Source organism: Zea mays, chromosome 6, assembly GCF_902167145.1.
Source record: "Zea mays cultivar B73 chromosome 6, Zm-B73-REFERENCE-NAM-5.0, whole genome shotgun sequence".
NCBI lineage: Eukaryota > Viridiplantae > Streptophyta > Magnoliopsida > Poales > Poaceae > Zea > Zea mays.
Window position 1 is genome coordinate 34,376,160 of NC_050101.1, and position 71,355 is coordinate 34,447,514.

Sequence of the window (71,355 nt, forward strand, 5' to 3'; positions counted from 1 at the left end):
GCCCGAGTCAGCTCGGGGTAGGGTGATGATGGCGCTTCCTGTTGACGTGGCTGGCCTGCGCCCTAGGTTGGGCGACGTGGAGGCTCCTCCGAAGCCGAGGTCGAGTCTGTCTTCCATGGCCGAGTCCGAGCCCCTGGGTCGGGCGAGGCGGAGGTCGTTCGGCAGAGGCCAGGGCGGAGTCCGAGCCCCTGGGTCGGGCGAAGCGGAGTTCGTCGTCTTCTGGGGCTGAGCCCGAGTCCGAGCCCTGGGGTCGGGCGAAGCGGAGTTCGTCGTCTTCTGGGGCTGAGCCCGAGTCCGAGCCCTGGGGTCGGGCGGAGCGGAGTTCGCCGTCTTCCGGGACTTAGCCCGAGTCCGAGCCCTGGGTCGGGCGGAGCGGAGTTCGCCGTCTTCCGGGACTTAGCCCGAGTCCGAGCCCTGGGTCGGGCGGAGCGGAGTTCGCCGTCTTCCGGGACTTAGCCCGAGTCCGAGCCCTGGGTCGGGCGGAGCGGAGTTCGCCGTCTTCTGGGACTTAGCCCGAGTCCGAGCCCTGGGTCGGGCGGAGCGAAGTTCGCCGTCTTCCGGGACTTAGCCCGAGTCCGAGCCCTGGGTCGGGCAGAGCGGAGTTCGCCGTCTTCCGGGACTTAGCCCGAGTCCGAGCCCTGGGTCGGGCGAAGCTTCCTATGGTGCCTTTGCGTTAGATGCTCCTGCGACTTGGTCGGTCGGTGCGGCGGTTTAGTCAGGGTTGCTTCTTAGCGAAGGCAGGGCCTCGGGCGAGCCAGAAATATGTCCGCCGTTGGAGGGGGGCCTCGGGCGAGACGGAAATCCTCCGGGGTCGGCTGCCCTTGTCCGAGGCTAGGCTCGGGCGAGGCGTGATCGAGTCGCTCGAATGGACTGATCCCTGACTTAACCGCACCCATCAGGCCTTAGCAGCTTTATGCTGATGGGGGTTACCAGCTGAGAATTAGGAGTCTTGAGGGTACCCCTAATTATGGTCCCCGACAACCGCGTTGGTAGTCGAGCGAGCAGAAGAAGGACATGCCTACCCAGTGCAACATCCTGTTTATTTCATCAGTGAAGTTCTGGGTCCCTCGAAGAAAAAGTATCCTCAAGTTCAGAAGCTATTATATGCAGTACTTCTAACTACCCGCAAGCTACGTCACTACTTTGACGACCACAAAGTCATAGTAGTCACTGGTTTTCCGATAGGGGATATTCTTCACAACAAGGAAGCCATTGGCCGAATAGCCAAGTGGGCCTGCGAACTGGGATCTCATGACATCGAATTTCGACCTCGCACCGCCATCAAAACTCAAGCATTGGTTGACTTCGTATCAGAATGGACTGAACAACAAGTACCAGATAACCCAGAAACCGCAGAAGTATGTCGAATGTATTTTGATGGCTCGTTAAAACTGCAGGGAGCAGGCGCGGGGATTCTCTTTACCGCACCTGGAGGCGAGCACCTCAAATATGCCCTCCAGTTGTTATTTCCAGCCTCCAACAACGCAGCCGAATATGAAGCTCTGATTCATGGACTGAACATTGCTATATCACTAGGCATCAAGAGACTGATGGTATACAGAGATTCTTTGGTAGTCATAAGCCAGATAAACAAAGAATGGGACTGTTCAAGCGATTCAATGGGAAAGTACTGCACCGCCGTCCGGAAACTAGAAGATAAATTCGAAGGTCTAGAATTTCGCCATGTAGAAAGAGATCGAAACACGGCAGCAGATGTATTGTCCAAGCTAGGATCCAGTCGAACTCAGGTCCCACCTGGAGTCTTTGTACAAGAAATACCACATCCAAGCATCTCAATGGACCAGGCAGAAGAATGTAATATCGTGAACCAACCAGAGTCAGATTCTGATGACTGGAGAAGGCCAATCATCAGATATATAAAGAATGAAGAGGAACCAGATGACAAATGTGCAGCCGAGCGCATCGCTAGGCAGTCGGCTCACTACACACTCATTGGGGAGACACTATACAGAAGGGGAGCATCGGGCGTCCTCATGAAGTGCATTCTCTCATCTACCGGGAAGCAACTTCTAGATGAGGTCCATGCTGGGCAATGTGGAATACACGCAGCATCCAAGACACTAGTCGAGAAAGTCTTCAGGTCGGGATTCTATTGGCCAACAGCGAAAAGTGATGCAGCCGAGTTAGTTCAGAGGTGCGAAGCTTGCCAGTACTTGTCAAAGCAACAACATCTACCAGCACAACAACTGCAGACCATACTAGTAACTTGGCCGTTCGCATGCTGGGGACTGGATATGATTGGACCTTTCAAGAAAGCTCAAGGAGGATACACTCATGTACTAGTAGCAATCGACAAATTCACCAAATGGATAGAGTTCAAACTCATTGCTTCTTTAACCTCAGCTAAGGTCGTGGAATTCATACAAGACATAATATTCAGATTCGGAATACCGAACAGTATCATAACTGACCTAGGATCCAACTTCACAAGTTCAGAGTTCTTCGATTTCTGCGAGCAAAAGAGCATTCAGATCAAGTATGCTTCGGTGGCACACCCAAGAGCCAACAGGCAGGTTGAACGAGCTAACGGGATGATATTAGAGGCACTCAGGAAAAAGGTCTTCGATAAAAATGAAAAGTTTGCACGAAAATGGATAAGGGAGTTGCCCTACGTCGTTTGGAGCCTAAGAACTCAACCTAGTCGAACTCTGCATGGAAATACTCCTTTCTTCATGGTCTATGGGTCAGAGGCAGTATTACCCGCTGATCTCAAGTTTGGGGTGCCAAGGTTGGTCTTTGAAAGCATAGCAGAAGCCGAAGCTACTAGGCTGGAGGATATTGATGTACTCGAAGAAGAACGGCTGAACATAGTAATTCAATCAGCACGATACCAGCAAACTCTGAGACGCTATCACGACAAGGCCGTGCGACGACGATCCTTTGCAGTGGGAGATATCGTCCTCCGCCGAATTCTAACGGGGGAGGGACGGCACAAGTTGTCACCCTTATGGGAAGGACCATTCCTAGTAGCAGAAGTCACTCGGCCGGGATCATATCGTCTCACTCATATGGACGACACAGAAATTGGGAACTCATGAAATATAAAACACCTCAGGAAGTTTTATCCCTAGCTGTATTTCAAAAGCTATCGGGACGACAATGTACTCTGTAAAATGGGAAATATGTCATCAATAAAAAAGGCTTCAAGAATACTCAGTTTGTTCATGATCGACCTACATTCTTACTTAACTCGGGGTGACCACTATGCCCTGCTAACGGAGCAATCGGCTTAAATCGGCAACGACTTAAGACGGTGCAACATGCTCGCGCTTACTTAACTCGGGGTGACCACTATGCCCTGCTAACGGAGCAATCGGCTTAAGTCGGCAACGACTTAAGACGGTGCAACATGCTCGCGCTTACTTAACTCGGGGTGACCACTATGCCCTGCTAACGGAGCAATCGGCTTAAGTCGGCAACGACTTAAGACGGTGCAACATGCTCGCGCTTACTTAACTCGGGGTGACCACTATGCCCTGCTAACGGAGCAATCGGCTTAACTCGGCAACGATTTAAGACGGTGCAACATGCTCGCGCTTACTTAACTCAGGGTGACCACTATGCCCGGCTAACAGAGCAATCGGCTTATGTCGGCAACGACTTAAGACGGTGCAACATGCTCGCTATTACTTAACTCGGGATTACTACTATGCCCTATTAACAAAAGCAATCGGTTTGAGTCAGCAACGACTTAAGACGGTTCCACGTGAACAAGTTTCAAATGTCAAGCAATCGGCTTAAGATTACTCATATAGGGGCGACCTCTATGTCCCGTGAACAAGTTTCAAAACCATCATACAACATTTTACTTCTGCAAATTTAGATACTACCGAATTCTAAAACAATAGGAGAATAACAGTAGCATTCAAATGTCAAGCTGGTGTCCTCTAACAAAATATCCGAGCACGATAACCGCGCGCTCAAAGCACGCAGTGTTTTTCTATTTTGCAATATTCTTCTCAGGAGCAACCGACTAAGAAGGGCGACTTGAGGAATCAAGAGCAGCGTTCACATCAGCCCTTATATCGTCAGGAACAATCACGTCGGGTCTCCTCATCAAGATCCGCCCCGCGCGAACGGCTTTATCCATGGCTCTATCGCGCTGGGCCCTCAGAGTAACGGAAGTCTCTTCAGCAACTTTGGCAGCCAACTGAGCAGTCTCTAGCTCCTGGGCGATAGACTTCTTGGAAGCACGTAGTTCTTTGATAGCAGCATCTTTAGCTGATATCAACTGCCTGAGACGGATCACGTCATCCGTGGATTCCTGCAGCTTACAACGCTGATTGTCTAGCTCCTCCATGGTGAAGTGATGACTCCTCTCCAAGATGGTCAACGAGTTGCTAGTCACGATATAGCCTGTCAAGATTGTCACGAGAAGCAACAAGGGCACGTTTTTCTTCCTGCAAACAAGAATCAGCTTCTTCAAACATCAAGCAAGCAATAAGAACACGGCAAAACAAGGCACAGATTCATAAGTCACCTTCTCAGAATCAAGCTCAGCGCAAAGAGTAGAGTTCAGCATGTTCGCGTCATTCAGAGCAGCAGAAACCTGGGCCAGCTCAGTCTGGCTTTGGGAATACTTTTCCTCAAAATCAGAGCACCGCTGGACCAGTTCAGGCTGACTTTGAGAATGTTTCTCTTCAAGAACAGAAAACTGCCGAGCCATATCTGGCGAGAAACAATCAAGCAAAAGGGTTAAATTGAGAAGCAGTTTAATAAGGTAGACGAAAGGAAGCAGAAAAGCACTAACCAGCATTCGTCGCCTCTAAGTCAGAGACACGCTGTTGAAGCAACACCGGATTCCAACGTGCCAGAGACGAAGCTCTTTCTAGAACAGAAGCACCTTGCAACTTCAGCTGACTAGCCATCCCGTCCACCAATGCCTGATATTGAGAGCAGATGAGTGTAATGACAGCAGTTCATCCGGCATAAAAGTCAGACTAGAATAGATCATACCTGGAGCTTGGAGAAGAATGAGGGGACTCCCAAATCGTGAGAAATCAATTGATGGCTTGGCGTAGGGTCACCATCCGGAGCAACTTGCAATGAACCAGCGGGAACCAATTCAGTGTCATCAGCAGAGCCCAAAACTTGGTCGTCAGGAACGCTAGCCTCTAAAGCGACTCCCTGACCAAAAGCTTGGGCTACCACCATGCAACCAGAGTGTGGAGGAGATCCTGCGTGAACATCCATGGAAGTACAAGAGGGAGACCCCCCTTGGACACCCTCAGGGGCTGGGTCATAGTTTGCGCTACCCACTTGAGTCGGATCGTCTCCGGCAATACCCTCGGGGGCTGGGCCGCGGCTTACGCTTCCCACCCGAGCCAAATCATCCCCGGCAACACCCTCGGGGGATGGGTAAGTGTCAACACCATCCTTGAGGGCCAAGTTCTCTGCGGCAGCCGCCTCTAAGGCTGAAGGTCCCTCAGTTACTTCCATGGGAGCAAGACGATCCAAGTCAGTTTCCTGACCCTCAAGACCGCGCTCCAAGGTCGATGAGGCGCGGGACGCTGCCCGGGATGACCCCAACCCGGCGTCGAACACATCAGCACAAACATCCATTGCATCACCATCCGCTGGCTCTGATAACAGATCCTCTGGAACCATATCTTCAAGAGTCTGATCAAAGTTCGCCAGAGACAATTCTTGTAGACCAATGAGGGCAGACAGAGCAGGAGAAGGAACTCCACTACTTTCCCCACTGGCTACATATTGCCGATTGTTCTTCCGAGTCAAAGGGACCTCATCTTCTTCCTCCCCCTCGTTTTCATCAGCAACACAGACAGCACACCCATTGGGATCAGCGACAGATGGATCACACCCATTGGGATCAGCGACAGACGGATCACACCCATTGGGATCAGCGTCGGTAAATTCAGGCACAGGCACTTCCTCAACAGCAGGAACCGAAGGACCAGCATCCCGATCCAAGCTAGATACTCGCCGAAGACGTCTCTTTTTCTTTTTCTGCTCATCAGCAGGAGAATCAAGTTGATTGGCTCGGCAAGGGCGTTTCGGGCGAACACTGACAGGCCTCTGGATATCCAAAGTTGCACCAGCTTCCGGGAGAGGCGCCACCACCAATGTCCTAGCAGAAGCAGCATCAGAAGAGTCCTCAGCCAGCATATCAAGCATAGCACTTATCTCTGCATCACTAGGATCCAAAGGCACCTCAAAGTGGACCTGCCGTTCATCATCAGGAATTTCTCCAAGTGAAGCAACCAAAGCACTAACTTCTTCGGCAGAGGGTCGCACTCTAAGGCCCAAACCGCCATCAGCAGCAGGAGGATTCGACACAAAATTAGTAAAGGCCTTGGAAGGAGGCAGGTTCCAGACTGAGTATGCGACAGGGGCGCCAACATTTGATACCTTGCCTCTAAGTATCATTTCAAGCCGGTTCACCAAGTCTACAGCGGGAATTTTTCTGTTGGTGACCCGGGTTGAGTCAGCTAGACCTCGGTACAGATAGGCCGGGTATGCCCTGTCCTTCAAAGGCTGAATGTTCTTGAAGACAAAATCAACAACCACAGCCTCTGCAGTCAGACCCCTCTCCTTCAGTAGTCCAACTTCAGCCAGCAAAGCCCCTGCCTCAGCCACCTCCTGGTCCGCGGTGGACTCGGTCCAACTCGGAGTACGAACATCCGGCTGTCTCCCTGACCATGGGGGGAGAGATTTTCCGTGGTTCTCAACAATAAACCACTCCAAGTGCCATCCTTTGATACTATCCTTGAGTGGGATTTCAAGGTAGTCGGTCTTCCTCCCATGGCGCATCTCCAAACTCGCACCCCCACCAGCTGATGCTGCCCCCCAGCCATCCTAGGGCGACAGTGATACAAGTACTTCCACAGTCCAAAATGTGGAAGGACGCCAAGAAAAGCCTCGCATAAATGAACGTAAATGGAAATTTGCAGAATGGAATTGGGATTCAGATGGGTCAAATTAAGGCAATAGAAATCAAGGAGACCGCGGAAAAAGGGAGAAATAGGAAGAGCGAGACCGCGGAGAAGAAAAGGAACATAAATCACGGATTCGTGGGTATCCTCTGTTGGAACAGTGACCCCGTGACAAATCCGCCAAGAACAGAGCTCCTTCGGAGAAAGTACCCCGATGGACACGAGATGGAGAAGGTCAGGCTCAAAAACAACAGACATATGGTTACCTGCAAAAGGCAACTGGCTATTGGGGTCGATAGGAGGAATCACAGCAGCGGACGAACTCGAGGCCTTCCGCTTGGGCACCATCTCAACTCCACTGGCGAACAGGGCGGAAGCCAAATTGCGAAAGGGCAGAGAAGGTCTGTAGGCAGGAAAGCAAGAACTAGGGCACGGAAAGCAGAGGCGGTCGAAGGCGCAGTACATATGGGGTTTTTTCCCGGGTCAGATACCGTTTCCAAAAAGTGCCTAGTCATCACCCGGCGGTTATTTGTAAAACGTTGGCGTGCCATGTCATCACCCGGCGGTTATTTCTAAAACGCCGGTGTGCCACATCATCACTCGGCTATTATCTTCAGAGTGGCCGACGCAACCCGTTCTAACTCGGCTGTTATTTCTAAAACGCCGAAGTTACCATCAGTCACTCGGCAGTTATTTCTAAAACGCCGACGTCGTCTTCAGTCACTCGGCAGTTATCTCTAAAACGCCGACGTCGTCATCAGTCACTCGGCTGTTACCTCTAAAAACGTCGACGTGGTCATCAGTCACTCAAACGTTAATTCTAAAACGCTGATGTGGCTTCGTCATCATTCGGACGCTACTTCAGAAGCATAAATGTTGACAATAATAACTCGGCCATCACCCCTAAAAGCGACGATATGATGCCCAAGTGACTCAGCTACTACTCCAGAGGAATTAACTTCACAGATAAGGCAAACGGAGGAATGATTCGAGAACTACAAGTTACGACACAAGCATAACAGACAGAGAGCATCACGGACAATAAATATCGCGACAATCATCAACTGACCGTGAAAGCAAAATAATCAATACAGGAGGAGACGAAATCATTCTTCATTAAGGGAAGCTACACAACTTACAAATCAACTCGTTATGAGTTGATGCTGCCCCTACTACTACTACTACACTACTCTACACTACTAACTACTACTACATTATTTCATTATACTACTTCTAATCTATACTAACATCTAAAGACTAGTGGCATCTAGCCACTGGCCTTTGAAAGTCGCCTAGAGGGGGGGTGAATAGGGCGAAACTGAAATTTGCAAATATAAACACAACTACAAGCCGGGTTAGTGTCAGAAATATAATAGAGTCCACGAGAGAGGGTGCAAAACAAATCGCAAGCGAATAATGAAGCGAGACACGCGGATTTGTTTTACCGAGGTTCGGTTCTCTCAAACCTACTCCCCGTTGAGGAGGCCACAAAGGCCGGGTCTCTTTCAACCCTTACCCTCTCTCAAACGGTCCCTCGGACCGAGTGAGCTTTCTCTTCTCAATCACTTGGAACACAAAGTTCCTACAAGGACCACCACAAGATTGGTGTCTCTTGCCTCAATTACAAGTGAGTTTGATCGCAAGAAAGAATCAAGAAAGAAGAAAGCAATCCAAGCGCAAGAGCTCGAAAGAACACAAGCAAATCTCTCTCACTAGTCACTAGGGCGTGTGTGGAGTGTGGAGAGGATTTGATCACTTTGGTGTGTCTAGAATTGAATGCTAGAGCTCTTGTAAGTAGTTGAGAAGTGGAAAACTTGGATGACTTGAATGTGGGGTGGTTGGGGGTATTTATAGCCCCAACCACCAAACTAGCCGTTTGGTGGAGGCTGTCTGTCGTATGGTGCACCGGACAGTCCGGTGCACACCGGACAGTCCGGTGCAACAGCCACGTCACCAAAGCCGTTGGGTTCCGACCGTTGGAGCTCTGTCTTCTGGGCCCGCCTGGATGTCCGGTGGCGCACCGGACATGTACTGTTGAGTGTCCGGTGCGCCAGCATGGGCGTGTCTGACCTCTGCGCGCGTTGGCGCGCATTTAATGCGACGCAGGTAGCCGTTGGCGCCAGAAGTAGCCGTTGCCCCGCTGTTACACCGGACAGTCCGGTGTACACCGGACAGTCCGGTGAATTATAGCGGAGCGGCTGAAATGAATTCCCGAGGCTGGCAAGTTCCGAAGGCCGCTCGTCCTTGGAGCACCGGACATGTCCGGTGTACACCGGACAGTCCGGTGAATTATAGCGGAGTTGCCTCTGGAATTTCCCGAAGGTGACGAGTTTGAGTTGGAGTCCTCTGATGCACCGAACATGTCCGGTGGCACACCGGACAGTCCGGTGCGCCAGACCAGAGGTGCCTTCGGTTGTCGCTTTGCTCTTTTGTTGAACCCAATACTTGGTCTTTTTATTGGCTAAGTGTGAACCTTTGGCACCTGTATAACTTATACACTAGAGCAAACTAGTTAGCCCAACTATTTGTGTTGGGCAATTCAACCACCAAAATTATTATAGGAAATAGGTGTAAGCCTAATTCCCTTTCAATCTCCCCCTTTTTGGTGATTGATGCCAACACAAACCAAAGCAAATATAAAAGTGCATAATTGAACTAGTTTGCATAATGTAAGTGCAAAGGTTGCTTGGAATTGAGCCAATAAATGTTACTTACTAGATATGCATGGATTGTTTCTTTATTATTAACATTTTGGACCACGCTTGCACCACAAGTTTTGTTTTTGCAAATTCTTTTGTAAATTCTTTTCAAGGTCATTTTGCAAGATAGTCAAAGGTAAATGAATAAGATTTTTTTTTGAAAAACATTTATAAGATTGAAAAATTTTCTCCACTTGTTTCAAATGCTTTTCCTTTGACTAAACAAAACTCCCTCTCAAATAAATTCTCCTCTTAGTGTTCAAGAGGGTTTTAAGATATCAAGTTTTGAAAAATACTGCTTGCTCCCCCTTTAGAACACAAAGAGATACCAATTTGAAATTTACCAATTGAAAATCATTAATTTAAAAATTAGGGTGGTGGTGCGGTCCTTTTGCTTTGGGCCAATACTTTCTCCCCCTTTGGCATGAATCGCCAAAAATGGATACTTGGAATGAAATATAGACCCTTCCTAACTACTTTCTCCCCTTTGGCAAATAAAACATATGAGTGAAGATTATACCAAAGATGGAGAATGATGTGGAGCGACGGCGAAGGGTGAGTAGTAGAGTGGAGTGGAAGCCTTTGTCTTTGCCGAAGACTCCAATTCCCTTTCAATATACCTATGACTTGGTTTGAAATACCCTTGAAAACACATTAGTCATAGCATATATCAAAGAGACATGACCAAAGGTATACTTAAGAGCTATGTGTGCAAATTAGCAAAAGAAGTTCCTAGAATCAAGAATATTGAGCTCATGCCTAAGTTTGGTAAAAGTTTGTTCATCAAGTGGCTTGATAAATATATAGGCTAATTGATCTTTAGTATTGATATATGCAATCTCGATATCCCCCTTTTGTTGGTGATCCCTAAGAAAATGATACCGAATGGCTATGTGTTTAGTGCGGCTATGCTCAACGGGATTATCTGCCATGCGGATTGCACTCTCATTATCACATAGAAGAGGAACTTTGGTTAGTTTGTAACCGTAGTCCCGCAGGGTTTGCCTCATCCAAAGCAATTGCGCGCAACAGTGGCCTGCGGCAATATACTCGGCTTCGGTGGTAGAAAGAGCGACCGAATTTTGCTTCTTTGAAGCCCAAGACACCAATGATCTTCCCAAGAACTGGCAGGTCCCCGATGTGCTCTTCCTATTAATCTTGCACCCCGCCCAATCGGCATCCGAATAACCAATCAAATCAAATGTGGATCCCCGAGGGTACCAAAGCCCAAACTTAGGAGTATAAGCCAAGTATCTCAAGATTCGTTTTACGGCGTAAGGTGGGATTCCTTAGGGTCGGATTGGAATCTTGCACACATGCAAACGGAAAGCATAATGTCCGGTCGAGATGCACATAAATAAAGCAATGAACCAATCATCGACTGGTATACCTTTTGATCCACAGACTTACCTCCCGTGTCGAGGTCGAGATGCCCATTGGTTCCCATGGGTGTCTTGATGGGCTTGGCATCCTTCATTCCAAACTTGGTTAGAATGTCTTGAGTATACTTCGTTTGGCTAATGAAGGTGCCCTCTTGGAGTTGCTTGACTTGGAATCCTAGAAAATACTTCAACTCTCCCATCATAGACATCTCGAATTTTTGTGTCATGATCCTACTAAATTCTTCACATGTAGATTCGTTAGTAGACCCAAATATAATATCATCAACATAAATTTGGCATACAAACAAATCATTGTCAAGAGTTTTAGTGAATAAAGTAGGATCGGCCTTGCCGACTTTGAAGCCATTAGCAATAAGGAAATCTCTAAGGCATTCATACCATGCTCTTGGGGCTTGCTTGAGCCCATAAAGCGCCTTAGAGAGCCTATAGACATGGTTAGGGTACTCACTATCTTCAAAGCCGGGAGGTTGCTCAACATAGACCTCTTCCTTGATTGGTCCATTGAGGAAGGCACTCTTCATGTCCATTTGGTAAAGCTTGAAGCCATGGTAAGTAGCATAGGCTAATAATATGCGAATTGACTCAAGCCTAGCTATGGGTGCATAGGTTTTACCAAAATCCAAACCTTCGACTTGTGAATACCCCTTGGCCACGAGTCGAGCTTTGTTCCTTGTCACCACACCATGCTCGTCTTGTTTGTTGCGGAAGACCCACTTGGTTCCTACAACATTTTGGTTAGGACGTGGAACTAAATGCCATACCTCGTTCCTCGTAAAGTTGTTGAGCTCCTCTTGCATTGCCATCACCCAATCCGAATCTTGAAGTGCTTCCTCTACCCTATGTGGCTCAATAGAGGAAACAAAAGACTAATGCTCACAGAAATGTGCAACACGAGATCGAGTAGTTACCCCCTTATGAATGTCGCCAAGGATGGTGTCGACGGGGTGATCTCGTTGGATTGCTTGGTGGACTCTTGGGTGTGGCGGCCTTTGTTCTTCATCCTCCTTGTCTTCATCATTTGCATCTCCCCCTTGATCATTGTCGTCATCTTGAGGTGGCTCATCTCTTTGATCTTCTCCTTCATCATTTTGAGCCTCGTCCTCATTTTGGGTTGGTGGAGATGCTTGCATGGAGGATGGTTGATCTTGTGCATGTGGAGGCTCTTCGGATTCCTTAGGACACACATCCCCAATGGACATGTTCCTTAGCGCGATGCACGGAGCCTGTTCTTCACCTATCTCATCAAGATCAACTTGCTCTACTTGAGAGCCGTTAGTCTCATCAAACACAACGTCACAAGAAACTTCAACAAGTCCCGAGGACTTGTTAAAGACTCTATATGCCCTTGTGTTTGAGTCATATCCCAGTAAAAAGCCTTCTACAGTTTTAGGAGCAAATTTAGATTTTCTACCTCTTTTAACAAGAATAAAGCATTTGCTGCCAAAAACTCTAAAATATGAAATGTTGGGCTTTTTACCGGTTAGGAGTTCATAGGATGTCTTCTTGAGGATTCGGTGTAGATATAACCGGTTGATAGCGTAGCAGGCGGTGTTGACCGCCTCGGCCCAAAACCGATCCGATGTCTTGTACTCATCAAGCATGGTTCTTGCCATGTCCAATAGAGTTTGATTCTTCCTCTCCACTACACCATTTTGTTGTGGGGTGTAGGGAGAAGAGAACTCATGCTTGATGCCCTCTTCCTCAAGAAAGCCTTCAATTTGAGAGTTCTTGAACTTCGTCCCGTTGTCGCTTCTAATTTTCTTGATCCTTAAGCCGAACTCATTTTGAGCCCGTCTCAAGAATCCCTTTAAGGTCTCTTGGGTATGGGATTTTTCCTGCAAAAAGAACACTCAAGTGAAGCGAGAATAATCATCCACAATAACTAGACAGTACTTACTCCCGCCGATGCTTATGTAAGCGATCGGGCCGAATAAATCCATGTGTAGGAGCTCCAGTGGCCTGTCACTTGTCATGATGTTCTTGTGTGGATGATGAGTGCCAACTTGCTTCCCGGCTTGGCATGCGCTACAAATCCTGTCTTTCTCAAAATGAACATTTGTTAGTCCTAAAATGTGTTCTCCCTTTAGAAGCTTATGAAGATTCTTCATCCCAACGTGGGCTAGTCGGGGATGCCAGAGCCAACCCATGTTAGTCTTAGCAATTAAGCATGTGTCGAGTTCAGCTCTATCAAAGTCTACCAAGTATAGCTGACCCTCTAACATACCCTTAAATGCTATTGAATCATCACTTCTTCTAAAGACAGTGACACCTACATCAGTAAAGAGACAGTTGTAGCCCATTTGACATAATTGAGATACATAAAGCAAATTGTAATCTAAAGAATCTACAAGAAAAACATTGGAAATAGTATGGTCAGGTGATATAGCAATTTTACCCAATCCTTTGACCAAACCTTGATTTCCATCCCCGAATGTGATGGCTCGTTGGGGATCTTGGTTTTTCTCATATGAGGAGAACATCTTCTTCTCCCCTGTCATGTGGTTTGTGCACCCGCTGTCGAGTATCCAACTTGAGCCCCCGGATGCATAAACCTACAAAACAATTTTAGTTCTTGATTTTAGGTACCAAAACGGTCTTGGGTCCTTTGGCATTAGAAACAAGAACTTTGGGTACCCAAACACAAGTCTTGGAGCCCTTGTGTTTGCCCCCAACAAACTTGGCAACTACCTTGCCGGATTTGTTAGTCAAAACATAAGATGCATCAAAAGTCTTAAATGAAATGCTATGATCATTTGATGCATTAGGAGTTTTCTTCTTAGGCAACTTGGCACGGGTTGGTTGCCTAGAGCTAGATGCCTCACCCTTATACATAAAAGCATGATTAGGGCCAGAGTGAGACTTCCTAGAATGAATTCTCCTAATTTTGCTCTCAGGATAACCGGCAGGGTACAAAATGTAACCCTCGTTATCCTGAGGCATGGGAGCCTTGCCCTTAACAAAGTTAGACAAATTTCTAGGAGGGGCGTTAAGTTTGAGATTGTCTCCCCTTTGGAAGCCAATGCCATCCTTGATGCCAGGGCGTCTCCCATTATAGAGCATACTTCTAGCAAATTTAAACTTTTCATTTTCTAAGTTATGCTCGGTAATTTTAGCATCTAATCTTGCTATATGATCATTTTGTTGTTTAATTAAAGTCATGTGATCATGAATAGCATCAACATCAATATCTCTACATCTAGTACAAATAGTGACATGCTCAATGGTAGATGTAGATGGTTTGCAAGAATTAAGTTCAACAATCTTAGCACGCAAAATATCATTGTTATCTCTAAGATTGGAAATTGTAATATTGCAATCATCAAAATCTTTAGCCTTAGCAATCAAATTTTCATTTTCTACTCTAAGGCTAGCAAGAGATACGTTCAATTCCTCAATCTTAGCAAGCAAATCATCATTATCATTTCTAAGATTTGGAATCGAAACATTACAAACATTTGAATCAACCTTAGCAATTAATTTAGCATTTTCATTTCTAAGGTTGGCAATAGTGTCATGGCAAGTGCTTAGCTCACTAGATAGTTTTTGACATTTTTCTATTTCTAGAGCATAAGCATTTTTAACCTTAACATGTTTCTTGTTTTCTTTAATTAGAAAATCCTCTTGGGAATCCAAAAGGTCATCCTTTTCATGAATAGCACTAATCAATTCATTTAATTTTTCCTTTTGTTCCATGTTAAGGTTGGCAAAAAGGGTACGTAAGTTATCCTCCTCATCACTAGCATTTTCATCACTAGAAGACTCATATCTAGTGGAGGATTTAGATTTAACCTTCTTCTTTTTGCCGTCCTTTGCCATGAGGCACTTGTGGCCGACGTTGGGGAAGAGGAGTCCCTTGGTGACGGCGATGTTGGCGGCGTCCTCATCGGAGGAGGACTCTGTGGAGCTCTCGTCGGAGTCCCACTCGCGGCACACGTGGGCATCACCTCCCCTCTTCTTGTGGTACCTCTTCTTTTCTCTCCTCTTGCCCTTCTTGTCGTTATCCCTGTCACTGTCACTTGATAATGGACATTTAGCAATAAAGTGACCGGGCTTACCACACTTGTAGCAAACCTTCTTGGAATGGGATTTGTAATCCTTCCCCTTCCGTTGCTTGAGGATTTGGCGAAAGCTTTTGATGATTAAAGCCATCTCCTCATTGTCGAGCTTGGAGGCGTCAATTGGTTGTCTACTCGGTGTAGACTCCTCCTTCTTCTCCTCCGTCGCCTTGAATGCCACCGGTTGTGCTTCGGACGTGGAGGGTTCATCAAGCTCGTTGATCTTCTTTGAGCCTTTAATCATACATTCAAAGCTTACAAAATTCCCGATTACTTCCTCGGGAGTCATTAGTGTGTATCTAGGATTACCACGAATTAATTGAACTTGAGTGGGGTTAAGGAAAATGAGAGATCTTAGAATAACCTTAACCACCTCGTGGTCGTCCCACTTCTTGCTCCCGAGGTTGCGCACTTGGTTCACCAGGGTTTTGAGCCGGTTGTACATATCTTGTGGCTCCTCCCCTTGGCGAAGACGAAAGCGACCGAGCTCCCCCTCGATCGTTTCCCGCTTGGTGATCTTGGTGAGTTCATCACCCTCGTGCGCGGTCTTGAGTAGGTCCCAAATCTCCTTCGCATTATTCAACCCTTGTACCTTGTTATATTCCTCCTTACTTAGAGAGGCGAGGAGTATGGTTGTAGCTTGAGAGTTGAAGTGCTCCATTTGGGCCACCTCGTCCTCATCATAATTTTCATCCCCTACGGATGGTACCTGTGCACCAAACTCAACAACATCCCATATACTTTTGTGGAGCGAGGTTAGATGAAACCGCATTAAATCACTCCACCTAGTATAATCTTCACCATCAAAAGTTGGTGGTTTGCCTAATGGGACGGAAAGTAAAGGTGTATGTTTGGGAATGCGAGGGTAGCGTAGGGGAATCTTACTATACTTCTTGCGCTCTTGGCGCTTAGAAGTGACGGATGCCGCGTCGGAGCCGGAGGTGGATGTTGATGAAGAATCGGTTTCGTAGTAGACCACCTTCCTCATCCTCTTCTTCTTGTCCCCACTCCGATGCGGCTTGTGGGAAGAAGATTTCTCCTTCTTCTCTTTGTGGTGAGAAGAGGATTTCTTCTCCTTCCCTTTGGAGTGTGAAGAAGACTTCTTCCCTTTGGAGGAGTCCTTCTTCTCCTTCCTCTTGGTGCGGGACTCTTCCGATGAAGTGCTCCCGTGACTCGTAGTGGGCTTGTCGCCGGTCTCCATCTCCCTCTTGGTGTGATCTCCCGACATCACTTCGAGCGGTTAGGCTCTAATGAAGCACCGGGCTCTGATACCAATTGAAAGTCGCCTAGAGGGGGGGTGAATAGGGCGAAACTGTGCAAATATAAACACAACTACAAGCCGGGTTAGCGTCAGAAATATAATAGAGTCCGCGAGAGAGGGTGCAAAACAAATCGCAAGCGAATAATGAAGTGAGACACGCGGATTTGTTTTACTGAGGTTCGGTTCTCTCAAACCTACTCCCCGTTGAGGAGGCCACAAAGGTCGGGTCTCTTTCAACCCTTACCCTCTCTCAAACGGTCCCTCAGACCGAGTGAGCTTTCTCTTCTCAATCACTTGGAACACAAAGTTCCTACAAGGACCACCACAAGATTGGTGTCTCTTGCCTCAATTACAAGTGAGTTTGATCGCAAGAAAGAATCAAGAAAGAAAAAAGCAATCCAAGCGCAAGAGCTCGAAAGAACACAAGCAAATCTCTCTCACTAGTCACTAGGGCATGTGTGGAGTGTGGAGAGGATTTGATCACTTTGGTGTGTCTAGAATTGAATGCTAGAGCTCTTGTAAGTAGTTGAGAAGTGGAAAACTTGGATGACTTGAATGTGGGGTGGTTGGGGGTATTTATAGCCCCAACCACCAAACTAGCCGTTTGGTGGAGGCTGTCTGTCGTATGGTGCACCGGACAGTCCGGTGCACACCGAACAGTCCGGTGCGACAGCCACGTCACCAAAGCCGTTGGGTTCCGACCGTTGGAGCTCTGTCTTCTGGGCCCGCCTGGATGTTCGGTGGCGCACCGGACATGTACTGTTGAGTGTCCGGTGCGCCAGCATGGGCGTGTCTGACCTCTGCGCGCGCTGGCACGCATTTAATGCGACGCAGGTAGTCGTTGGCGCCAGAAGTAGCCGTTGCCCCGCTGTTACACCGGACAGTCCGGTGAATTATAGCGGAGCAGCTGAAATGAATTCCCGAGGCTGGCGAGTTCCGAAGGCCGCTCGTCCTTGGAGCACCGGACATGTCCGGTGTACACCGGACAGTCCGGTGAATTATAGCGGAGTTGCCTCTGGAATTTCCCGAAGGTGACGAGTTTGAGTTGGAGTCCTCTGGTGCACCGGACATGTCCGGTGGCACACCGGACAGTCCGGTGCGCCAGACCAGAGGTGCCTTCGGTTGTCCCTTTGCTCTTTTGTTGAACCCAATACTTGGTCTTTTTATTGGCTAAGTGTGAACCTTTGGCACCTGTATAACTTATACACTAGAGCAAACTAGTTAGTCCAACTATTTGTGTTGGGCAATTCAACCACCAAAATTATTATAGGAAATAGGTGTAAGCCTAATTCCCTTTCAGCCTTGTTGCTGCCCTTGCTGCTGCCGCCACCGCCCCTGCTGCTGCCGCCGTCGCCGCCCTTGCTGCCGCCGTCACCGCCACCGTCGCTGTCGTCGTCGTCGTCGCCGTCGCCTCCGTTGTCGTCGTCGTCTCCGCCATCACCGCCGCCGCCCTCCTCGGACGAGTCCGAAGATTCCTCCTCGTCCGAGGAGCACTCCGACTCATCCGAGCCCTCGAGCCCGGAGCGCTCGATGGCCCAGATATAAGTCCAGACCTCTACGACAATCCCCTGGGAGTCGTCTGAATCATCAGACGACGCCGGGGGAGAGACGGGAGCCGGAGACCCCTCGGACTCGGAGGAGAACTCCTCCTCCGAGTATTCTGAGTCGCCGAAGTCCTCTGATGGAGGAGTCGGCTCGCTCTTGCGTTTGTTACTCTTGCCCATGGTGGAAATGAAGGGAGAAGAAGAAAGCAAGCAGCAGAGAGCAGTAAGAGATGTGAAAATGTCGGGGAAGCAAGAACACTATTTATAGAAGAAGAAGGCAACCGTCCATCTCCTACCATGGTCACTGAACAGTCACAAAAATTCAATATGCAATTTAAACCGTCTGAAGACACGTCAGGCGGCTGACGCCTCTTCACGCAACACAACACCCATTGGGACTCCAGTCAACCGCGCGGGCGATATGATTACACCCGCGGTCACATCAAATTACTACTCAGAAGCAGTTCGCCAAACACTAAGTGTACCAGGCCGTCCCTTGCCCACACCCATTGGGGGGGACGCCCAGGAATTATCAGTATATTTTTCAAAACTGTCACATCCGTGCAGCGCAGGTAATGAATACCTCAAGACAAAAGTGAGATATCAGCAAGGATCAAAGGAAAGCCAAATATAGCCGGTGAAGTACAAGCCTGATTGACAGAAGCGACATGAAGACTAGCCAGGGGACGTCCATCGAACGTCCAATCAGTCGTAGATCAAATAAATTGCACCACCTAGCAAGATATGGGCAGATCACGAACTCGGCCTCAAAGACAAAATACATGCTGACCTCTAAAGCATAATATCAATGACATAATGCTGACCTCTAAGGCATTCGGAAAAAGAGAGGATAATTCTCAGCAAAAGGGCACGAAATAAAGACCTTCGAGTGGATTATTTTCAAAAATCCACTCGAAGCTCGGGGGCTACACCCATTGGGTGCACCTCCGGTGCACCCAACGAAGTTCAAGGTCTTACAGTACGAAATGCTGACCTCCAAAGCGTGAGTTTGAGGCAGAACACCAGTTTTCGAGTGATAAAAGCAGAAGGAGACAGTAAGAAATCATTTTTACCAGACTACCCGGGAAGCATTTCCTATCATAAACAAAAACCGCAAGCTGGACCTAGGATCTTTGGGCTGATTATTTCAAAATCAACCCAAAGATCGGGGGCTTGTGGGGTATAGATATCCCTCAAGTCCACTGGAAGGATAAAAGACCTCACGAAAGGCCCGAGGACCCAATAATTCATAAGGTCATCCCTTCGTGGGCCTAGAGAAGAACGACCAGTGAAGCAGATCGACACAAGGCCGGATCGGTGCGAGCCCAGACGGCCCGACAACGACGAGCAAGTAACCACAGAAGAGACCCGACTTTCCCGCGCTGGAGCCCCGTACAACGGAACCAAGCGAGGATGAGTCGGCAGAACTATAGGAAGATAGACTCAATCAGGTCACTATCTCTTAGGTGCGCATGGTTATCATATCCGCATGTATTGCCTCACGGTCGAATATATAAGGCCTAGGGGGCACCCCTTCAGGAGGATCGATCTCACCACTCAGCCATCCACCCCAGCTCTCTACGTTCTAGCGTTAGAGAACTCCCTTGTAATCCACCACATAAAGCATTCTCGCTAGGACGTAGGGTGTTACGCATCTCAAAGCGGCCCGAACTTGTACACCATTGTCTACTGTTTCTCGTGCACCTCGCATGAACCATTGAGCTACAGTCGGTAACACCGTCCTACTCCTAAAAACACCTTGAGGGGCAACCCCGGGTGTGCGGTCGGACCCAAAACACCGACAATCACCGCCAAGGCCTCCTCCAGGAACCCGGCCCGAGCAGACGGCTCGACCGGCCGCTCCGTAGCCTCAGTCAGCTGTCCCCCGAGGACGTCAGCCCGGCTCATGGCCTCGGCAACCCGACTCCGGCGCTGGTCCCGCCAGTGGACGGCCCGGCCAGGCTTCGGCCGACGAAGTCTTCTTTTTGAGCCAACTCTGCCTCTGTCCATGTTGACATCGCTGCCTCCGGCTCCGGCTCACCGCAAAGCGGCCGAGGGTTTCTTTAACTAAGCAAGAGAAGCCTCGGGCGGCAAGGCCGACCGAGCCGAGTGACTCCTACGCCTCTGGGATACGGATACCTCACTCGTCACCTTCCGCACGAGGCAACTCACACTTGGTTAAGCGGTTCAGCCAGCCGACGGGCGAGTCCTAGTGCTCGAAATGAGGAAAAAACATGGTATTACACCCAAAATACCTAGATGTTCAGGCCCCGACAGCCGCAATGAACAAGACACCGGCACTCAAGGTGCCATTACAAACGGAACTCCGGTTCCACCCCCGCAGGTACGAACAACCCCCCACATTGGAGGGCCCGCGGGGCGACAAAACCCCAGGTGGCTCGCCGCCGCCCACTCCGGCAGCAGCGACAACGACCTCTGCTCCAAGCGGCCAAACAGCAGCAGCGATAACCTCAGGGCAGACGCTGCTGCGACAAGGCCCTCACCCACGTCCCCACTCGAGGGGCGAGGACAAGCTACCAAGGCCGTAGAGCCGGAGGTTAGTCCGCGGGCGGCACCGACTATCTCGTCGGCGGAGAAACCTCTTCCGGCTGCCTCGATGGGAGGTGGTACCGGAAGCAGCGCCAAAGCCGCTCAGGCCGGAGAGCCAGACATGCGGAAGCTGCCAGCGCTACGGACGGCGAACGCCCTTCCCCCCCGATCACTGAGGGAAGGAGCGGGCCGCTGCCCGCGCGGAGACAGGCCCCAACTCGGCGCACTCCCCTCCCCAGCACTGATGATGAACATCCTTGAAGCTGAGGGAGGGGCAGAGGCCGCAGCCCGACTTGCTTCTTCCCACCATCAAACTGGTGGTCACCGTTTTGGGTGACCACCGGCGAGGGGATGCAGCCGGGCTGCCTGATGAAAATCCTTGAAGCCGAGCGATGGCTGAAAGGTACCAACTTCCGCGAAGTTGCGTTCCTCCAACGACGACAAGACGAAAGCAATGCGGGTGCTCCCCATCCGGGGGCTCGGAAGGCAGAAGGACGCGATGCATGAGGAGAGTGCGAAGACATGGTTGCCATCCAAGGGGGTCGCCCTCCTTTTAAAGGCGACTCTCCCCACTTGCGTCCTCAGCCGTCGCGGACTGAGTCTTCACCAACACGCTCCAAGGTCCTCCCCCTACGACACGGGGGCTGGGTCCCACGCGTCATGCAAGCTGGCCCAGGACAGAAGGAGCCAAACCGCCGTGCGCGGAGCGCACAACTGCCCAGTGGTTACAAGCACTCCTCCACTTTCGCCCAGACCAGCGGGTGAAAGGACGGACCGCCATGCAGGCAGCATGCAACTGCACCAAGGGGGCGCACCCTTTCGACTTCGACGCGTCCAGCATGGGGGCCCAGGCCCACACGTCATGTAACCGGCGCCCGCCGGTTACTACATGCGAGAAACTGCACCACCACTTGCGCCAGTACCGCGCCTTCTCGACTACGGAACCGGTGCCGTGACTCGAGGCAACCCTGCGCACGGCCCAACAGTACCAACCAAGCACATCGGTCACGGGTCAGTCAGCCGCGGGAGAAGGCGCGACGGTCGATATGGCCAAAAGTGGGCCGGCAGTAATGGCGGCGGCAGGCGAGCGGAAGCAGCAGTCAAGTCGTCTGTAGGTTCACGTCCCCTCCTGGGATAGCGAGAGAGCCCTCTCCCACGGCGTGAAGACGATGCGCCCGTGTTCTGTTCCTTGAACGGCTCGCGCACGCACAACGGCCGCCCCGCCAACCACTCGTCCTGTCGCATTAACTCTGCGGCAGGACAGGCGAGACCTTTGGCAGGCGAAGCAGGCAACGCTTCACCTCCGCCATAATGACCGCGTCAAAAAAGGTGCGCCACGTCGTTCGATTTCGTATCCTTTTCCTCTTCCTCTTTCTCTCTCTTGCTACAGGGACCGGGAAAGGGGATGCTCTGAAAGGGATCCTTCTCCGCGAAGGAAGCGGGCCCCGAGCCCCCCTACTGATCAGAGGTTCGAAGGCTGGCCCCTCGGAAGGGTTCGACAGCCGCCTCAGAGCACTCAGGCTCCGAGCCCTCCTACTGATCAGAGGTTCGAAGGCTGGCCCCTCGGAAGGGTTCGACAGCCGCCTCAGAGCACTCGGGCTCCGCGCCCACCACTGGTCAGAGGTTCGAAGGCTGGCCCCTTAGATGGGTTCGACAGCCGCCTCAAGCCACTCGGGCTCCGCGCCCACTACTGATCAGGGGTTCGTAGGCTGGCCCCCGAAGGGTTCGACAGGCGCCTCAGAGCACGCAGAGCGAGGGATGACTCTGGGTACGTCCGATACATGGTCGAGGCTCGGGCTACGCTCCCGAGGTACCCTAGGACATTTCCGAGACCAGCAGGAGTGATTCTGTAACGGAATCCCATCAGAGGGAGGCATCGAGCCCTCGGACCCTACCAAACAGGACCGGGTCCGGCAAATCACCCGCAGGTACTTTTGGAGCGCGCCTTTGGGCCACTAGCCGACCTTTATTGAACGGGGCACAGGCGTCCACTCGGATCACCTGTTAGCAACTCACTGGAGACACCATGTTCGACGCCCTCCGAGGGCAACATGGCGCTTCCCCCCCCCCCCCTCCTCCTTGCGGAAAGGCGACGCAGGGGCGTATGAAAAAAGCCGAGTCAGTCCTTGACCGTCCTCTCGCTCTGTGCGGAGGCTCGGGGGCTGCTCTCGCAAACCCGGCTCCGGCCAAACCGTTGACAGCGTCAACATACCAGCCCGAGAACTTGGAACCTGACTATGCACCCGGGCTACGGCTAGTTCGCATGAGGGAACAACCAGACCGGCCGAAGCATCACGAAACGCGCTAAGACCTCGAAGGAGTCAAACCACTCCTCCGAGGCCTCGGGGGCTACACCCGGCGGGTGCGCTCGCGCGCACCCACCGGAACGAAACGCAACCGAGAAAGGCAGGTCCCCTTGCAAAAAAGTGTGACAAAGCCTCCAAGCGAGTACCAACACTCCCTTCGAGGCTCAGGGGCTACTGTCGGGGACCATAATTAGGGGTACCCCCAAGACTCCTAATCTCAGCTGGTAACCCCCATCAGCACAAAGCTGCAAAGGCCTGATGGGCGCGACTCCGGTCAAGGCTCCGTCCACTCAAGGGACGCGATCTTGCCTCGCCCGAGCCCAGCCTCGGGCAGGAACAGTAGACCAAGGCAGATTCACGCCTCGCCCGAGGGTCTCCTCAAGCAACGGACGCACCTTCGACTCGCCTGAGGCCCAGCCCGGGCAGGCTTCGCGGAGAAGCAACCTTGGCTGGATCGTCACGCCAACCGACCGTATCGCAGGAGCATTTAATGCAAGGATCGACTGACACCTTATCCTGACGCGCTTCTCAGTCGACATGGCCGAAGTGACCGCAGTCACTTCGCAGCTCCACTGACCGACCTGACAGGAAAACAGCGCCGCCTACCCTGCTCCGACTGCTGTGCCACTCGACAGAGTGAGGCTGACAGCAGCTAAGTCCAGCCTCGGGCGCCATAGGAAGCTCCGCCTCGCCCAACCCCAGAGCTCGGGCTCAACCTCGACGCCGGGCGACGGACTCCGCCTCGCCCGACCCCAGGGCTCGGACTCAACCTCGACCTCGGAAGACGGACTCCGTCTCGCCCGACCCCAGGGCTCGGACTCAACCTCGACCTCGGACGACGGTCTCCGCCTCGCCCGACCCCAGGGCTCGGACTCAACCTCGACCTCGGACGACGGTCTCCGCCTCGCCCGACCTCCAGGCCCGGACTCAGCCTCGACCTCGGAGGAGCCCCCGCCTCGCCCGACCTCGGGCTCGGACCGACCACGTCACAGGGGGGCCATCATTACCCTACCCCTAGCTAGCTCAGGCTACGAGGAACAAGACCGGCGTCCCATCCGGCTCGCCCCGGTAAACAAGTAATGATGGCACCCCGCGTGCTCCATGACGACGGCGGCTCTCAGCCCCTTACGGAAGCAAGGAGACGTCAGCAAGGATCCGACAGCCCCGACAGCTGTACTTCCACAGGGCTCAAGGGCTCCTCCGACGACCACAACATCACATGAACAGGGCGCCAAAACCTCTCCGACAGCCACGACGACACGTACATAGGGCTCTGGCTCCCCTTTGCTAGACACGTTAGCTCATTGCTACACCCCCATTGTACACCTGGGCCCTCTCCTTACGCCTATAAAAGGAAGGTCCAGGGCTCTCGTACGAGAAGGGGGCCGCACGGAAGAACGGGCTGGCGGACAGTCTCTCTCTGTCTCCCACGCGAACGCTTGTAACCCCCTACTGCAAGCGCATCCGCCTTAGGCGCAGGATAACACGAAGGCCGCGGTTTCCCCTTTGCTGGTTTTCCCCCTTTGTGTTCCGTCTCGCGCCGACCCATCTGGGCTGGGACACGCAGCGATAATTTACTCGTCGGTCCAGGGACCCCCTGGGGTCGAAACGCCGACAGATTAACACAATTAAATAAAATAATCGTTTCTCGCTCCTATATTCTACGTCAGAGACCGGCTCGACGTGAACGAGAGTGTTGGAATATAATATAAGTGAATTGACTATCTCCTTCTATCTTAAGAAAAACACTGTTTTCACCCTATCACACAGAAGGAAGGAAAAAAATAATGATGCGGGGGGCATCATACATGCACACGTATAGTAGGAGAAATTCTCTGTTGTTTTCTGGAAAAAAAAAGAAATCGTTTTCCGACATGCTAAAAACAAGCCATGGGACACTAAAGCGTGTGGGCCGAAAACCACAATGGGAAAGCAAAGATACAGCTGGTCTGCGCGCAATATTTTCTGATGGCTCCCCTGCAGGCTGCAGCCCTAGCCCTTCACACCATGTGTCCGAATTCTCGATGGTCCTCCCAACCCATCCTCTCTGACACGACATCACCTTTCTTTCCCCACCGCCGCGCGCGGCGGATTCCGGCGAGGGGCAAGCAAAAGGCGCTGCTGCGTGCGACTGGCGACGGCCGGGGGATTCGGGCATCGATCGGTCTCAGGTCTGAACGAACCCGCGACGGCGACGGCGACGGCGGCTCGCGCTCGGATAAACCTCGGCCAGGAAGATCGCCATCCTGCTTTTACCTCGCGATACTGCCGGGACAAGGATCACCGATGCGACGGCTGGCATATTTCTCAACCCTATTGGTGAACAGAAGCATCTGGTGTGGACGCGACAAGATTTGCAGCTGATACAGTTTACTGAAAATGAGATAGATAAATAGAGAGAGAGAGAGATGAGTAACCTGCAGACCACTAATGTCTATGCATGCTGTGGTTTAAAAGACCCCATGGTGTTCTGAAAGAAACGCAAAGAAACTGAGACATCAGATACGGCATGCCATCCAAGGAACGCATAGCAGCAGCTGGTAATCTGAATGGCGGTGTCGACTATTAACAAGAAGAAACGGCGAGATGGCACACAACTGAATCTGACGAATGACGCAAACAGCAGCAACCCTACTGGCAGGTTAGCAAGCAGATGGGTGTGATCTTGCGTTTACTCTTCAATTATATACTAGGTAAGTGCCCGTGCGATGCCACGGAAGTAAAAAAATAGTGTAAAACATAGATATGATGGAAAATCCATGTAGCACATATGAAGTGTAAGCTGAATGCCCGTGCGTTGCAACGGAAATATATAATACAAACAGTAACTATCTCCAACAACATAAAATCTTCGTTCTCATATTTAAACTCCACTTTATAAACAGTGCAGTTTACAGTACAAAATAGTGTTTTAAATGACTATGGATAGTACAAAATAGTGTTTTGAATGACTATGAATAAACTGCCGGATACTGTGCTAAAGAACAAGTCTGCACGTGTTCACATTTGGTTGATTATTCGTTTGTTCGGTAGTTGACTGTCAATTCTCTGGAACAATTTCAGTTTGTTGAAATCAATTTGCAGCGCGGTAGTCGGTAGAGTACACCATATGTAGCCATGTAGGTTCATGATCGACAAATCCACTCACGTGACAGTATATATTGTCCGGTGGGATGGGGTGGCATCTGTCTGGTTCACAGCTCAAATACTGTGAGAATAAAAAATTAAGCTGAGATGTACACCATCACCAGTTCAGACCATATAAAAATTCAAACAATGTACAATCTAATCACGGTTGCAACTCAGCTGTGTCAGACTAACTGAACAGTATGCAAGGATGTTAACTGCTGATACCAAGGAATTCGGTGAAGCTTGGATACTTTGGTTCCCAACCGATCTCAACCCGAGTTTTTGAATTCTCCATTCTCTTCCCCAATGGACCGTCAGTACCTGGAGTTAAAACACACTTCGGGTTAATTAAGCTATATGCTATTGCCTATGCACTCAAGAATATGAAAGAATCAAAGAACCATAGCAGGTCGTACAAGACTAACCAGTAAAGCCTCCAAACTTCGTGTCAAATTTTCCACTATTGTTAACAACATCCATTATTTCTTGCCTATAAAGTTTTTTTTCCTTTTAAATTAGGCAAACCGAAAGAGTAACTCTGCACAGCAAAACTGACTACAAAACAAAGAAACCGATATGAACAAGGTCAGCAGTTACCTAGAAAGGGGCTTGTTGTCACAGCCCAGAAATATTCGACTCCGCAGTCCCTTTTTCATGATTGCTACTGCAAGGGAGGCAGCATCCTGGCAACAATATTATATGTATAATCACAACTAATAATATAGTGTTGGTTGAGGAACAAGCTATACTCACACCAGTCCATGTGATTGACATGGTAAGGACCTTAAGAATATGTAAAGACATCAACAGCTCTATAGGGAACCAAAGCATTCACGGGCATGCTAGGATCACATCGAACAATACTATGGTAAAACTAACATATCTGTAAAATAACTGACATGTCACACACTCAAGTATGTTGAAGTGATATAGGAGTGTGAGTCCAGGGCTAATGCCTCTTCCTCTTCTTGCTGTTCTTCAGGTGCTTCTTTCGGTTTCCGCTCTTGCCATGCGACTTGCTTGAACCGCCATCATCTTCCTTGTCTCCTCCCAACAACATGTTCATCCCAAGGTCGAAACCGTCAGTTAAGCCTCCTAGCCTGTTGTCGGGATCAGATATCAGATGGTGGTGTAAGTTGGATATTAAGACAAGCTGAAAATCCCAACAGGGAAACCAAGTGCTATCAAAGGCGCCTTGTGTATTTACACAGACAATAAGCAACAAATTATAAACTATCTGAACATACCCATGAAGTTGTCTCCTTATGCGATTCTCGATAAGGACCAGTAGCAACAATGCTTATACATAATAATAGATACGCGCGCATATAACCAGAACCAGTATAAAGGAAGTAGACAGATAACTAAAATGGAACACCTAACAAAGCTCAGCCATTTTCTGAAGCATTGTCATTGGCTCAAAAATTATGACTGGAAGTGTCACAAGTGATATAACATCTGATCCTATGTACTTGTGCATCATCTTGCAATAGCTATCACGATCCTGCAAATTAACCACACAAGGTTGTTAAAATAGTGATCCTGAATCGGACCAGAACTTCAAGTATACGATCGTAAAACTACTATGACCTTAAAACCATAGATTCTACTAAACAGAATCGAACCAGAGCCTAAATCTGGCGCCTTAGACCACTCGGTCAAACTGTCTTAGGTGTTTAAATTTATATAGGAGTTTATATATGCATTAATGTAAGCTAACAAAAGTACATATTCCAATTCGCCCCTATCGTTGTTGGAGTATTGAGAGATTTTTTTTCTCCCATAGATATGAATATATAGAAAATGTAGCAGCTTCATGTATGGGGTATGTTTCTCTGTCTATGTTTCTGTGCGAAAACCCGTTAAAGACTCATTTAATAAAAATATTTGTTCGTGTTGTTTTATTTATTCAAATTTGATCCATGTATTCAACACTAAATTTTTTGTTTGATGTTATGAATGGCTGTGTTTGTTTTGTTCGTTGCCTAAATTATCACACTTTTGTCTAATATGTTATGAATGACTATGGGTATATTTTATTTATTCGAATTTGTGCCACACTTTACGTCAACACCCGCCCTTTGGGTTTAGATGATCAACAATTGAAAATAATTAAATAAAAGCACCATAAATAGCAAAGAAACACATAAAATTATTTTGAAGCACACCCCATATAATTATTTAGAAGCACACAATACATATTGCAATATCAATTCATATTTGGAAGAAACTCATCATTTTAACCCACACTCAATAGATATGAAACCTGTGGACACGTAATGTCATCCCTATTTTTTGGGTAAGCATGAATTTTCCGTTGCCGTGACTAAGTTTGTATCCAATAAATTACTCATTTGGTCACTCAAAACACAGTTGATATTTTAGGTATTCATAGAAAAAAAAATTAAAATAGAAGATAAGAGGAGTAAGTTGTTGGAGATAGTCTAAACAAAATCACTCCTCCGAACCGTCCTTACCAAGTTTGGATACAGAGCAGAAATTTCCCTTTTGCCATGAAAAGGGAAGGTGGAGGTTAAAAAGGGACAAAAATCTATTTAAAAAGGGCCCATCCGGGTTCGAACCGGAGACCTATTGATCTGCAGTCAATTGCTCTACCACTGAGCTATGAACCCTTAGATGTGTTGTTTAATTATGCAGGTTGTAAAAATTATAATAATACATTACGCAGGTTACTTGTCTCCTTCCGCAACAAATCTTAGGCATGCAAAGGACGAGCTTTTCAAAGACACATACTGTCGGATTCCGACAGGATAATCCAGGAAGCAGAAGCACAAACTACAGGATAACATTAACAAATCTCAGCATGTTCTTGTTGCTGCTACCTCGCCTCATCTGCAACTATCCAGTCCATGCCAGCAGACACTGAATATCGACACGAATCCAACAGCCTAATTACAGATTACAACCTCTGACCTACCAGGTTGTGGCAGGGAGATCAATGGATCAGCGCTACCATACATTAGGTGAAGGAAAGACATGTATATGCACAGGACAAACAACGATTGCTTCCTTCTCCTTACATAAATCCCAGCTGGGTGAGGTCATCGTCTGGGATTTCTAGGGCGCCAGAAAGATCAATGTCTTGCAACGAGTCGTCAAGGCCATCCGTAAACCACGAGCTGATATCGTTGCCCTGCCCGTCAAGCCCTTCTGGGACGTCCAATATGTCATCTAACCCAGGCAACACTGGCAGTCCAGCGTCCACGGTAAGCCGCTGGGCAGCGCTGCTGGAAGCACCCCTAGTCATGTAATAAGAAAACAGATTTTTATTAGTCAATTATGTAGTGAGACTGCATTTCAGAGTATAGCCTTCAATATCCATGTTCATGGCAAATTATATTTGTCAAAAGGTGCAATACTTAAACCAAGTTATCGATCTCAATATCTCACAAATTATTTGGCAACAACCAATACAGAACTAAACTAAGAATTGCACAGTGATTGGGAAATAAATGTGTCATGTAAGGCAATGTGCACCATTCTCTTGTTCATGTGGAAGCCTCAGCCTTGTGGCATGTGGATGTATACTTGACCTGTGTGTGAGAGGGCACCAATGCCCTTCTATTCGTCTCTTTTCCCCTTTGCCGGTTTCCCTTCTCTCGGAAGCATTGTAGCTATTACGCAAAAAAGAACAGGGAAAATGAAATGTAAGAGTTAAGAAAAATTCTTTTAATACTACTTAAAGTTGGTGGCGACAAAGGAAATCTAATACTACCAAGGAATGCTCAAAGCCTTATCTGAGCTATAGTCTGAAATTTTAGTGAACAAGGTGAATGATTGCTTGCTCATGAAGCCACCTTTGAGAGAATCACAATATCGTTTCATCTATTGTATGAACTCTTGATTGTACAGGGATCTTCCTTTAATAAGCTTGTTCACCTCTATATGTTGTGCCAAATTAACAAAAGAAATAATCAAAAGCTTGTTCACCTCTATATAACTAGAATCAGCTCTCATTGAAGACTCAACAATCAGAGAACGAAACACGAGGGCAGCAACTTGGTTCAATCAAAACCAAAACAGCTTCAAACAGCAGTCCTTTACTTTTTTGCGAGTCATGAATCTGCTTTTAAATCAGCTAAATACCTTAGTGCAATGAGATGCGTATAAACATACCTTGGGGCATCTTTGTGCATATCGGGATTGTGAATCTCAAGAGTAGGCTGTGGTTTGCAGGCATTGTAAATTTCGACTGAGGAATACTGGAACATTGCAACTTTGGAGCCCAACCTGAAGTTGACACATCCCAAATAAATGAACAGAAAAGGTAGTACAATACAATGGAAGCGAAATAATTTATGAAATGCAGCTAATGTTTTGAGCTTACCCAAAAAAAGCGCAGACAATCTGTATTGACTGAATGCCCACATATTGGCAGCCTTCTAGCGGTTGAGTGGCTTGAATACTAATTCCAGCATCGAGCGCCTTCCCAAATAGCTCGACCACTCGATCGATGTCTTCTTGCAATTGCTCCTATGTAATGACCATTTTTTAGAACATTATTGATGAGAACTTTAGAAGCCTCATGCAGTAGAAGTTTGTCAGAACAAGTACCCTACAAAAGGATTCAGCAAAATATTGTGGATTTGCTCCAAGGGTCACGGTACAGAAAGAAAAGCTGACTGAAAACTTGTTTAACAGATATGCTAAGTCAACCGTCCAAATGCTGCAAACAAAAGTGTTAAAGGGCGTTAGTTTTCCAAACAAAAAAATGGAGCCTGCGTTCTTTAAGTATACCTGCATTTTTTGGATGAAGCAACTATTGCATTTTTCTGAACTTATGACTACTCTAACCAAATATTCTCTTATGATCATTGAACAACAGTCATTTAGCTCTGTACTACTACTTTCCTTTTTTGTTCCTTCTACTTTCTGGATGTGCCATGGTTAGGGCCACAAAATCAAGGTGACAATCATTTCTTTAGTTCTGTTGTACAGCTAATTGTACTTAAAATTGTGAAGTTCCAGTCCTAGAGAGAACCTCGTGGTGCGGCAGAGCCTCTCGAGATCGGCAATGTTGTCGCAGCAATCAATCCCTAGCGTCCTGAGCACCATGAGCACGCAAGCGAGGCCGTAGTCCCAGGTGAAGGCCTGCTGCACATGCGGAACCTGCCAGCACGAGAAGTCCATGACAGGAGCCAAATTTTGTCAAGCAAACAGATTTACACTATTTACCTCATCCTAGTCTCCAAATTTTGTCAAGCAAACAGATTACACTATTTACATCGGCCCCAACTTTCTCTGTTAGCCCCTACTCCTCTGTAATCGAACCTCAGCATCATGTGGTAGTCGTCATGCTTGTCGGGGAGGAGGCGGTGCGAGGCGAGATGGTCGCGGAAGGCGGCAACGGCTCGCTCATCCTCGGGTGTCCAATATCAGCATCAGGTGCATCACCATATTAGGGTAGCATACTACCTTAAAAACAAGTCATTACCTTCATCCCAACTATTTGCACCAAGTTGACAGCATTTCCAGTCGCCTTGGACATGAACTTTGCCAATGACTGTAAATCCTATACTGTTGAGGTCACAAGGGCCTTGCTGCAACATGAAAGATTAGAATAATGGCAGGTTACAAAGAAGGCATGAAGTCTTCGAAGGCCTTCCACAGTCAAAAGAGTTGAGAGAATCAATATGGCAATACCTTGTGTTTGCAAAAGCATGAGATGGCAAGTGGGAGCCCATAACATAATTGAATAAATGTATAAATTTTGAGATGACAAATAATGGAATAGTGCACATGTTTGTAAAGACATAAAGAATGCTAGTAGCATATGCTTCAACTTCTAACCTTCAACTTCTCAGTCGCAACTGCAAGCTGCTTCTGAAATGTTTGAAACTGTTCTTGCTGTGTATTGCACGTTTCCTAAAAATAGAGAACAATTTATGTCCAATAGTTACACACAGGAGACTGGAAGCATCAGCTAACCCTCGAGTGCGTTCTTGTTCAACAAGTGTACGTAAAGGGCGGCCAGAAGCTACAGCAGGTGCTTGTTCGTAGTCCCCTTCTTGACCTGAGATAGTGCGCTCGTCTGCTGAGAGCACCAGAAAATGTGGGTGGCTACTTGCTCCTGATCTGCTCTGGTGCCCATCTCTTCTATTATGATGACGGTGTGACCTACGCACTGCAGCTGCGGCAGCCAAGTGCTGAATAATGCGTTCTTCAAGTTCTGCATCATCTGCACCTACAGGGATCTGGAAATACAAATGGCGATATTAACATAAGTACATGTGTTGAAAGTACATCCATAGCAGAAAGGAGAATGTTATTGGAAAGGTTCCCCAAACATGCATGAAGAAACATGCCCACCTCAAAATCACCCAGCATTGGATGGTGGAAAACAACAGTATTACGTGAAGGATTAGCTCGGATGTTCCTCTCTTGTTCAACAGCCTCTAGTAGCTCTTGGCTGCAGAGTGTCGCAAGAATAAGTGAGAACCAGCAATTTAGTCCCTTAGGAGTTAAGACAGAGTAGAGGTTGCAATTTTCACCTCATAGGATCTTTCATGCTGATATGCTGCCAACACATGGGGCACTGGGAGCTTCTCTGGCACCTAAATTATTACCTGAATTATAATATACAGCTATTGACAAGCACATGAAATGGGACCTCACCAGGCTCTGCTTCTTGCCGCGACCAAGGCCATGGCTGAGAACTACGCGTCCACGCTGTCGGAGAGGCCGTCAAGAACGACATCCTTGAGCAAACGGTCTCCGGCCTCGAGAAGCTGGAGAAGCCTCGCCTCTTTCACCCCTGCCCCGCAGTCGCCGTGTAGTGAGAGGTGAAGGGAAGAGCGCGCAGCGGCGTGGGGGCGTGAGGACGGGAAGAGCACGTCCAACCTTGTTGCGGTGTCTCCCGGTCAAGGCTAGATCTGAGTGCGGCTGGAGCACGATGTACGGAGATCACACCCTAAACCAATACAAGAGAAAATAGCATATGCATGATAAATGATGAACATTGTGCCCAAAGGTTTAGCAAATTACATGATAAATCAGTAACTACAGTAAGGTAGTGCCAACACCATCTACAGAAAAAGCCACGGTTGTTTTCTGCTAAAAGGTTTTGTGTTGGTCGACGTTTTGCCTTTAAAGTTTTGCAGATTGCAATCAGTGTTGTGATAGACCATCTTCTAAAAAATCCAAACATTTTTGTTGGGTAGCCAAATGATTTGCCTGCTTGAACATGTTCAACTTGTTGATGAACCCATGTACTTTGTCACCCCTATTCTATTATAAGTTATATATAACTTCAGAATGGTTATGCCAGCTGCAGTTTTAACATTGCACTACAGATCATGGAGATAGCTTAAATACTAATCACAGTATCTGAGGCTGAGCTGCTAGGCTATTTATTTCGATAATAGTAATGATTTGCCTCAATGACACACATATTTATAGGCCTTCATTTCTCTTGCTGTACCATTACCTCAGAAATGTACAACTTGATACCTGAAATACAACCTCTAAATGTTTGCTTGGACAAATTAAAATCATATATAACCTAAGTGTGCAAGCATGATTCTGTAGCGAAATCAGTGAAGCCTTACTTTATTAATATCAAAAGGTTTTATTCAATTTGCTATTAGTCAATAACTCTTATTTTCCTGCAGGTAAAAGTTATTCAGGATTCTAGACCTATACATGACAAACTTGTTGATTCTTTCTTGAACAAATTTTTCCCATCAGGTTATCCATACAGGTATGGAGTTCCTAGGCTTGTTACTATTCTAGATAATTCTGCCGGGATACATCCTATTATGCTAAGTCTCTGGGTCTCTGCTATTAATCATGCAGTGTGAATGAAGGTTACTTAACTTATACCAAATTCCGTGTGCTACAGCATTTCTCGAGTGCTATGCTACATGTGCTATCAACACAGGTCAGTAAATCCTTTTCATATGTTGTGTGTGTTGATTCCATGAATTCCAGTTGGTCTTTCAGAACAGGCTTTTAAGCGTGTTGAGCTCTTTGACTTCTGCTCACTTCAATTATGCTCGTCAACTGACTGCTCAAGTGGGCTGCGGCTCAGTCCTTGCTGTTTGCTGTAGGTTTGCGACCTACCCCGACGCAAGCAACTGCTGTAAGTTGGGTAAGCATATGATGACAGAGATGCTAAAGTCCAAGCAGGTACTGCTATGAAACATATTGGCTGATTTTCTCTATGTATTTCAGATTCTAAAAGATGGAATGCAGCACACAAGAAAGCTCATTTGTAGCAGCATGGGTGCAAGAATGGATTCTGAACCAAAGAGTTGGAGGATACTTGGTGAGAAATGATGATATGAATCTCGTGACCTCCTTTCTGATATTTCTGTTCTTTTGCTTGATATATTGATACATTTACAGTTTTCCCCTTTTGTTGTTTCTCTAGATTATGCTATTGATGCCTATTTCTGTAGGTTTGACAGCTTATGTTCTTTATGGTTGTCACTGCCTTGGAAGTCATTTCACCATTTTCCCTATTATTTGTCTCTACTGCTCTATTTTGACAGCTGATGTTCTCTACGATCTCGGTACTGCATTGGAAGTTGTTTCGCCGCTGTGCCCACAACTTTTCCTTGAAGTAGCAGGCTTGGGAAATTTTGCGAAGGTGCCCTTTCTAACTGAATTTCTTCTATTTGACATTTTTGCATGCAAAGTTGTGTTTTAGTATTTATGAACGAGTAAGAAATGTTTCCCTTAACATAGACTCAAATAACCATACAGAAAGGTTAACATTGCAATGACAATATATTTTCCTGATTTTTCTGCCTGAAAATTGAGCTGCAATGTTAAATGTTTCATTACTTCTTATTGCAGGGAATGGTCGTTGTTGCAGCAAGAGCAACGAGGCTTCCAATTTACTCTTCTTTTGCCAAAGAAGGCAATCTTAGTGATTTATTTGCTAAAGGGGAAGCCATATCAACACTTTTCAATGTCATGGGAATTGGAGCTGGAATTGGATTGGCATCTACTGTTTGTTCAACAACTCAAGGGAAGGTACATATTTGCAGGATGACATATCATCGTCTATCCTATCATTATAGCTGTTCCATTACACCATCATCAGGCAAATATACACAGTGAAAAATTGCACTTGACATGCATTGCAAATGCAACCATACGACACCGCATGCCAGCGTAGATCTACATGAACTTCTGCTTATATTAATATTATCCAGGAGAGCGAAAGGGGCTCTATCTGAGTTGGTTAGACCATCTCCAACAGCTTACCCATACCCATATTCAAACTACACTCTATAAACAGCGCAATCTACAATATAAAACGATGCAAAACGGTGTTTTTAGTGACCATATAGGTGCAATGTACAATAATCCACCCATATGGTCACAAAAAACACTTTTTGCACTGTAGATTGTATTGTTTGTAGAGTGTAGTTTGAATATGGGTAAGCTGCTGGAGATGGTCTTAGGTGGTCTGAATAGCACTCTTTAGGTCCTGAGTTCGAATCCTAGTGAGAGCGAATTCCAGACTGAGATTAAAAAAGGTCACTCGCTAGTTCCCTTAGTTGTGTGCACACGAGATAGACTGACCTATAGGGAGAGGATCTTCGTGTAGGGGTTGGGAGGGCTCAAAGCGCGAGTAAAGATCTAGCCTATGGGGGATCCTCATGCTACACAGGGGCCAGCTTTCGTGACATTTCTAGGTCGGGCTCCGATTGAGCTTTTCTTAATATAATACCGTGGGGGTGGTCTTTCCTCTACCGGCTGAGTTTTATATTATCTAGTTGAACTCTGCCTACCATTGTCCAGTGTTTTATGGATTTCCAAGTTCCAAAATCAACTATACTCAAAACAAGTTATGAAGTCATCTGAAACAGGGTGTCATTTATGTTATTACGTTCTATGCATCAAATGAATTTCGTGGCATGATGAACTATATTCCACTTACCTGCCGTTAGCATGATTGCATGAATGCAAGCTGGGATGATGAATATCAGTTAAATGTTTTTGTTGGATTGTTTACGCATGAGGAAAGTGTAGTATTTATAGGGCAAGAAGAAATGACGCATTTAGTAGTTTCTAGTTCTTATCATATTGTAAATATGCTACCACTCTATATAACAGAAGTTCATATGGATATTGTTTTAGTGCTACTCAATGTAAACATTTAGCTGGATATTGTTTTCTGTATTTTAATTTGTGAGCAACTGCTATGAGTTGCATTTCAAGTCTAGGACTCGGAATCTGAAGACTCAAAAGTGATTGAACCATGATGTCGGTGTTGATTCAAACCTTTAAATGTGATTATCCATCGTTGGTTGGTCGTCGCTTTCCCTGCCTCCCAAAGCCTAGGGGTACGGGTACCTTGCCCAGCTTGCGAAAGGTATATATCTCCATGGAAGCAGCAAGATGTGCTGGTAGTCTTTCAGTCTTGTTCAGACTAAAGTTCAAGTTCTCTAATCATGACAGAGTCTTTTTCTATAGATGGTGTTGGCACTACCTTACTGTAGTTACTGGAAGAATTTTTACAGGTAGTGCAAAATCTTAGTGTTTGCAATAGTGATATCTGTTGTACAGTTAAAGCATGCATTCTTTCATCCATGCTAGAAATCTCCAGTTTTAATATATGGAGAATTCTCCTCACATTGTTCAATTTGTGCTGTAACTTTTTTATGACACCAAACAATGGAGAAGTCGTGTTGATAGGGACAAACCTGACAAAGATGTCTTGGATTATCCATGCAAATATTTAACTGAACTGTCTTGTCATGTCCGTTCAAAGGAGGTACCATTGCTGGAGAAATATAAATGTGAGGAGTATCTATGTCTTATCTTCCCATCAATGGCTGAGTGGTTTAATACATCTCACTCTTTTCCTCCAAGGAGTGAAATCATCGACAAGTGAGAACCAACATCTGAGTTGCTCAAAACAAGTTGTTGTCATAATTGGAGTCCGTGGCAAGTCACGAGGAAGAAGCACCTTTTGGGAATCTATTTGCCCAAGTACGCCCTGCAGGATTAAGTGAATGTTGTGAACAGTCAACATCTCTTGGGAGCAGTCCATCTAACAGATATTGATATCAGATACAAATGGTAAGTATAAATATAACCAAAAAGACTGAGCTTATCTAGCTATTTTGTAGTAGATATGATAGGACACATCACTTCAGATATATACCTGCCTCTTATAGACTTGCTTGGTCGTTCTCTTTTATTTCAGGTTCACCTTGATGGCAGAAAGGAATAGAAAGTAGTTTACAAGATGGAACTATATATTTTAGATGCAACAAGCATATGGGTTACCTGTTACTGATCTAATGAAGTGTTATCATCTTGTTAATATGGTTGATGTTATCTGATTACAAAAGTAGCAGCACTTCAACATCATAAAATCAGCAATCAAGGTTTCAGATAAGTAATTAGATATTTAAATATGTAGCCAATAAATTACGACTATAACACATATATACAAGAACTTACTGATGCCGATGAGTCGATGACACAAAAATGAATTTTTTTTTGTATTGGCACAACTGCATCCAATAATATAATATGCTGAATAAAAAATAGATATATGCAACAATGCAATTTTGTAAAAAACAATATAATAAACTGAATAATAAAAAACAAATACAGTGAAGAACCACAATCTAAGCACCGACTTAGTTACAATAATCTAAGGCTCAAATCAAGAATCTTTATACAGTTATTCTGTGACAGCATATCTTTGTAGTATTTAAACAAAATATTCTCGTAGGGTCAATAGTGATTTGTGCGTCAAACTGTAAGACTGGAGTAAATCATCCCTAAAGTCTTCTCTTGTGGCGTCATTATCACTTTGCTCTGATATATGCATGTCTTTCAGGTCGCTCGGTTAATGAGTTTGTTGATGCCTGCAAGAAGGCAACTGGGGTCAACATCAAAATTGAGTACCTCAACAGAAGGCCAGGAGATTATGCAGAAGTATACAGCGACCCAAGAAAGATCAACAAGGAGCTCAACTGGACAGCTCAATATACCGATCTCAAAGAGAGCCAATCAGTCGCATGGAGGTGGCAAAAGTCGCATCCGCGGGGCTACGAGGCCAAACTAAATATAGCCTGCTGATCTATAATTCACTTAATCGTCGATACATATTAATTATTTAGTTAGAGATATAAGATCTTGCTGCGATACAGAAACCCTAACTCATCCCAAAACCAAATCGAGCCTAGCACATGTGGTTCAGCTGTGCAAGTGGCCCAATCATCTAGAAGTCATTGGAGCAAAGGATAACTACGAATCAAACCTGATTTGGGGGCCTCGGTTCGTCTAGGATGGAATCAAGGAAGCACCGGTATCCTTCAGGTCTTGCTGCGGTCAATGGCGCTTGAACTCGGGGAAATCGTTGTCACCTCTAGATCCGTCGGTGGCCTCAGATCTGAGAATTCGCAAGGGGCCGTGGTGAGGGCTGCGCGTGGTCCCGAATGGGCGGTGCTGGCGCCAGCAGAGGGGTAGGAGAGCCTCGACACCTTCCGGGGCAGAGGGGTACCTAATCCACGCGCGAGATCGCCTTCCATGGAGACTGCGGACGCCACAACACGGAGACGGACGCTGATGCCGGGCGAGGGCGACGATCCGGGGCAGAGGGGTACCCAATCCACACGCGGGCAGCCGGAATCGGGGGAGGGGAGGTCGGGGGCGACGGTTTCCGAGAGGGTTTCGGGGCGCGATAGCCGGAATCGGGGGAGGAGGAGCTCGGGGAGGAGAGGGGAGGTCGGGGGCAACGGTTCCCAGACGAGAGGGTTTTGGGGGCGCGATAGGAGCGGGACCGATGTGCGCCTGTGCGGGAGCTAGACTGAAACGATCGGATGGCTGAGATTATAGAACGGTAGAACGGAGGGTTGAGATCGTAGATTGGCAGAACGAGAAAAGGCAGGCTACCCTTAGAGCCTTAATAAGTAGTATAGATATAAGTTAGATTGTAGTAAAAAGATAAAAGAATAAAATATCACTTTGCGATCACAAATATTCTAAAATAAACTGCCTAATTCTAACTTATTTCAACATATTTGTGATGCCAAACTGATATTTTTCCTTTCTACCGTTGCACCATAATTCAACTTGTAGAGGGAAAAGATGCATAGGCATAGAAAAGAATGAAAGGGCAACGCATCATCACATATTTGAAAATCGGCGCGGGCAGCGGGTGTGCTGCCCGGTGCACTCATGGGCCGAACAGACGGCCCGATTAGCCGAGGGGGAAAGGGGGTCCGGAAGCTGGGCCGTGGTAGATGGAAGCCTGTGAAGCCGGTTTACATTTTCTTTTTCTTTTATTTTTTGTTTTCCAAATTCAATTTCAAATTCAAATGCTAAAACCAATTTCGAAATTTACCTCAAAGTTAAATTTGTAAAAACAAAAACCATACTCCAAGCATGCAGTACATAAGCAAAGTTTCATATTTTCCACTTATTTGTTTTAAGAAAATAATTTCAAATATACAATTCGGCAATTCACATAAGAAAGTAAAAAAAATCCAAATAGGTTTTTTCAGAGAATTTTATTTAGGTTCCAAACATATAGTTTTTTGGTTTACATATCACATGACTTTGTTTTAATAACCCCCCCCCCACTCCAAAACAAATTGTGTTTTGTTAGTTAGGTGGGTGTGAATATGAAGCCAACAACTCAGGTTTGGACCCTCCACTTATGCATAATTTTACCTTGTTGTTGCATAAAGAGGGAAGGGGAAGGGTGACACATGCGACCATGAAAATTGATGCTTTATATAGTACAGAAAATATTTATGTCTCTCACATTATGAATATAAGATAGACTTATATCTGAACTTTGAAAAATGCTGGAATATCAAATTTCAATCCAGATAGTCTGCTCTATTAAATAGATTTCGATTCCCTTAAAATGAACGAATCTAATCGTAGACTTAGTTTAATTCCCACTCTAATATACTATATCTTATGAGAATTAAATTAGATATACAAGATAAGCTTATATTTGAACTTTAAAAAATGGTGGAATATCAAATTTCAAGCTAAATAGTCTACTCTATTAAATATATTTTAGTTCCTTAAGCGAATCCAAACGTCCACTTAGTTTAATTTCCACTCAAATGTACTATACCGTATGCGAATCAAATTAAATATATGGATATATAAACAAGTCCTGGGTTGAAAGGCTACCTAGTACTCATGCTTTCTTATTGTTTTCTGTTACATATTATGTCTTATTTGATACTATACCTTTATTCTCGAATATTTGTCGTCAGCTAGTTTATTTTTAACTAAACGTCCACTTAATTTATAATTTGTATATGGATATATAAACAAGTCCTGGGTTGAAAGGCTACCTAGTACTCATGCTTTCTTCTTGTTTTCTGTTACATATTATGTCTTATTTGATACTATACATTTGTTCTCGAGACGAGAGCATGAGCATTCTGGCCGCTTCCTCTCCCTCCATCAGCTGGAGCGTTGTGTTCTAGATAGCTGTAGCCCTGTAGCCTGTAGGCCAGTATCGTTAGGAAAACAGGATGAGATGGGTCATGCATGGGCGGTTCAAGAGTTCAAGGAAGAAGAAGAAGAAAAAAAAAAGGTCTCTACCGCAATAAAGTAAAATAAAACTAACAATAAAGCGGTCGCGGCCGCGGCGAAAGTGATCTGCAAGCGATGATTTTGATGGCGACGGAGAAACCAAAAGGACGACGATACTCTCCTCTCCTCTCCTGCATGCACCACCATGCTTTCCGTCCCAAAACTTTTTCAAAAAGATGCTACGGCAATCATTTGATCATACTCTCTCTCTTCTTCTTGTGGTTGGTTACCACGGTGGCATGATCAGACCAGACCGGCCAAGCATCGGCATCGCCATGACAGCAGCAGCAGCGAGGAGTGGGTGAGGTGAACGCGGGAGTACAAACAGAATCCAGGCGACAAAACGAAGGGTTGGTTTCACCAACCGGCCTCGCCACCAGCCGTTTCTCCTAGTCACTCTATGCCTTCCGGTGACGCATCGTTCAGGCGTCCACGCTAGCAGTAGCAGGGAAAGAGTGAGGTGAGGCTAGCGACAACCGGGAACCTGCCTGCTACCAGACCACGGATGTGAACAGAGGTGGAAGACGACGGCGGGCGAGGACAGGCAGGCTAGGCGACTACTGTACGTCGTCAACCATCAGCCAGCCAACCACTGCTGCCTGCTCCTCTTCTCCCCGCCGTCGGCCTCCTTCCCTGTTGACCCGGCGGCTGTTCCCTTTCTACTACGGTACTACCACTTTTTTGCACTGTCGACTACTAGCCACAGTTCAGAGGTCACGGCATGGGTTGGCGGAATCACTACTACGCTGACCTTGTGGTCGACCGGCCAGCTCCGCCTCTGCCTCCCGTTTTGATCTCGTCAACAACAACCTGCCATTTTGTCTCTCGTGACGGACGTGACGGACGAGTGGGATCATCAGAGCAAGAATGGAACGGAAGAAGAATCACCAATCAATGTACATGCACCAAGAACAAAACTTGGGTCACAGTCCTGAGTCCTCCCGTCCCAAATGAAGAATGAACAAGAATCAAGAAGAATTCAGAGATCCAACTAAGCAACGAATCTGACCACCCTTCCTTCTTTCCCGTTCCCGGGCTAAAAAATAATTGCTAATCACAGCAGGGACTGAGGGACAAGCTCGCTCCTACCAACAATGGTGGTGGCCGCCACGCCAGTCATTGTCAAGCGGTCAGGCCAGGGCTCCCGACCGGTCCATGGACGTGACGGAGAGGCTAGCACTGGAGGAGCTGTTCCCGACCCCGACCCCGCCGCCGGCGCTCCCCTCGCAGAGCGCGAATGCCGTCTCCAGGTTGGCCACGACGTCGGCCATGGCGGGGCGGTCCTTGCCCTCCAGCCGGACGCAGTGCACGGCGGTGTACGCCACCAGCTCCACGGCCTCGGCCTCGTGCGCCGCGGGCTCCGGCGCGCGCGGGTCCAGCACCTTCCCGAGCTCCCCGCCCGCGATGCTGGGCACCGCGTAGTCCACCACGCTCACGGGGCTCCCGCCCTCCCCCGACTTGAAGATGGCGCGCCGCCCCGTCAGCGACTCCAGCATCACCACGCCGAACCCGTACACGTCGCTCTTCACCGTCAGGTGGTGCAGCCCGTAATACTCCGGGTCCATGTACCCCACCGTGCCGGCGGCCTTCACCACCGTCAGGTGCTGCGACCGTGACCGCGACCGTGACCTCCAGGCGGCGGCGGCGGCGTCATCCTCCGACGGTGCTGGCTCCAGAGGCCCCATCAGCGACAGCCCGAAGTCCGACACACGCGCCATCCACCCGCCGTCCAGCAGGATGTTGGACGACTTGATGTCGCGGTGGATGATCGGCGGCACGGCGTACGAGTGCAGGTACTCGATGCCGCGGGACGCGTCCAGCAGGATCTTGATGCGCAGCTTCCACGACGACGCCACCGGCGACGGCGCCGCCGAGGCCTTGGGGTGCAGGTGGTCGTAGAGCGCGCCGTTCTTCATGTACTCGTACACCAGCAGCCGCTCCTCGTTCTCCTCGCAGTACCCCACCAGGGCGACGAGGTGCTTGTGGTGGAGCCGGGACAGGAACGCCAGCTCCGACCGGAACGCGCTCTCCTTCTCCTGGAACCGGTGCGCGCGGGGCCCACACTCGCCGCGCTTGATGGCCACCTCCCGCCCGTCGGAGAGCTTGCCCCGGTACACGGTGCCGAAGCTGCCTTCCCCGATCCTGGCCTCCAGCGCGAACCCCTTGGTGGCCGCCTCCAGCTGCGCGAAGGTGAACTCCTCCGCGGCGTCCTTGAACGACGACGGCCCGCTGCGCTGCCGCGTCATCGCGCGCGACAGCTGCCGCCGGAACAGGCCGCGCGCCCGCGACCCGTTCGGCGACCCGTACGGGCTCCCGCCCACGACGCCGCTGTTGTGGTTGTGGTTGTTGTCGGCGGCGGCGCTGATGTTGGGCTGCACCGAGTTGTGCACCCGCTTGTTGCTGCAGAAGCCGAAGACGAGGCAGTAGACGATGGAGCAGAGCCCCGCGAAGCCTCCCGCCGCGCCGACCACGCAGAACGCGATCCAGGCCTTGGACACGCGCCTACTCGACGACGGCGGCGGTGTACGCGGCGGAGGGGGTGGGGGAGCAGGCGGCAGCGGCGGCGAACCGTCACAGAGGGCGTCGCAGATCCCGCCGGAGCCCCCGCAGAACTGCTGCGACTGCGGCATGAAGCCGCACCCGCGGCAGGCGGTGTCGTCGGCGACGCAGACGCCGGGGCGGATCCTCGGCAGCGGCACCGGCGCGGCCACGGCGCCCACGGACCAGCAGTAGACGCTGAAGTCGCTGGACGCGACGCCGCACGTGAAGTTGCCGCCGGCGACGAGGAACTCGAAGGAGATCCCCAGGGCCGGCTCGTACAGGGTGGTGGTGGGCCCGCCGAGGCTCCAGCAGACGGCGGTGTGGTAGGGCCGACGGAGCGCGCAAGCGTGGGAGTCGCCGACGGCGAGGCCGTAGCCGAAGAGGTCCCCCGGCGGCGCGGCGGCGGAGGCGTTGGCCGCGGGGGCACCGGAGCAGAGCGCGGTGCCGGAGGCCAGGACGGCGCAGGCGCGATCGCCCCCGGCCGCGAGGCACGGCGCGGCGGACGCGTTGGCGAGGCCCGCCTGCACCGCGCCGCCCCGCGGGCCCCAGCAGCGGACGGCCGCGGGCGCGCTGGCCTCGACGGCGCAGGAGAAGCCGTCGCCGGAGACGAGGGAGCGGAACGCGCCGTCGGCACGCGCGGGGAAGCGGCCGCCGCCGCGCCACCACAGGACGGTCCCGGAGCCGGAGCCGGAGGCGTCGTAGGCCGCGACGTGGTCGGCGCCGGCGGCGAGGTCCGCGAGCGGGGCGGGCCCGTCGTACAGCCGGCGGAGCTGCCCCCAGCGCGGCGCCGGCGTGGACGGCCAGCAGAAGAGCGCGGCGCCCCCCGCCTGCAGGCCGCACACGAAGCCCCGCCCCGCGGAGAGCTCCGCGAACGCGATGGCGGACGGCGCGACGGGGCCGCTCGAGGCGTTGGAGATGGAGGCGCCCTGGAGCGCCGCGCAGTGGACTGTGCCGCTGAGCTCGGCGACCCCGCAGACGGTCGGGGAGGCGGAGGACGCCGAGACGGCGAGCGTGGACGCGGCGCAGGCGGCTGGCACGGCAATGGCGAGGAGGAGGGCGAGGGGCTGGAGCAGCGGGAGGAGGAGGAGGAGGAGGCGCGGCCGCGGGGTCATCGGGTGGAGCAGGAGGAGGAGAAGCGCGCCCCGGCGGCGACCGCCGACATCCGCGTGGCGTGGCGTGGAGACGGGGCAGGGAGGGTGAGGGAAATGGAGCAAAAGCGCGCGGAAGAAAAAGGTGGAGCGGATGCGGATGCGTGGCGAGTGCTGTTGAATTGAAGAAGGACGCGGGCGGGTGAGGGAGCTGGACGCCGTCTCCGCCTCTACTCCATTCCAAGTTCCAACCGCGATCCGGCGGGCATCTAGTGCCAGTGGTACGCGCGTTTCTCTTCGTAGTTTACGGCTGTCGTCTTCTCCCGCCAACAAGTATCTACATTGCAGTTGCAGCCAACATTGTTGTTGGTAACGAATGTATAGTCTACTACTATTATCTCATTCAAACGCGTGTTCCTAGATTTGTCGATACTTGCTACATCTTAAAATATAAAATATAAGTTATTCTAAGATTCTTAAAGAATCAAAGTTTTAAAAGTATAACCAAAATTATGGCGAGAATCATAAAGTTTTATGACAATATAGTATGTGTTGAAATATGCTCCTGATTCCTTTTATATATTAAGAATATACTTTGGAATATGCTTTCATATGCACCTATAAATATAGACCCTTCTTGTAACTTTTACTGTTGATAGTTGATTTATTTCCTCGTGGTTGTTTGCCCCTTCATATTAGAGGAGATTTTTCCACGTAAATCTTTTATGTCTATTTTATTTCCTAACAAGTGGTATCGGAGGTAGAGTATCGGAGGTAGGGTTAGACATATTGTTTTTATCCACGTTGTAGTCGCCGCCGCCGGGTTTTACTATTTGTCGCATTATGTCGACTAAATTTGATATTTCGAAGTTTGATGACAAAATTAGTTTTGCTATTTGACAGATTCAGATGAAGGTTGTTCTTACCAAGTTGGTTGTTCAAAAGGCGTTGCATACGCGACCTGCATTGATGATAAGTGGCAAGATATTGATGAAAGAGTTTTGTCCGTCATACAACTCAGTTTATCTTTTGATGTTCTACGTGAAGTAATGCATGAAAAATCCTCAGCAACATTGTGGAAAAAAATTGGAGGAGTTGTATATGTCCAAGAGTCTTGCAAACAAGCTATGTCTCAAGGAGCATCTTTACACTATTTGCATGTCAGAAGGTGAAGGTTTAATTGTTCGGGGATCTAGAAATAATAAATCCAACCTTTATTGTCGTTATTGCAGAAAAAATACTTATCATATTTCTCAGTACCCCAAAGTGCTCTTCTTGGGTTGTCGATTCCGCTTGTACTTTTCATATTTGTTCGCATAGAGATTGGTTTTCTGATTATGTTCAGTCTCATGCTGGTAAGGTTGTTATTGGAGATGGATCCACGTGTGAGATTATTAGAATCGGCTCTATTTATATCCAAGTTCATGATGACAGTATTAAGAAACTTATCGATGTCTGTTTTGTTCCAAAAATTGAAAAGAAACAGTTTTATGGATTTAGAGTCAAGGGGATATTTCTTAGACTTGGTTGATATTTAAATGTAGCATCCTAGTGGTGTTTGGGAAACAGTTCTATGGATTTAGAGTCAATGGGGAGATTTGTTAGAATATGCCTCTAATTTCCTTTTATATATTTGGAATATGCCTTGCAATATGCTTTCCTATACGTCTATAAATATAGGTCCTCCATGTACCTTGTACTCTACGATTGATAGTGGATATGTTTTCTCGTGGTTGTTTGCTCCTCCATATTGGAGAGGATTTTTTCCACGTAAATCTTTGTGCCTATTTTATTTCGTAACAGTATGGAAACATATTTAATGGAGAATCTTATGGCATATATTTGATAACTTAAATATTATTACTTTATTGTATAAATCCTGTTAGAATTATAGACATTTTCCGTATTATTTTAATTCTATAAATTAACATTATGATGATGACATATAACAAATAATTAACCATAGAAATCATGATCTCAAATTGATCCATACCAATATGAATCAAGAGAACATAGAGCATATGAATCATATAAATATAATAAGTGTATAAACATGGTTCATGAATTATTACGGAACAACTAAAAATAAGTAGATAGCAATATAAACAGCATGACTGTAAAACTAAAACAAACAGATATAACATATTATAAAATGACAGAACAGAAGATATAAATACATGACTACATATAAAACAGCAGAGGTGAATATATGAAACATATGTAATCTGCAGAACGCAAAATAGTAAGGAAATAAACTGATCATACCCTCCCATACGCTTTGATGATCCAGATCCTTGTCCAGCTTCCCTTGTCATGTCGCCAGGAAGAAGACGTTTTGGGCAGTCGCGTAGACGCTCCCCAAAAACCTAATTGCCGATCCCCCGTGCAAGGTCTCGAACGGCAAGGGCTCCGGAGGCACCTGCCCTCTCGCTTCTCTGTGCGCGCAGAGTCACGAGATGGGAACACTCTCACTTGCGGCTGGGTTGTGACTCTGTTTTGTTCTCGTGTACCAAGTGACAGGGGTTCTCCTCTATTTAACCTCTCGCAGAGGAAAGCAGAAGGAGAAGGGTCTGCACGTCAAGGGACAGGCAGCTGAAGGACAAGAGTCTCGCATGTAGCTGACGAAGAGACAGACAATTGAAAGGTTTACACGGTTAGTGAGTGCTAAAAATTAACACAGCCACACCACGCTCGCTCGCCTGTCTGCCTGCCACGCCACGCCACGCCCGGCCCGAGCCCGGCCCGGCCGGCGGCGGCGGCGCGCGCGCGTGTGGCACGCCCTTGTCCGTTTCTTGACTTCTCAAGTTAGGTGGAATAATTCCCACCATATAACTCAAGCCAAAAGACCCTTGGACTTTCAATATGGTACTATTGGTATTCTCCACCACTACACACCATAGAGTTTATCCAATAAATGGGCCAGGCCCATAAAAGATCCAACAATCCCCACCAAACTCTAGGGTTTGTAATGATGAAGTATCAGAATCACAATCCTTTGATATACCAGTGTTTCGATGGAGACTATTAAGTTGAACATCCATCTAGAATAAGAGTTTCACCCATTCACAACTGAACAATAGACTAAGCCTTGAATTGACAGTTTTGTGCGAAGTGAGATTCACTCAAATCCTTTGCTGATACTAGGCTGCAAAAGGGTATTCCCGCTGTTTAGAAGCATATAAGCCACACTTCAGTGCCTTTCATGAGTATTTAGGGATTACCCAAGTCCCATAGACTGTGACCAGCAGTCTGACTCATATAGGTGTATTCCTCAAAAGATGTTCTGTAGGACAACATCTCACCTTTATAAGACTCTTGGAATACATTAAGGTAAAAACCATCCTGCCTTACAGATAGGAAAGATGTGCATCAGAAATGAGTTAAGGAAGGGATCTTTCCTCACAATCTACTCCTAGCTTGTTTCTCCACTCTACTTCACGGGATCTCCGATCACATAGAGCAGGTTACCACTAGAGTAGATTTCACATGGGTCTCATACCCATTTCCCTCGATGCACTTTCTATCTGTGGGGGACAGATATCCCCCGGGTCCACCAGAAGGATAAAAGACCTCACGAAAGGCCCAAGGGCCCCATAATTCGTAAGGTCATCCCCTTGTGGGCCTGGGAGAGACGACCAGTGAAGCGGATCGACATAAGGCTGGATCGATGCAAGCCCAGACGGCCCAATGACTTCGAGCAAGTAATCACAACAGTGACCCGACCTTCCCGCGCTGGAGCCCCGTGCAACGGAACCGAGCGAGGATGGGTCGGCGGAACTATAGGAAGATAGACTCAATCGGTTCACTATTTCTTAGGTGCACATTGTTATCATACCTGCATGTATTGCCCCACGGTCGAATATATAAGGCCTAGGGGGCACCCCTTCATAACAGAGGCTCGGTACTTAACCATCCACCCAATTCTCTGTGCTCTCGGTGCTAGAGAACCCTCTTGTAACCCACCACATAAAGCACTCTCGCCAGGATGTAGGGTGTTACACATTTCAAAGCGGCCCGAACCTGTAAACCATTGTCCACTGTTTCTCGTGCATCTGGCACGAACCATTGAGCTACAGTCGATAACACCGTCCTACTCCTAAAAGCACCTCGAGGGGCTACCCCGGGTGTGCGATCGGACCCAAAACACCGACAGCTGGCGCGCCAGGTAGGGGGTGTGTCGTCGATCCAAGCTAGCTCAATGGCCGTCACCTTCCTGCACAAGATTGTCTTCTGCCCTGGGTCCACATTCTGCTTCGGAACCATCTCATCTGTAGCGGATGAGGAGGGAACTCTGCATCACATTGCGGATCCAGCGGAGAGAAGATCTTCCTCAAAAATCTCTAGGAAAATTGGGGCAGGGTAGGAAAAGGCGCAACCTCCAATGCTCCGAAAAAAGATTGCCTCTGGCAAGCTAGAGGCCCAGGGTCCGTCAACCCGGAGAACTCCACTGTCTACCTCTCCGACGAAAGAATGGACACAAATCGCAAGGAAGAAAGAAACAAATAAAACCGGGAGGAAGCAAGTTGTTCTTTCTATGCCTCTGCCCTCAAAGGAGAACAGAAAGAAGATCGTCACGATAGCTGCACCATTCTACCCCGACATCCTCTTCATCGGGAGAGTGGAGTCGCCCCCCGTATCCGACGACGAGCCGACTGCACCCGGAGAGGAACCTCCTCAGCGGGAATCCCGCCGACGAAGGAACCGACGCCGAAATATCCGGCGACATCACGAGGCCGGGGAGCAGGACCCGGCGCAGCCTGTATCGCGAGACGAGGTCTCAGAGATAGGAGAAACTCCGGAGGAACGTGTCTTCAGGGAATGAAGGAATTCCCGACGGCACGATCGTCGACGGGCTCAAGAACAAGTCGAGCAGGAGGCAAGGCAACGTCGGGAAAATCCACTATTCGGGCGCAACCTGAACCCCGACTTCGCCCGAGCCATGAACACGCCGAGTGAAGTCGGAGGGGTGCTGGCTCGGATAGCTGATGGGCTCCCTCGGACTCCCGACACCGAGGGCTATCGGCAGCTATTCACTCAGGCAGCCAATCACCTTCTACCTCTCGCTCACCCACCGAACGACCTACGACACGCCATCAACAGTCGCCGGGACGCGCGGAGCTCCATCAATGCCTCGCGTGAACGACGACACGAGAAAGAGATCCGCCGCCGGGAAGAGTACGACAGGGACCATGGCATCCCAGCCCAGAGTCAGGCCACCAGAACTGAATCGGCAACGGCTTCAACTGGCGGTACCACCCGGGGACGGTCGATGCACCATGACAACCACTCCCCTTCCCGAGACAGACAACATCATCGACGCCAGGAGGAAACGTGTGGAGTATCGGCACTTACTCCACGCCTCAGGGCCATTCAATGGCCCCTAACTTCAAGGTATCCAATGTCGACAAATATGAACCTAAGCAGGATCCAGGAGGCTGGCTGGCCGTCTACACCACCGCTGCTCGAGCTGTTGGGGCGACCGAGGACGTAATGACCGCGTACTTACCCATTGTCCTCGGGCAAGACGTGCTGCAATGGCTACGACATCTACCTCGACACTGCATCGACGACTGGAGCGACTTCTGTCGACGCTTCACCGCCAACTTTCAGTCCCTCTCCGACAAACTAGCGCAACCATGGGACCTCAAATCCATTAAGCGCCGGGGGAACGAAACTCTCCGGTCATACCTCAAAAGGTTCCAGACCATGAGAAATCGTATCCCCGAGATCGCGGAGGCGGCAGTGATCGAGGACTTCTACAGAGGATCCAATGACTCGGCCTTCGTCCGCACCATATTACAGAAGGCACCGACTACCTCCGAGCAACTGTTCCGGGAAGCCGACCTCTACATCACCGCCGACGAGCGAGCTCAGGACCTCATTGGAGGAGTAAAACCAGCACCAGCGGCACCGCGACGTGACACGAATCAGCAGCCCGACAAGCATTGGGAGAAGAGACCTCGCGAAGAAGTCCACGCCGCTGGACCACATGCTTCTCGCACCTGGGGAGGACCTCGTGGAGGCGAACGCACGCTGGATGACATCCTCGACGCCTAGTGCCCGTACCAAAAGGACATGCGCCACACCCTTCAGAACTGCAGAGACTTCAAGCACTCCGTTGGGCATGGCCGACCCTTCCAACCTCTACCTCCTCCTCTGCCGCGGGGAGGACCAGGAGAACCACGACAACCCCAGCAACATGAGGAGGGAGGAGGTGGAGCCTTCCCGCGTGTCGACAGAGAGGTCAACGTCATCTTTGGCGGACATGGATCGCAGGAGAACAAGAGACAACAAAAGCTCAATGATCGCCAAATACTGGTGGCGACCACCGGTCCTCCCGCCCCATACCGATGGTCGGAGCACCCGATCACCTTCACTCGGGCAGATCAGTGGCTCAACTTCGACCACCCAGGCAAATACCCGCTCCTTGTCGATCCGGTGATCCGAGAGAGCAGGGTGAAGAAGGTATTAGTGGACGGGGGGAGCAGCATCAACGTCACCTTCCCCCGTACACTCCAAGGCTTGGGAGTTCACCTCAAAGAGCTCCACGAGTCAGATACTCCTTTCTTCGGCATCGTGCCGACTGAAGGAGAATACCCGCTGGGCCACATCTACATGCCGGTCACCTTCGGAACTCTGGAGAACTACAGAACCGAGTTCCTAAGGTTCGAAGTGGCAAACTTCGACTGCGGGTACAACGCCATCATCGGGAGGCCTGGATTGGCGAAATTCATGGCCATTCCGCATTACACATACATAATATTGAAGATGCCAGGTCCGCAAGGGATCATAACTGTGCGCGCTGACTTCCAAGGCGCCGCAGAATGTTTCCGAGTGGCCATCCAGGCGGCCCTCACCACCAAACCGTCGGCGACTTCTTCTGTGCAGGCAAACTCTAAGCCTGAGGAAGACCTCACGGTACCCGCGAACGAGGCTCAAGCTGCGAAGAAACCAAAAGGATCAACCTCGGGTTCGCTGATGAACGCAAGACCGCCATCATCAGCTCCAGCCTGGATGACAAATAGGAAGGCGCGCTCATCCAGTTCCTGCAAGATAACCGAGATGTATTCGCATGGCAACCTGCGGATATGCCGGGAGTTCCGAGAGAACTGGCCGAGCACAAATTGAAGGTCTACCCCTAGGCGAGGCCGATTCGGCAAAAATTATGTCGTTTCACGCCCGACAAGAGAGAAGCCCTTCGCGCCGAGCTGGCTCGCTTGGTCGCGGCTAGATTTATTAGAGAAGTGTTACATCCTGAGTGGTTAGCCAACCATGTTCTTGTACTCAAAAAGAATAAAGTGGATTGGCGCATGTGCGTCGACTATACGGATCTCAACAAACACTGTCCAAAGGATCCCTTCGGGCTCCCTAGGATAGATCAGGTGGTAGATTCCACTGCTGGATGTTCTGTGCTGTCCTTCTTGGTTTGCTACTCTGGGTATCATCAGATTAGCCTGGCGAAAGAAGACGAGGAAAAAACAGCGTTCATCACTCCATTCGGTGCTTTCTGCTATACCTCCATGTCGTTCGGCCTCAAAAACGCTGGAGCGACTTATCAGAGAGCCATTCAAACATGCTTAGCCGATCACTGGGGCAAGCGTGTGGAAGCTTATGTGGACGATGTGGTAATCAAAACGGAAAATTCGGAAAATTTCATTGATGATTTACAGCTGGTTTTCAACAGTCTACGGCGATATCGATGGAGGCTTAATCCCGAAAAATGTGTCTTCGGGGTACCAGCAGGAAAGTTACTCGGGTTTATTGTCAGCCACCGGGGAATTGAAGCTAATACAGAAAAGATCGAAGCTATCATGAGGATGGAGGCACCGCAATCACAAAAGAAAGTTCAAAGACTTACCGGATGTATGGCAGCCCTGAGCAGATTCATATCCAGGCTAGGAGAAAAAGGCTTACCATTTTATAAGTTACTCAAGAAGGTGGACAAGTTTCAGTGGATTCCGGAAGTACAGGAAGCCCTAGACGCATTGAAAAAGTTCTTGACGACACCACCAGTGCTGAAACCACCACGACGGGCCACGTCGACTCAACCGGCTGAAGATCTGCTACTATACATCTCTTGCACAACTCACGTGGTGAGCACCGCGTTGGTAGTCGAGCGAGCAGAAGAAGGACATGCCTACCCAGTGCAACATCCTGTTTATTCCATTAGTGAAGTTCTGGGTCCCTCGAAGAAAAAATACCCTCAAGTTCAAAAGCTGTTATACGCAGTACTTCTAACTGCACGCAAGCTACGTCACTACTTCGACGACCACAAAGTCATAGTAGTCACTAGTTTTCCGATAGGGGATATTCTTCACAACAAAGAAGCCATTGGCAGAATAGCCAAGTGGGCCTGCGAGCTGGGATCTCATGACATTGAATTTCGACCTCGCACTGCCATCAAAACTCAAGCACTGGTTGATTTCGTATCAGAGTGGACCGAACAATGAGAGCACCTAGAGGGGGGTGAATAGGTGATCCTGTGAAACTTGAAAACTTAAGCCACAAAACTTGGTTAATCGTTAGCACAATAATTGCCAAGTGGCTAGATAGGAATCCTCAACAAAACACAATAACCAACAAGGATCAATCACAGAGATGGCACGGTGGTTATCCCGTGGTTCGGCCAAGACCAACGCTTGCCTACTCCACGTTGTGGCGTCCCAACGGACGAGGGTTGCAATCAACCCCTCTCAAGCGGTCTAAAGACCCACTTGAATACCACGGTGTTTTGCTTGCTTTTTCTCAATCCCGTTTGCGAGGAATCTCCACAACTTGGAGCCTCTCGCCCTTACACTTGAAATTCACAAAGAACACGGAGCAAGGGAGGGATTAGCAACGCACACACGACACAAGAAACAGAGTGTCAACACGCACACAAGTCGCAACAAGAGCTCGCAACACAACTCAATGAGTTCACAACTCCACTAGAGCTCTATATGCTATCACAATGAAAAGAATGCGCGAAATCGATGTCTTGGTGCTTAGGAATGTTGTAGGAATGCTTGGTGTACTCCTCCATGCGCCTAGGGGTCCCTTTTATAGCCCCAAGGCAGCTAGGAGCCGTTGATAGCAATCTTGGAAGGCTGATCTTGCCTTCTGTCGACTGGCGCACTAGACAGTCCGGTGCACACCGGACATTGTCCGGTGCCCGATTTCTTTACATAAACGAAGCAGTCGACCGTTGGCAGGCTGAGAGCCGTTGGCGCACCGGACATGTCCGGTGCACACCGGACATGTCCGGTGCACACCGGATAGTCCGGTGCATTCTTCTAGCCGTTGGCTCGGCCACGTGTCCCGCGCAGATTGCGCGGCCGACCGTTGGCCCGACCGACCGTTGGCTCACCGTACAGTCCGGTGCACACCGGACAGTCCGGTGAATTATAGCCGTACGTCGCCGGTGGATTCCCGAGAGCGGCCAGTTCGCTCAAGCCAGCCTGGCGCACCGGACACTGTCCGGTGCACCACCGGACAGTCCGGTGCTCCAGACTGAGCTGAAACTTGGCTGCTCGAGCCAAGGCATTTTCAATTGGCTTTTTCCTGTTTCCAACACTTAGACACAATACATTAGTCACTAAAACAATGTACTAAGTCTGAGAAACATACCTTTAACCTTGGTTTGTACTTTGTCCACCATTTTACATTTAAGCACTTGTGTTAGACACTAAATCACCAAAATACTTAGAAATGGCCCAAGGGCACATTTCCCTTTCAATCTCCCCCCTTTTTGGTGATTTATGCCAACACAACATAAAGCAAGTAGAACAAGTACAAAATCAATTCAACTAAGAACTCAAAATTGTTTTGATTCAAATTTGACATATATGGATCACTCTATGCCACCACTTGGTTTGTTTTTGCAAATCAAACTCAAATTCCTATCTCTAAGTCAAATCTACTTGTAGAGACATAAAGAGAGGTTTTCCAAAGAAATTTGATCAAGGATTTCAAAAACTCCCCCTTTTTCCCATAATCAACACTTCTCCCCACAAGAGGCCAACTTTTGACATAAGAGACAATAAAAGAGTTTTGACAAACCAAAAGCTCTAATCTACTATTTTCAAAATTTCTCAAGTGGTAGCTGATCCATCTATTGCTTTGGCCTTTATTTTCTCCCCCTTTGGCATCAAGCACCAAAACAGGATCAATCTTGGCCCTTTAACCCCATTGCCTCACCAAAATCTTCAAATAAGAACACAAGGGCAATAAGAGTATAAAGATGAACTTGGAAAAGTTACTCTTTTCATCGGAGTGCAGTAGAAGTCCTGCATGGTCCAAGTCCACCTTTTCCCTTTCAATTCTCCTTGGAGACTAAAACAACCAAACTCAAGTACATGGTTAGTCTCAAAGGGTCAAGTTGTAGCACAGCTCCCCCTAAATATGTGCATCACTTGCAAACAGGACTTGTGAGGTCCAGGGAGTGTTTGTACAACTTGAGCACCACAATAAGCAACAACATGCAGAATGAACATGATCAAAGGCATAAACACATGTATGCTTCATTTCAATCCAAGTTCCGCGAATCTAAGATATTGAGCTCACTACGCAACCTGCAAAAGGTCTTCTCATCTAGAGGCTTGGTAAAGATATCGGCTAGCTGGTTCTCGGTGCTAACATGAAACACTTCGATATCTCCCTTTTGCTGGTGATCTCTCAAAAAGTGATGCCGGATGTCAATGTGCTTTGTGCGGCTGTGTTCAACAGGATTTTCCGCTATTCGGATAGCACTCTCATTGTCACATAAGAGTGGGACTTTGTTCAGATTGTATCCAAAGTCCCGGAGGGTTTGCCTCATCCAAAGTAGTTGCGCACAACACTGTCCTGCGGCAACGTACTCGGCCTCAGCGGTGGATAGGGCAACGGAGGTTTGTTTCTTAGAGTTCCATGACACCAGGGACCTTCCTAAGAATTGGCACGTCCCCGATGTACTCTTCCTATCGACCTTACATCCAGCATAGTCGGAATCTGAGTACCCAATCAAGTCAAAGTTAGACCCCTTTGGATACCAGATCCCGAAGCAAGGCGTAGCGACTAAATATCGAAGAATTCGCTTCACAGCCACTAAGTGACACTCCTTGGGATCGGATTGAAATCTAGCACACATGCATACGCTAAGCATAATATCCGGTCTACTAGCACATAAATAAAGCAAAGAACCTATCATGGACCGGTATGCTTTTTGATCAACGGACTTACCTCCTTTGTTGAGGTCGGTGAGTCCGTCAGTTCCCATTGGTGTCTTTGCGGGCTTGGCATCCTTCATCCCAAACCGCTTTAGCAAGTCTTGCGTGTACTTCGTTTGGGAGATGAAAGTGTCGTCCTTGAGTTGCTTCACTTGGAACCCAAGGAAGTAGTTCAACTCGCCCATCATCGACATCTCAAATTTCTGCGTCATCACCCTGCTAAACTCTTCACAAGACTTTTGATTAGTAGAACCAAATATTATGTCATCGACATAAATTTGGCACACAAAAAGATCACCATCGCAAGTCTTAGTAAAAAGAGTTGGATCGGCTTTCCCAACCTTGAAAGCATTAGCAATTAAAAAGTCTCTAAGGCATTCATACCATGCTCTTGGGGCTTGCTTAAGTCCATAGAGCGCCTTAGAGAGCTTACACACGTGGTCGGGGTACCGTTCATCCTCGAAGCCAGGGGGTTGCTCCACGTACACCTCCTCTTTGATCGGCCCGTTGAGGAAAGCGCTCTTCACATCCATTTGGTACAACCTAAAAGAATGATGAGCGGCATATGCTAGCAAGACACGAATTGATTCTAGCCTAGCCACATGAGCGAATGTCTCCTCAAAGTCCAAACCTGCGACTTGGGCATAACCTTTTGCCACAAGCCGAGCCTTGTTTCTTGTCACCACCCCGTGCTCGTCCTGTTTATTGCGGAACACCCACTTGGTTCCCACAACATTTTGCTTGGGGCGAGGCACCAGTGTCCAAACTTCATTGCGCTTGAAATTGTTGAGTTCCTCCTGCATGGCCAACACCCAGTCCGGATCTAGCAAGGCCTCTTCTACCCTGAAAGGCTCAATAGAAGAGACAAAAGAGTAATGCTCACAAAAATTAACTAATCTTGAACGAGTAGTTACTCCCTTGCTAATATCACCCAATATCTGGTCGACGGGATGATCCCTTTGAATCGTCGCTCGAACTTGGGTTGGAGGTGCCTGAGGTGCTTCTTCCTCTTCAACTTGAACATCCTGTGCTCGTCCTTGATCATGCGCCTCCACTTGAGGTACCTGTTCGTCATCTTGGGTTGGGGGATGCACCATAGTTGAGGAAGACGGTTGATCTTGCTCCAAATGTTCCTGAGGCCGTACATCTCCAATCGCCATGGTGCGTATTGCGACCGTTGGAACGTCTTCTTCATCTACATCATCAAGATCAACAACTTGCTCTCTTGGAGAGCCATTAGTCTCATCAAATACAACGTCGCTAGAGACTTCAACCAAACCTGATGATTTGTTGAAGACCCTATACGCCTTTGTATTTGAATCATAACCTAATAGAAACCCTTCTACAGCTTTGGGAGCAAATTTGGAATTCCTACCCTTCTTCACTAGTATGTAGCATTTACTCCCAAATACACGAAAGTACGATACATTGGGTTTGTTACCAGTCAGCAGCTCATATGAAGTCTTCTTGAGGAGGTGGTGAAGGTAGACCCTGTTGATGGCGTGGCAAGCCGTGTTCACGGCTTCCGACCAAAAGCACTCGGGGGTCTTGAACTCTCCAAGCATAGTCCTCGCCATATCTATGAGCGTCCTGTTCTTCCTCTCTACTACACCATTTTGCTGAGGTGTGTAGGGAGCGGAGAACTCGTGCTTGATCCCCTCCTCCTCAAGGAACTCCTCCACTTGAAGATTCTTGAATTCGGACCCGTTGTCGCTCCTTATCTTCTTCACCTTGAGCTCAAACTCATTTTGAGCTCTCCTGAGGAAGCGCTTGAGGGTCCCTTGGGTTTCAGACTTATCCTGCAAAAAGAACACCCAAGTGAAGCGGGAAAAGTCATCAACAATAACTAGACCATACTTACTTCCTCCTATGCTCAGATAGGCGACGGGTCCGAAGAGGTCCATATGCAGCAGCTCCAGAGGTCTTGAAGTGGTCATCACATTCTTGCTGTGATGTGCTCCTCCCACTTGTTTACCTGCTTGACAAGCTGCACAAGGTCTATCTTTTTCGAATTGCACGTTAGTCAAACCTATCACGTGTTCTCCCTTTAGAAGCTTGTGAAGGTTCTTCATCCCCACATGTGCTAAGCGGCGATGCCACAGCCAGCCCATGCTAGTCTTAGCAATTAAGCATGCATCTAGACCGGCCTCCTCTTTTGCAAAATCCACTAAATAAAGTTTGCCGTCTAATACACCCTTAAAAGCTAGTGAACCATCACATCTTCTAAAGACAGACACATCTACATTTGTAAATAGACAATTATATCCCATATTACATAATTGACTAACAGATAGTAAATTATATCCAAGAGACTCAACTAAAAACACATTAGAGATAGAGTGCTCATTAGATATTGCAATCTTGCCTAAACCTTTAACCTTGCCTTGGTTCCCATCACCGAATATGATTGAATCTTGGGAATCCTTATTCTTGACGTAGGAGGTGAACATCTTCTTTTCCCCCGTCATATGGTTCGTGCATCCGCTGTCGATAATCCAGCTTGAACCCCCGGATGCATAAACCTGCAAGGCAAATTTAGGCTTGGGTCTTAGGTACCCAACTCTTGTTGGGTCCTACAAGGTTAGTTACAATTGCCTTAGGGACCCAAATGCAAGTTTTATCACCCTTGCACTTTGCCCCTAATTTCCTAGCAACTATCTTCCTATCTTTTCTACTAATAGCAAAAGTAGCATTTAAAGCATGATAAATTGTAGATGGTTCATTAATTTTCCTATGAACATTAGCAACATTTCTCCTAGGCATATTGTGAACAACATTTTTCTTACCAACATTTCTATCATGCACATAGGAAGAACTAGAAGCAAACATGGCATGTGAATCAAAAGCGTCATATGCATTATAACTTCTATAAGCATTTCTATATTGTCTCTTGTCATGACACATAAAAGCATGGTTCTTTTTAGCACTACTAGCCATAGGGGCCTTCCCTTTCTCCTTGGTGGAGATGGGAGCCATATGGCTTGTTAAGTCCTTGGCTTCCCTCTTGAAGCCAAGTCCATCCTTAATTGAGGGGTGTCTACCAATCGTGTAGGCATCCCTTGCAAATTTTAGCTTATCAAAATCACTTTTGCTAGTGTTAAGTTGGTCATTAAGACTAGCTACTTCATCATTTAATCTAGAAATTGCAACTAGGTGTTTACTACAAGCATCAATATCAAAATCCTTACACCTAGTACAAATTATAACATGTTCTACACAAGAATTAGATTTATTTGCTACTTCTAATTTAGCATTTAAATCATTGTTAACACCTTGTAAAGTAGAAATGGTTTCATGACAAGTAGATAGTTCATAAGAAAGCATTTCATTTCTTTTAACTTCTAAAGCATAGGATTTTTGTGCCTCTACAAATTTATCATGTTCATCATATAACAAATCCTCTTGCTTTTCTAAAAGCCTATCCTTTTCATTCAAGGCATCAATCAATTCATTGATTTTATCAATTTTATTTCTATCCATTCCCTTGAACAAGCTAGAGTAATCTATTTCATCCTCATCACTAGATTCGTCCTCACTTGAAGAAGCATAATTAGAGTTTCGAGTACATACCTTCTTCTCCCTTGCCATAAGGCATGTGTGACGCTCGTTGGGGAAGAGGGATGACTTGTTGAAGGCGGTGGCGGCGAGTCCTTCATTGTCGGAGTCGGACGAAGAGCAATCCGAATCCCACTCCTTGCCAAGATGTGCCTCGCCCTTTGCCTTTTTATAGTTCTTCTTTTTCTCCCTCTTGATCCCTTGATCCTGATCACTATCATTGTCGGGACAGTTAGCAATAAAATGACCAAGCTTACCACATTTGAAGCATGAGCGCTTCCCCTTTGTCTTGGTCTTGCTTGGTTGCCCCTTGCGACCTTTTAGCGTCGTCTTGAATCTTTTGATGATAAGGGCCATTTCTTCATCATTAAGTCCGGCCGCCTCAATTTGTGCCACCTTGCTAGGTAGCGCCTCCTTGCTTCTTGTTGCCTTGAGAGCAAGGGGTTGCGGCTCGTTGATAGGACCATTCAAGGCGTCGTCCACGTACCTCGCCTCCTTGATCATCATTCGCCCGCTAACGAATTTTCCAAGGACTTCTTCTGGCGACATTTTGGTGTACCTGGGATTCTCACGAATATTATTCACCAAATGAGGATCAAGAACGGTAAAGGACCTTAGCATCAGTCGGACGACGTCGTGGTCCGTCCATCGCGTGCTTCCATAGCTCCTTATTTTGTTGATAAGGGTCTTGAGCCGGTTGTATGTTTGGGTTGGCTCCTCGCCCCTTATCATCGCGAATCGTCCAAGCTCGCCCTCCACCAACTCCATCTTGGTGAGCAAGGTGACGTCGTTCCCCTCATGAGAAATCTTGAGGGTGTCCCATATTTGCTTGGCGTTATCCAAGCCGCTCACTTTGTGGTATTCATCCCTGCACAATGAAGCTAGAAGAACAGTAGTAGCTTGTGCATTCTTATGAATTTGCTCATTAATGAACATGGGACTATCCGTACTATCAAAGTGCATTCCACTCTCTACAATCTCCCATATACTAGGATGGAGAGAGAACAAGTGACTACGCATTTTGTGACTCCAAAAACCATAGTCCTCTCCATCAAAATGAGGAGGTTTACCAAGTGGAATAGATAATAAATGAGCATTTGCACTTTGAGGAATACGCGAATAATCGAAAGAAAAGTTCGAGTTAACCGTCTTTCGTTTGTCGTAGTCGTTGTCGTCGTTGTCCTTGTGGGAAGAAGTGGACTCATCACTGTTGTCGTAGTAGACGATCTCCTTAATGCGCCTTGTCTTCTTCTTCTTCCCATCTTTTCGTCTATGGCCCGAGCCCGAGTCGGTAGGCTTGTCATCCTTCGGCTCGTTGACGAAAGATTCCTTCTCTTTATCGTTGATCACGATACCCTTCCCTTTAGGATCCATCTCTTCGGGCGGTTAGTCCCTTTGTGAAGAGAACGGCTCTGATACCAATTGAGAGCACCTAGAGGGGGGGGTGAATAGGTGATCTTGTGAAACTTGAAAACTTAAGCCACAAAACTTGGTTAATCATTAGCACAATAATTGCCAAGTGGCTAGATAGGAATCCTCAACAAAACACAATAACCAACAAGGATCAATCACAGAGATGGCACGGTGGTTATCCCGTGGTTCGGCCAAGACCAACGCTTGCCTACTCCACGTTGTGGCGTCCCAACGGATGAGGGTTGCAATCAACCCCTCTCAAGCGGTCTAAAGACCCACTTGAATACCACAGTGTTTTGCTTGCTTTTTCTCAATCCCGTTTGCGAGGAATCTCCACAACTTGGAGCCTCTCGCCCTTACACTTGAAATTCACAAAGAACACGAAGCAAGGGAGGGATTAGCAACGCACACAAGACACAAGAAACAGAGTGTCAACACGCACACAAGTCGCAACAAGAGCTCGCAACACAACTCAATGAGTTCACAACTCCACTAGAGCTCTATATGGTATCACAATGAAAAGAATGCGCGAAATCGATGTCTTGGTGCTTAGGAATGTTGTAGGAATGCTTGGTGTACTCCTCCATGCGCCTAGGGCTCCCTTTTATAGCCCCAAGGTAGCTAGGAGCCGTTGATAGCAATCTTGGAAGGCTGATCTTGCCTTCTGTCGGCTGGCGCACCGGACAGTCCGGTGCCCGATTTCTTTCCATAAACGAAGCAGTCGACCGTTGGCAGGCTGAGAGCCGTTGGCGCACCGGACATGTCCGATGCACACCGGACAGTCCGGTGCATTCTTCTAGCCGTTGGCTCGGCCATGTGTCCCGCGCAGATTGCACGGCCGACCGTTGGCCCGGCCGACCGTTGGCTCACCGGACAGTCCGGTGCACACCGGACAGTCCGGTGAATTATAGCCGTACGTCGCCGGTGGATTCCCGAGAGCGGCCAGTTCGCTCAAGCCAGCCTGGCGCACCGGACACTGTCCGGTGCTCCAGACTGAGCTGAAACTTGGCTGCTCGAGCCAAGGCATTTTCAATTGGCTTTTTCCTGTTTCCAACACTTAGACACAATACATTAGTCACTAAAACAATGTACTAAGTCTGAGAAACATACCTTTAACCTTGGTTTGTACTTTGTCCACCATTTTACATTTAAGCACTTGTGTTAGACACTAAATCACCAAAATACTTAGAAATGGCCCAAGGGCACATTTCCCTTTCAAACAACAAGTACCAGATAACCCAGAAACTGCAGAAGTATGGCGAATGTATTTTGATGGCTCGTTGAAGCTGCAGGGAGCAGGTGCAGGGATTCTCTTTATCACACCTGGAGGTGAACAACTCAAGTATGCTCTTCAACTGTTATTTCCAGCATCTAACAACGCGGCTGAATATGAAGCTCTGATTCATGGACTGAACATTGCTATATCACTGGGCATCAAGAGACTGATGGTATACGAAGATTCTCTGGTAGTTATAAGTCAGATAAACAAAGAATGAGATTGTTCGAGCGATTCAATGGGAAAATACTGCACTGCCGTCCGGAAACTAGAAGATAGATTTGAAGGTCTGGAATTTCACCATGTAGAGAGAGATCGAAACACGGCAGCTGATGTATTGTCCAAGCTAGGATCCAGTCGAACTCAGGTCCCACCTGGAGTCTTTGTTCAAGAAATACCACACCCAAGCATCTCACTGGATCAGGCAGAAGAATGTAATACCTTGAGCCAACTAGAGTCAGATTCTGATGACTGGAGGAAGCCGATCATCAGATATATAAAGAATGAAGAGGAACCAGATGACAAAAATGCAGCCGAGCGCATTGCTAGACAGTCAGCTCACTACACACTCGTCGGGGAAACGCTATACAGAAGAGGCGCATCAGGAGTCCTCATGAAATGTATTGTCTCAACTACTGGAAAGCAACTTCTGAATGAGGTCCATGCGGGACAATGTGGAGTGCACGCAGCATCCAGGACACTGGTCGGGATTCTACTGGCCAACAGCAAAAAGTGATGCAGCCGAGTTAGTTCAGAGGTGCGAAGCCTGCCAGTACTTGTCAAAACAACAGCATCTACCAGCGCAGCAACTGCAGACCATACCAGTAACTTGGTCGTTCGCATGCTGGGGACTGGATATGATTGGACCTTTCAAGAAAGCTCAAGGAGGATACACTCATATACTGGTAGCAATTGACAAATTCACTAAATGGATAGAGTTCAAACCCATTGCTTCTTTAACTTCAGCTAAGGCCGTGGAATTCATACAAGACATAATATTCAGGTTCGAAATACCGAATAGTATCATAACTGACCTGGGATCCAACTTCACAAGTTCAGAGTTCTTCGATTTCTGTGAGCAAAAGAGCATTCAGATCAAATATGCTTCGATGGCACACCCAAGAGCCAACGGGCAGGTTGAAAGAGCTAACGGGATGATATTGGAGGCACTCAGGAAAAAGTCTTCGATAAAAATGAAAAGTTCGCAGGAAAATGGACAAGGGAGTTTCCCTACGTCGTTTGGAGCCTAAGAACTAAACCTAGTCGAGCTCTGCATGGAAATACTCCTTTCTTCATGGTCTACGGTTCAGAAGCAGTACTACTTGCTGATCTCAAGTTTGGGGCGCCAAGGTTGATCTTTGAAAACATAGCAGAAGCCGAGGCTACTAGGCTGGAGGATGTTGATGTACTCGAAGAAGAACGGCTGAATACGGTAATTCAATCAGCACGGTACCAACAAACTCTGAGGCACTATCACGATAAGACCATGTGACATCGATCCTTCACAGTAGGAGATCTCGTCCTCCGCCGAATTCTAACAGGGGAAGGACGGCACAAGTTGTCACCTCTATGGGAAGGACCGTTCATAGTAGCAGAAGTCACTCGGACGGGATCATATCGCCTCACTCAGATGGACGACACGGAAATTGGGAACTCATGGAACATAGAACACCTCAGGAAGTTTTACCCCTAGCCGTATTTAAAAAGCTATTGGGACGACAATGTACTCTGTAAACTGGGAAATATATCATCAATAAAAAGACTTCAAGAGCGCTCAAATTATTCATTGTCGACCTGCATTCCTACTTAACTCAGGGTGACCACTATACCCTACTAACGGAGCAATCGGCAAGTCGGCGATGACTTAAGACGGTGCAACATGCTCGCGCTTACTTAACTTAGGGTGACCACTATACCCTACTAACGGAGCAATCGGCTTAAGTCAGCGATGACTTAAGACGGTGCAACATGCTCGCACTTACTTAACTCAGGGTGACCACTATACCCTACTAACGGAGCAATCGGCTTAAGTCGGCGATGACTTAAGACGGTGCAACATGCTCGCGCTTACTTAACTCAGGGTGACCACTATACCCTACTAACGGAGCAATCGGCTTAAGTTGGCGATGACTTAAGACGGTGCAACATGCTCGCGCTTACTTAACTCAGGGTGACCACTATACCCTACTAACGGAGCAATCGACTTAAGTCGGCGATGACTTAAGACGGTGCAACATGCTCGCGCTTACTTAACTCAGGGTGACCACTATACCCTACTAACGAAGCAATCGGCTTAAGTCGGCGATGACTTAAGACAGTGCAACATGCTCGCACTTACTTAACTCAGGGTGACCACTATACCCTACTAACGGAGTAATCGGCTTAAGTCGGTGATGACTTAAGACGGTGCAACATGCTCGCGCCTGCTTAACTCGGGGTGACCACTATACCCAACTAACGGAGCAATCGACTTAAGTCGGCGATGACTTAAGACGGTGCAACATGCTCGCGCTTGCTTAACTCGGGGTGGCCACTAAACCACACTAACAGAGCGATCGGTTTGAGTTAATACTAACTTAAATTGGCGCAACACACTCGGCGCGTATACGGTTACTCATCCAGGGGCGGCCTCTATGTCCCATGAAGAAATCTCGAAACCATCACACTGCATTTTACTTCTACAAATGTAGATGCTATTGAATTCTAAACAATAGGAGAACAATAGTAGCATTCAGTACTAAAAGGTGTCCTCTAACAAAACATCCGAGCACGTTAACCACGCGCTCAAAGCATGCAATGTTTTTCTATTTTGCAACATTCTTCTCAGGAGCAACCGACGAAGAAGGGCGACTTGAGGAATCAGGAGCAGTGTTCACATCAGCCCTTATGTCGTCAGGGATAACCACACCAGGTCTCCTCATCAGAATTTGCCCCGCGCGAATAGCTTTATCCATAGCTTTATCGCGCTGGGCCCTCAGAGTAGCGGAAGTCTCTTCAGCAACCTTGACAGCCAACCAAGCGGTTTCTAGCTCCTGGGTGATTGACTTTTTGGAAGCACGAAGATCCTTGATGGCAGCATCCTTGTTTGACACCAATTGTCGTAGGCGAATCGCATCATCCAAGGACTCTTGCAGCTTATGACGATGGTTGTCCAAGTATTCCATGGTGAAACGATGACTCCTCTCCAAGATGGTCAACGAGTTGCTGGCGTCACGATATAACCTGTCCAGGTTATCACGAGAAGTGACAAGGGCACATTTCTCCTCCTGCAAACAAGAATCAGCTTCTTCAAACGTCAAGCAAGCAATGAGAACACAGCAAAACAAAGCACAGATTCACAAGTCACCTTTTTAGAGTCAAGCTGGGCACGGAGAGTAGAGTTCAACATGTTAGCATCATTCAGAGAAGCAGAAACCCGGGCCAGCTCAGTCTGACTTTGGGAATACTTTTCCTCAAAATCAGAGTACCGCCAGGCCAGTTCAGCTTGACCATGAGAACGTTTTTCTTCAAGATCAGAATACTGCCGAGCCATATCTAGCAAGAAATAATCAAGCAAAGGTGTTAAAGTAAGAAGCAGTTTAATAAGGAAGCCAAAAAGAAGCAAAAGAGCACTGACCAGCATTTGCCGCCTCTAAGTCAGAAACACGCCGCTGAAGCAGCACCGGATTCCAACGCGCCAGAGACAAAGCTCCTTCTGGGACAGAATCACCCTGCAACTTCAGCCGACTAGACATCTCATCGACCAACGCCTGGCATTAAAAAACATACAAGCATCAGAACAATCATCTGCCTGGGTAAAAGTCAGACTAGAAAAAACCAAAATACCTGGAGGTTGGAGAAGAATGAGGGGACCCCCAAATCGTGAGATATCAACTGATGGCTCGGTGAAGGATCACCACCTGGAGTAACTTGCAACGAATCAACAGGAACCAATTCAGTGTCATCAGCAGAACCCAAAACTCTGTCGTCAGGAACGCTGGCCTCTAAAGCGACTCCTTGACCAAAGGCTTGGGCTATCACCATGCAACCAGAGTGTGGAGGAGAAGATCCTACGTGAACATCCATGGAAGTGCAAGAGGGAGAACCCGCTCGGACACCCTCGGGGGCTGGGTCATAGCTTGCGCTACCCATCCGAGCTGGATCATCTCCGACAACACCCTCGGGGCTGGGTCGCAGCTTGCGCTACCCATCCGAGCCGAATCATCCCCGGCGACACCCTCAGAGGCTAGGTAAGCGCCAGCACCATCCTTGAGGGTCGAGTTCTCTGCAGTAGCCACCTCTAAGGCTAAAGGTCCCTCAGTCACTTCCATGGGAGCAGGGCAATCCAAACCAGCTTCCTAACCCTCAAGACCGCGCTCCAAGGTCGATGAGGCGCGGGAAGCTGCCCGGGATGACCCCAACCCGGCGTCGAGCACATCAACACAAACATCCATCGCGCCACCATCTGCCGGTTCTGATAACAGATCTTCTGGAACCATGTCTTCAAGAGTTTGATCAAAGTTCGCCAGAGATAATTCTTGTAGACCAATGAGGGCAGACAAAGCAGGAGAAGGAACACCACTACTTTCCCCACTGGCTATGTAGCACCGACTGTTCTTCCGAATCAGAGGGATTTCGTCCTCTTCTTCATCATCCTCATCAACAACACGGACAACACACCCATTGGGGTCAGCGTCAGACGGGTCACACCCATTGGGATCAGCCTCAGTAAATTCAGGCACAGGCACTTCCTCAGCAACAGGAGCAGAAGGACCGGCACCCTGATTTAAGCTAGACACCCGACGAAGACGTCTCTTCTTCTTTTTCTCCCCCTCAACAGGAAAAGAGGCGCTATCGGCTCGGCAAGAACGTTTTGGACGAACATTGACAGACTTCTGAGCGTACAAAGCTTTGTCAGCCTCAGGGATGGGTACCACCACCAATGTTTCAGTAGGAGCGGCATCAGAAGAATCCTCAGCTAACATATCAAGCATGGCACTTATCTCTGCATCACTGGGATCCAAAGGCACCTCAAAGTGAACCTGCCGTTCATCATCAGGAATTTCTTCAAGCGAAGCAACCAAAGCACTAACTTCTTCGACAGAGGGTCGCACTCTAAGGCCCAAACCGCCATCACCAGCAGGAGGATTTGACACAAAATGGGTAAAGGCCTTGGAAGGAGGCAGGTTCCAAGCCGAGTATGCAACAGAGGCGCCAGCATTTGATACCTTGCCTCTGAGTATCATTTTGAGCCGACTCACCAAGTCCACAGCAGAAATTCTTCTGTTGGTTACCCGGGTTGAGTCAGCTAGGCCTCGGTACAGATAGGCCGGGTATGCCCTATCCTTCAGTGGCTGAATATTCTTGAAGACAAAGTCAGCAACCACAACCTCTGCAGTCAGACCCCTCTCTTTCAACAATCCAACTTCAGCTAGCAGAGCCCCTGCTTCAGCCACCTCCTGTTCTGTGGGGGACTCAGTCCAGCTAGGAGTGCGAACATCCGGCTGTCTCCCTGACCGTGGGGGGAGGGAATTCCCATGATTCTCCACGATGAACCATTCCAGACGCCATCCCTTGATGTTGTCCTTGAGGGGGATGTCGAGGTAATCAGTCTTCCTTCCATGGTGCATCTCCAAGCTCGCACCCCCCACCAGCTGATGCTGTCCTTCGGCCATCCCAGGGCGACAGTGATACAAATATTTCCATAGTCCAAAGTGCGGCAAGATGCCGAGGAAAGCTTCGCATAAATGAACGAAAATAGAAATTTGCAGAATGGAATTGGGATTCAGGTGGGTCAAATTCAGGTGATAGAAATCAAGGAGACCGCGAAAAAAGGGGGAAATAGGAAGAGCAAGACCGCGGATAAGAAAAGGAACATAAACAACAGATTCATGGGTGTCCTCTGTTGGAACAGTGACCCCGTGGCAAATCCGTCAAGAACAGAGCTCCTTCGGAGGAAGAACCCCGATGGATACGAGATGAAGGAGGTCGGACTCGGATACAACAGACATATGGTTACCTGCGAAAGGCAACTGGCTGTTGGGATCGATGGGGGGAATGACAGCGACGGACAAACTCGAGGCTTTCCGCTTGGGCGCCATCTCAACCTCGCCGGCGAGCGGAGCGGAAGCAGAACCGCAAAAGGGCAGAGAGGGCCTGGATGCAGGAAAGCAAGAACTAGGGCACGGAATGTGGAGACGCGCAACAATGCAGTACATGTGGGGTTTTTCCCGGGCCAGATACCGTTTCCAAAAAGTGCCCAGTCATCACTCAGTTGCTATTTCTAAAAAAGCTAGCATGCCATGTCATCACTCGGCCGTTATTTCCGAAACGGCTGACGCGACTCAAATTGACTCAGCTGCTGTTTCTAAAAACGCTGACATCATCTGACTTCACTTGGCTATTACCTTCAAAGTGGCCGATGCGGCCCGTTCTAACTCGGTCGTTACCTCTAAAACGCCGACGTCGCCATCAGTCACTCGACCATTACCTCTAAAACGCCGACGTTGCCGTCAGTCACTCGGCTGTTAGCTCTAAAACGCCAACGTTGCCATCAGTCACTCGGTTGTTACCTCTACAACGCTGATATCACGAGTAACCACTCGGTCGTTAATTCTAAAAACACCGATGTGGCCCCGCCATCATTCGGACGCTACTTCAGAAGCGCCAATGTTGTCAATAATAACTCGGCCGTCACCCCTAAAAGCGACAAGGTGACCCCAAGTGACTCGGCCACTACTTCTGAGGCACCGACGGCGCAGGTAAAGCGAACGGAAGAATGATTCGAGAACTCCAAGTTACTACCCAAGCATAGCAGATAGAGAACATCATGGACAATAAATATTGCAACAATCGTTAACTGACCAGGAGGCAAAGTAATTAACATAGGAGGAGACAAAATCATTCTTCATAAAGGGAAGCTACAGAACTTACAAATCAACTCGTTATGAGTTGATGCTTTCCTTACTACTACTACATTATTTTGCTAATACTATTCCTACTACTAATCTACACTAACATCTAAAAACCAGTGGCGTCTAGCCACTGGCCTTGTTGCTGCCCTTGCTGCCGCCGCCCTTGCTGCCGCCGTCACCACCCATGCCGCTGTCGCCGCCGCCATCACCGTCGCCTCTGTCGTCGTCGTCATCACCACCATCGCCGCCGCTGCCCTCCTCGGACGAGGAGTACTCTGACTCATCCGAGCCCTTGAGCCCGGAGCGCTCGATGGCCCATATGTAGGTCCAGACCTCTGCGGCAATCCCCTAGGAGTCGTCTGAATCATCAGACGACGCCGGGGGAGAGACAGGAGCCGGAGATCCCTCGGACTCGGAGGAGAACTCCTCCTCCGAGTACTCCGAGTTACCGAAGTCCTCCGAGGGAGGAGTCGGCTCACGTTTGCGCTTGTCACCAGAGCGAGGCGAAGAACCGCTACCTTTCTTACTCTTGCCCATGGTGGCAGTGGAGGGAAGAAGAGGAGAGTAAACAACAGCAAGAGATGTGAAAAAGCCGGAGAAGCAAAGGCACTATTTATAGAAGAAGAAGGCAACCGCTCACCTCCTACCACGGCCACTGAACAGTCGCAAAAATTCAATATGCAATTCAAGCCGTCTGAAGACACGTCAGGCGGCTGACGCCGTTTCACGCAACACAACACCCATTGGGACTCCAGTCAACTGCGCGGGCGATATGATTACACCCGCGGTCACATCAAGTTACTACTCAGAAGCAGTTTGCTAAACACTCAGCGTACCAAGCCGTCCCTTGCCTACACCCATTAGGGGGGATGCCCAGGAATTATCAGTATATTTTTCAAAACTGTCACATCCGTGCAGTGCGTGCAATAAATACCTCAAGACAAAAGTGTAACATCCCAAAATCCTAACTTTGGAATTTCATAAAAAGTTTGTCCAAAATATTTGAGTTAAAGATTGGAACTAGGATTCAACTTGAAACGAGAAAACAAATGAATAAGAACTTTATTAGCTTAGTAAATATTTCTTGGAAATAAGTAAATGGCAATATTATTTTTATTTTATCAAAGTGAGATTTGGGTCTCAAAACTAAAAGTCAACTTTGAAAATCTTTTAATAAACGTAGACATTTCTAATTTCGGTTGAGTGAATTATTCTTTCCTCTCTCTCATAAATTAGGCATCGATATTATTCAAATAATAAAATAAATAATAAAATATCATCACATCATGCTGAGATTATTTTGTTTGTTAAACTCAGAATTGAATTTGTTTAAAGATTGAAATTGAAACTTGAAATAAAATGAAATAGGGAAATAAAATAAGAAAACAAAAAAAAAGAAAAAGAGAACCACTCATCTTGGGCCGATATCACCTGGCTCAGCCCACTTACAACCGTGCACCGCGTCACTGTCCTATGGGGCCCACTCCATCGTTCGCTCGCCCGCACATTTGACGGTCGCGCCTGATGTGCACACATGATGACATCTGGGTCCCACCAGGCAGGGCCTTCATCCACCTCTGATCGGATCCTGCGTCGGACTTCTTGCGGCGCGCAACAGACGCCGGTGAATACAGGGCGGCTTGGTTGGTTGATCCTCACCCCGGGATATAAAACCCCAGCTCCTTGAGACTCTCTTGGCCGCCCTCCATTGTTGACCAGCACGCAGTTGCCGTGGAAGACCTGTGGTGGCCACCGACACCATGCGTGCAGAGAGAGAAGTTGCGCCGCCGACGCTGGGGTATTTCACCCACGCTGCCGAATTGTGGGCCATCACCGGGTCGGAGAAAACCTGGGCGCGGGATTGCAGGATCCGGAGATCAATCGCGTCGTCCCTAGCTCCCCGCCGGTGTCGGGGATTGAACCTGTGCCGCTGCGGGCGAATCCGTTGGCCGCTGTCAGGACTCTTCAACCGCTTCAACGATTTGGTGGTGGTCGGTGGTCGGGAAGCTTCTCTGGCTCACCCCTCACATGTGTGTGGCCTTATTGGACAGAGATAGCCTTCCGAGCTCGACCAATTGCTCATCGGTGCAATGGCTCCACCGCGGGTGAGACCACTGCTGCAGACCCGTTTCACTCCCTTGCCATCACTGGTAATACGCATGTCCTTGTGTTCGCCATGTCCCTTATTACATATCGCACACCGTGGATTAGGATTTAGGGCTTGTTTGTGTAGCTTCGCAGACCTCCGGCCATCTCTCCGCCATGGAGGATTGCTGCGCCACCGTGTGGTGTTTTGGGTCGGTGTGATGATTTTTGGGCCATCGGATCGGCAATATGCGATCATGATCGACTCAAGCATAGCGACTCAGCCAAAACCAAGGGGGCTCGTCCGATCAGAATCTATGGTCACGATTAGATCCCAGGCCATGACATCTAGCCCGTCGATCTAACCACCTGCGGCTCCGATTAGATACTGGTTAGATCTGCTCGTGGCCGTCCGAATCTAATCTGACGGCCCAGGCAGCCCCGTACCCCCTTCGCGGATGCATCTTGCTAAAGAGCCCCTGGGTTTCACCGAAATGAACCCGCCGTCCATTGCGTGGGAAGCCTGTGTCTGGTAGATTTAGCAGAATAAACCTCGACCTTCTCTGTATTAGTGCGCCTAGTCTAGAATTAAAGAAAATAAGAAATAGAGATTTAGAAATTGATTTTGAGCATAGAAATACTTGTAAAACTTGTATAATCCATAGAAAATTCATATAAGGTCCAAAAGAATCCATTCCAATTCCTATAATTTTGTAATATTATTGTTTATCATTTAGTACCACTGTTTTGACATGAATGTCACAATAAAATTTATATCCTATTTAATCCTGTATAAAACACATACAACCTTCAGAAATTCATAACTTAAAATCTATAACTTCAAAATTAATAATCCCTGTTCCTGTGATCTTATTTCAATATGTAGATTATTAATATGTATTTT

General features: G+C 48.2%; 3 protein-coding genes, 2 long non-coding RNA genes and 1 other non-coding gene across 6 annotated transcripts; 1 reads left to right on the plus strand and 5 right to left on the minus strand.

The window, feature by feature from the left end:
* Positions 1-24,644: 24,644 nt before the first annotated feature.
* LOC103629178 (uncharacterized) lies at positions 24,645-27,475 on the minus strand. Its single transcript, XR_554198.4, has 4 exons — positions 27,109-27,475; positions 26,459-26,961; positions 26,287-26,351; positions 24,645-26,182 (listed from the first exon to the last, which is right to left on the minus strand). It is a non-coding gene; the product is annotated as an uncharacterized lncRNA (long non-coding RNA).
* Positions 27,476-28,422: 947 nt separating this feature from the next.
* Positions 28,423-28,494, minus strand: TRNAC-GCA (transfer RNA cysteine (anticodon GCA)). The gene has a single exon. It is a non-coding gene; the product is annotated as a tRNA-Cys (tRNA).
* A 152-nt stretch (positions 28,495-28,646) lies between these two features.
* LOC109940243 (uncharacterized) lies at positions 28,647-30,548 on the minus strand. The gene is made up of 3 exons (XR_002262934.2): positions 30,210-30,548; positions 29,598-30,112; positions 28,647-29,496 (listed from the first exon to the last, which is right to left on the minus strand). It is a non-coding gene; the product is annotated as an uncharacterized lncRNA (long non-coding RNA).
* Positions 30,549-31,674: 1,126 nt separating this feature from the next.
* LOC103630943 (E3 ubiquitin-protein ligase RHF2A) lies at positions 31,675-32,868 on the minus strand. The gene is made up of 4 exons (XM_035960271.1): positions 32,498-32,868; positions 32,374-32,436; positions 32,192-32,291; positions 31,675-32,076 (listed from the first exon to the last, which is right to left on the minus strand). Exons 1-4 carry the CDS (start codon positions 32,527-32,529, stop codon positions 31,675-31,677), a joined length of 597 nt encoding a protein of 198 aa, XP_035816164.1. The 5' UTR covers positions 32,530-32,868.
* Positions 32,528-34,984, plus strand: LOC103630944 (protein root UVB sensitive 2, chloroplastic). Its single transcript, XM_008651971.3, has 8 exons — positions 32,528-32,657; positions 33,314-33,351; positions 33,469-33,581; positions 33,677-33,761; positions 33,912-33,971; positions 34,055-34,148; positions 34,375-34,472; positions 34,682-34,984. The coding sequence occupies exons 1-8, from the start codon at positions 32,528-32,530 to the stop codon at positions 34,946-34,948; spliced, it is 885 nt and encodes a 294-aa protein (XP_008650193.1). The 3' UTR covers positions 34,949-34,984.
* Positions 34,985-41,282: 6,298 nt separating this feature from the next.
* LOC103629180 (putative serine/threonine-protein kinase-like protein CCR3) lies at positions 41,283-44,569 on the minus strand. Its single transcript, XM_008650353.4, has one exon. It carries the CDS (start codon positions 44,068-44,070, stop codon positions 41,548-41,550), a length of 2,523 nt encoding a protein of 840 aa, XP_008648575.3. The 5' UTR covers positions 44,071-44,569; the 3' UTR covers positions 41,283-41,547.
* Between the last annotated feature and the right edge of the window lie 26,786 nt (positions 44,570-71,355).

Bases quoted from the DNA above. Each gene is read 5' to 3' on its own strand.
- LOC103630944 (XM_008651971.3), top strand. From the start codon at position 32,528: ATGGCTGAGAACTACGCGTCCACGCTGTCGGAGAGGCCGTCAAGAACG. The intron at 34,149-34,374 runs GTGAGAAATGAT...CTATTTTGACAG, and splicing joins AAAGAGTTGGAGGATACTTG to CTGATGTTCTCTACGATCTC. The intron at 34,473-34,681 runs GTGCCCTTTCTA...TTCTTATTGCAG, and splicing joins GCTTGGGAAATTTTGCGAAG to GGAATGGTCGTTGTTGCAGC.
- LOC103630943 (XM_035960271.1), bottom strand. From the start codon at position 32,529: ATGGCCTTGGTCGCGGCAAGAAGCAGAGCCTG. The intron at 32,292-32,373 runs GTGAAAATTGCA...GACACTCTGCAG, and splicing joins AGCATGAAAGATCCTATGAG to CCAAGAGCTACTAGAGGCTG. The intron at 32,077-32,191 runs GTGGGCATGTTT...TTGTATTTCCAG, and splicing joins CAATGCTGGGTGATTTTGAG to ATCCCTGTAGGTGCAGATGA.
- LOC103629180 (XM_008650353.4), bottom strand. From the start codon at position 44,070: ATGACCCCGCGGCCGCGCCTCCTCCTCCTCCTCCTCCCGCTGCTCCAG.